Genomic DNA, 72089 nt, shown 5'->3' with positions numbered 1-72089 from the left:
ATTATATTTGCTTTCAAACACTAATGTTGTACTTGTTCTCTCACTTCGGGCACATTTAAAAAAAAAAATGGATACCACTCGGCGGAAACTTTGCTAAAAGAAGTCCTAAGCGTCGTCTGCTTCCGTTGTTACGACTGCCGCGCCTCCTCGCCACCAGTACACAGTTTAAAGAGAATTCGCAAGTCTTCGTGACAAAAGTCCTTACATAAAGTATAAAGAGTCATGATGGAGGAATAAGGAAACTAATCAACCAATAGCGCAACAAATGTGGAATAAGGAAACTAGTCATGCAATAATAGAAAAATAAGGGATAAAGTATGATGACTTATGCAACAACAGAAGAAATGAGGGGACGAATTATTCATTAGTCGTTTAATAGCTAAACACTATGAAAGAAAATGCTTATTTCATAGTGTTTAGATAATTTATTTCGACTACTTCTTTAATGAGTTGTCGAATAACATATGAATTAAATAATGAGTCATTCGATGACAGAACAAATGAAGATAAAGCAACTGATCATGCAATGAAGAAATAATGTGTGCTCAACTAAACCCTCACACCACACGCTTTCATAAATAAAGAATGGCTGTTTATAATCGGGAGTGAATTGCTCTTAGAATTTAAGGAAATAATCACTTAAGTCGAACTACTTATTTAACAGTTTCATGGAAATATTTTTAATATTTTGGCAAAACTTTCTTCTTCTTTATAAAAATCCATAGTTATGGATTATGAAGACAATTAAGACGTTGATGAGGAGAGTTAATTATTGGTTTTCTCAAATAATTGTCGCTGTATAAGGATTATTACAGCCGCATGACACTTGACGCATCCCACAGCAGTGGAAATTAGAATTGCTAAGAGGCAATGTTTCGCATCTTGAAAAATTCACTCATGTTTAGTTTAATCCAATAAGACGTACAGCAGCTTGCTGGATGAATGCTTTCACCCCACTGTGACTCGAGTTATCTGATTTCTTTTGTCTAAACACGTGCATTTAATTGACATATTTTCTCCATCACACTCTGTCAGATGTTCATGCTTCAAATTTTTTTTTTTCTCGGTGATTTGATACAAAAATGTTTAACAACACAACTGTGATTATTATTATTTTTTTATATATATTATTTTATATTATGTATATATATATGAAAATGTATAACAGAGAACGGGGATCGTGGACAACATGTTCAAATTAATGAGTTCTGTAACTTTTCTTTTTCTTTGAAGTTAAGGATCACTTGGTCTTTTAATCGATTCGAGTAGATTTGAGGCTTGACGGCTTTATTCTTAACTGTCAAAGATGTTACACCTTCTCTGATCATCAGACAACTGATGCACTACAGTTTAAGGTTAAGTTACTATTAATCTATATTCAATATTGTCATACTACAAGTAATTCTTAAATACTGACAAGCTTTTGATATTGTTGCTGAACGAACATTATTACGTCACAACGAGGAATTGTTTTGCAGATATTAAGCAATAATACTTTTACTATTCAAGACAAAATTGGCGCTAATTGGATAGCCAAATCGTTTATGTTAGTTTGTAAATCTTCCCATGGGAAGATTTACAAACTGTAACATGATTCCTGTTATTATTGTTATTATGTGAATCCCATCCATGGAAGTTTGGATTAGCTTTCCTTGATATTACGGCCGAATCAACTAAGAATATGAATCACTGTATTTGCGTATGTACATACGTAAATGCAGTGTAAATATAAAAAAATATATGTACATTACATATATTTTTCTGGTCTTATTTATTTTTGTTTTTTCAGTTTTGCGAGATGAAAAAACATCGGAGCAGGGCTGAAGGGGTTTTACGTGAATACGTCACGCCAGCGGATTATATATGTGTTGGGAAGTGTAAATAAATGAAAACAAGTTTAATAATCGATTATAAGTTTATTTATCATATGTCCATGGTAAGAGAAGTCAGATACAAACAGTAGACATGATCCAAGTTTTGGCGAAAGTCAAAACCTGGATCTTGTCTACCAAGTCAAAGCGTTACCTAGCGTGGTCGCCGTGATCTGAACGTAAGTGAGATTAAACTCGCGCTCCATAAAGTCCTTCAGTGATCAGTTTTGTGACACATCGAAATGAAATTGAAGTCACCGGTGATGATGATGGACGTATGCAGGTCTGACTCGATACCGGGGATTATTTTCTTTATGCTTTTCGATTATTGCAGCAGGGATCGATAGATACAACATTCTATCGCTAACGATGAAGCTTTCTGATGAATGTACACAGTTTCGAGGACAAATTTAGATACATCGTTGATCGTTACGTCATCCAGGCATATATCTCCCACTAATGGTTCTTCAATTCTAAGCTTACGACTGACATCAATGGTAACGATACGTTGACAACTGGTGAAGCTGTTGAGGTTCCTGTATATGGCGATTCCACCAGGGGTGCGTTTGGACGTGACGGTTGATTGCGTTGCCTTTCTATGGCTGTATTCTTACATGCTTTTAGTTCGAAACCAGATACGTTCACAGGTATGGCATCATCCATCCAGGTTTCACCACTGATGACCCAGTAGTCAGATCTGTTCATAATGGACTCAGTTTCGATATCTTCGGCGTGCTCCACCAAACTCTGTGCTTTGATCGCCGAGACAAGTAAGACTACCCGCCGTGAGTTTTCGCCGTTGTCATGATCGTCATCAACGTTTAATATTTGGACCTCCTCTGTGATCGCAGCAGTCGACGATCGTCGACCACAGAAACTGTCAACTCACTTAACCAGCGTCGGCAAATGGTGTTTCTTCATTCGTCACGTATCTCCCTGACAGTGGGTGCTGAATTTCCGTAACCATCATAAAATTTATAATCCTCTCTTGTTAGTGAAATACAGCCCATCGATAGAAGTAATTCTGCTCGGTGCAACGTACACCAATCGATTTTGTTGAGACTTGTCGTACTGAAAGACGACTTGATCGAAAGTGCCCCCTTGCGATTTGTGAATCGTTATGGCACAAGCGGGCTCGCTGACTTCCAGTGCTCTTCCATTGTCAACGATCTTCCGAAATCCGCATCCATTTCGTTCAATCCATCTTCCGAAGCGGTGGAATAGTCGCTTACGTCATTTACATTCATGGGTTCGTGCGCCGCCGGTGCCAAAGTGCTGGCGCTGTCAGATGCGCGCTGCGCCGCTTCCAATTTCTTTCACTTCCGATACTTCCTTATTCGTTCCGACCCAGATATTGTGATATTAACGAGCTACTCTTTCTCGTCATATGCGTTTGGCATATTTCTGGCTGGCTTTCCGGCGAGTATAGGCGGACATTGTGAAATTTCTGAAATATTTCAACTTAAATCCACATTTTCTTCACCAACACTGTATTGAAATTTAAGAATTATGCGTCAAATCGATAGATCTCCACGAGAGCTGTTGATTGACACTAAAACGAGCATCAAACCACGACAGAGTGAGAGTATACAGATGAGTGGAAGAAGTTTCCGAGGCTCTGCGGATCGTACACAAAATGGCGGGACCCCACTGTCACCCGCGGGACGAGGCGCGCTATCTGAAGGTCACTCACCAATCTTTATTCCCTCAGCTATCGAATGATATAAGTTTGGTTTGGCTACCTTTAATACTTTAGAAATTATTAAGTCAAACCTTATCTAATGATTTCGTTACACTCAACTTTTTTCGTCCCGATCCCCTACTACTGTTTTGAACTTAAAAACGTATTCACGTCAAAATAAAAAAACCTTGACTCCCCCTCCCTTAAAAGAATGGCTTATTCATCTTGGGACGCGAAAGGGTGGAAACCTATCGGTCAAAAGTAATGCGAGTGTACTAAGAGCTAGGTAACCCTAGCTCTAGAGCCATATTTCCCCCCCATGCCACTTCATATCTCACAAATACTGTGACTTATCATTATTAGCCTACTTATTGATCAAATTCACAAGTTAATAATAATATGAATTGTCTTTATTCTGTACTTCTGACAAGTTTTTTAAATTTCGTTACTGATGAAATAAGAAATGAATTGGCAACAATGAAACACACAATGAAGGAACGAAGAAGGCAATAATCACTCATACAACAAAGAAACAAATTATAATTATGAATAACCCATTTCTTTTCTCTTCATAATTGGGAAGGATGGGGATGGTTTTTCTTCACGTTTTGATGAACCTCTTAATTCATTAGACATAATATGCTCTCTTTAAATTTGTTCGTTTATTGAGCAGGACGTGACCTATAGATGGCGCTCGTTTTTAATCTACATCGGTTCGGTTCGATTATTATTATTATTTTTTAAATAAGTAGAGTTTGACGAATTAAGTTTTAAGTTTGACGGTTCGCTTCTTGAGTAAAAGATTCTCTTCAATTCTATTCGGAATTGAATAGAATCTAGTGAACATTTCTGATTTCCATGTCATCTGTAGATCGTCGTAAGTCCTTTTGTGATTTTTGTCGTTCTTCACGCAGTACATTAGCGAAGTGACAATAAGGCATTGTAGATTTCACAATGCAGTGACGCAATTTTGCTTTGAACTGGTGGTGTGTTAAATACTCTGCGTTTCATTTTGCTTCCGTGTAAAAATGCCCGAAGGCAAGAATATCGGCGCCTTTTCACGCTCTCTCTCTCTCTCTCTCTCTCTCTCTCTCTTCACTATCAATAGGAGCCAATTGAAAAGGGAAAAAAAGTAATTGTTGGCTTCCGACAAGGAGGAAATGCAACGTCTAGAATTCAGTTGTGAGCAAAATTTTTCCAGATGTATTTTTGCACGAAATGTTTTTTTTTCTTTCATAAGTCCTCTAATTAATCGGCGTTTATTATAAAATTATTTATAAAAAATCTAAGGGTAAGTTTGCGTTCTTTTTAAACAGAGGTTTAAAAAGATTGGTCTGTTTAATTTCGTTTTAAAATTTGACATAATCAGAAATTTTATTATTTCTTATGTTGTTGCTTATATTGTATTTTCTTCATTCAGTGTCTAATTATGAATGAATAAAATGAAATATAAGCAACAACAAAAGAAATAATAAAATTCATGATTATTTTCAACCCCACTGCCTGTTTATTCTGCATAACAGGCCTTTCCATTCTATGACTAATGATTTTAGAGTGGAATAGAGAATACCTGAATCATTCAAAAAACTAGAAGAATTCAAATTTTAAATACTTTATTATAAATGAACATTTAATATTTTTAAAGGAAAAATAATTCTTAGTGAGTTACGGTTGTCATCGACTAATGAAAATTTAGGCGTCGGCTTCATTCCATAACTGGTCGTAAATTAGCACATAAAAGCAATAAAAATTAAAGTTAATACACGCATAGTTTTAATTAACTTCTTAATTGCATTTTGTAATGTTTTGCACGAATGCGATGAATACAATTCTTGGAACAGACTCCAGTGGCATCAATTAGAAAAGGCTGACGAGCTGAGATCTCATTGTTGGTCTCGCGTAATTAGCGTTCAGTTAAACTCGTGACAAGGACTCCAACATCACCATCTCAAAAATTGAAAACGACAAACTATTAACCACCTGGCTGTAAATCATTTTCTTAAACTACATGATGATTTTAAACTTCGTTTGCATGGTTTGGTGGTTTAAAACTTGATAACATTTGATATATGCAAATTAACTTGTGTAGCCACGTGTTCGGGATTGAAAAACGAAATAGGTTCTGTTGAAAATAATTTTCTCTAGATGAGACTAACTTAGTTTCAAGAAAAAACACACTCGCTTTGCGTTCAAATAAAACCCTGCTAATAATGTGACTAAGAAAAAAAATCTTGAGCAGCAAAATTTTGGGACAGTTTTGCGAACTTGTATTAATCTTGAGTGTAAAGAAATTATGGCATGTATTAAGGGCGATGGGGAAAGAAATGGCTCAGAATTCCATAGCAAGGCAGCCCGTGAAATCCACTCAAAATGAGAATTATGTTTACTAAAATAGAGAGCCAAAAGGCTTCACTTCGGCGAATGCAAAAGTATATAAATTAAGTGGATATTAAATCCAACATTATTTCGAAGCCGAATAAGAAAAGAACTATAAACGTTTCGTGCGAAAATTGACCAGAGAGTTTGCGGGAATACACTCGCCGCCATACTACGAGTTGCCCTAACCGAACCTTATAGGAAGCACGAACACACAAATTGCCTGTATATTAGCCTCCTATTGGTCCATTTTGATAATGTTTCATTGGTCTGACAGTTGTTTCAAACTCATTGATTTTCATCAGAGACCAGAAACCTAAGAGAGCAAAAACGCTTCAGTATACGGCACTTTGAGTGTTCGTGCTTCCTATGAGGTTCGGCTAAGGCAACTCGTAGTATGGCGGGTTTTCGCACAAAACGTTTATAGTTTCTGTATTCGGCTTTGAAGTAATGTTGGATTTAATATCCACTTAATTTATATAATTAGAGAATTATATTCTTATATTTTCATATTAGGCAGTTCGATACAAATACTTTCAGCACCTCAATCCCTCCCATATCCCCAATAGAGAACATCCTGGCTGTTGCTGTCGAGGATGTGAGAAAATATCAATTGCGTCTATAAATGGTTATTATAGAATTTTTTCCCTTCTAGGAGCGGAACTGTAACTATGACAACATTAATTGTACTGCCATTATTATATGTTCATTGTTTTCATTTTTTTTCTTCAACGAAGACAATTTTTATGATAAAGTAACAGGTGCCGAATATTTAGTAAAGTGATGGTATGCAGCTATTCGAATAATAATAATAATAATAATAATAATAATAATAATAATAGAAATTGCCTGTGAAACGTATCTGTATAAAATAAAATAATCAAACCTTCCCTCTAATTTGAACAAATTTTTGAATGAAGCATTGCATCCAAGCATGCACATGCACACACACACACACACATATATATATATATATATATCCGTCTTCTATCTGGACGATTGTAAAAATTTCATTATTCGAATTTATTGCGCAAAGTTTTATAATTCAGAATGATTATGGTATTCACAATTAAAATGCTGCCATGAAAAGAAAAACGAATACTTCAATTTATACAAAAGCAACAACTGAAAATTTTGAAAAAAAAGAAAAAGGTAATTTCTCAAATTAAAAATTTGAACAAATTTAATAACACCATACAGCGAATAATTCTTCAAATCAAAAGGAAACATTTGATCAGTGAATCATCCTCTTTTTCTTCGTAAGATGAACTACGCATGCAATTTACTAACAATTAGAATCATAATAATCATAAACTTCACTTCTCAATTGTTATCTATTGTAACATGCATCGAGCATACGTCACAATCATCCTGCAGTCTTTTGCTTGTCAGAATTATCAACCATTAACAATACAACAATGAATTCCATTTTTTTTCTTCATTACTTCCTCAAATATTATCACATTTTTGCGTGATTCTGGAAATTTTGATCTCCTTCCATTAGTATTGTCATACTGGTTCTTAATAATTTCCTTAAGGTTGCTAGAAGTAATTCGTGAAGGACCTAAGTAAGTTTGACTTGCTTGCTTGTTACGTCACCTCCGTCAGAAGTGAACGAAATAACATGCCGAAGCACACGACCTTTGTCTCGCCGACCAGAACACCTCCGGAAACACTTGATTAAAAGAGAGAAGACTCCGAAGGAAGAGACATTGCGTAGGTCAGTAACGACATCACCTTCACGGACGATCACTGCATGTGTCATTTGTCACGGCTATTGTGGCGCACTTTATTGACATCTTGAATGGAGCCATCAATAACGGAAGACTGAATCAAGAAATTTCGTTAACGGCCTTCGTCCCCAGATATTCTTACCTCATCCTATTTGCTTTCATTTAACCGAAGGAAATGCATACAACAATGCGCTTCATCCACAAGTATTATTCAACAATCATTGCATTGTTGTCATCTGTTTAATTGACAACGGCATTCTTAGGAAATGGTTTGATAGCCACCACCAAACGTCTGGTAGGCGGAACATTTTTTTTCGATTCATGGAATATCTAGTGGATCGTACATTAACTCGTTAAGATAACTAATATTATTTTTTATATATAAATGACCCACCAAAAAAAATCAGAAAAAACAAGCTCTTTATAGCAGTTCATTGTGATGATCCGAATAATGTATCTTAACGTATGTGAAATGGAGAATTTAGAAACTTACTAAACAATCACATAAATTCTTTACTCAAAGTTTTCTTTTCTTTTCTTTCTTTATTTTTGTTTAGCATACTCACTAGAGATTAGCTGAAAAAGGCATTATAGGCATTATACTAGCCAAGTGCAAAAATGTATCGCAATTCCATTATGAAAACCAAATACTGTTTTGTACTAATAGCTTTCAGGCAAATTAGTGGAGTCACCTCGGCGGTGAAATAACTTCCACCACTTAACTTATCAACGTAGTGACGCAATAAACATTTATTCAATGGTAATTTATCGAAGGAAACAAGGGAAAAATTCAGAAATTAAAGAATGAAAAAGATAAAAGGACTCGGGTTTGTAACCACGAGGTGCCCATTCAACACAAAATGCATACTCGTACATCACTTGAAGTTCATGGCCACGCGGAACACCTCGTTTATTCCGAACAGAACTAACTACCCGAAAATGTCTTTCCTTTATACTTCGTTTAACATACAGTCGGATGGTTTCCTTGCAACATATTGGAAGAAATGAAGATCTCGAAGAAACATGAGCAGGAAACACAACTCACTTTTTTTATTTCATTTTCTTTTTCTTCATTGAGAATAAAACCGACATTTAGAACCTAAATTTTCCTAATGTTCTGCTTCAAGAGAAGCCCGTGTTACTGTTGGGTTGATGTTGTACATGAAACTATCACTACCTAGTGGGAATTTTAATGTTGATTTGCCATCAACGAGATTCAGATTCAGTGGGGTTTTTCCGGAAGGAAAACAGCAAGCCCACGAGAGAATTCATTGATATACCAGACATGCTGGAAACTCTCGCCATTTGAGATCCAAAGGGATCGAGTTGGTAAGAATTACATAAATTCCTCACTGAAATTCCACAGTGAAATCTCTCAGACCAGTATTATTGTCTGTTAATCGCGTGTTCAACAAACTTACCACGCGTGTGGTAAGTTTGTTGTTTTGCTGCACGATAAAACCCAACACATCGTATGACTAATTTAACCTCATCGGAAAAGCCCTGATTAAGGTTTATTGTATCCGCACGGAACCCAGGTTTTTCAACCTGAATGGTCAGTGTTTCTTTATTCACCTTCATGTTGCATGAATTCATAGATGAAACTGCTATTTGCAAGTATACTGAATTTGTAGATGACGATGTTCTTTATGATTTATTCTTAGCAAAGCAATACGATTCTATTTCTTTTCTTTTTCTTTTAAAGCGACGCCAACTGCAATCTTGAAGTTCTTCATTGTGTCATCAATGAGAAGTGCTATTCCCATCTTGTTTTGTGCGCGCAAACACATTTGCTACAATTTTTCTGTCATACAATTTATTTGCTAAGAGATAGGCAAATTGCTCTTTGAGTTAGGAAAACAATATGAATTTTTTTTTTAATTTTTTTTTTTTTATGAATTTTAGGAAATCCGACGTTTTCCTCGAACATGTGCAGTTTGGGAACAAATACGATTAAATAAAGTCATTTCACAAAATTCTTCCAGATGGGGAATTTTCTCTGACTGTGCATTAAGGACGTGAATAAACATATGATGCCGTCTACCGGCAAATAGACGAAACTGAATTCAAAAACTTGGTTTAATTTTGATTCAGATTTCCAACACTTTTTTTTTTATTTTCAAGCAGCGTGTATGTAAGCTATAATGAAAGCGATTGCTAGTTAAACGTCTTTATTTTCGTTCGGAAGATTTTAACTCAAACGACCTTCCATCCGGAACATTACCGTCTTCTGTATCAGATATTATCGTCTTCGAGAATCTTATTACAGACGCCTGACTATCAAACATCCCATCGCCCAAAGGAAATGAACGAATATATATTTTCGCAAAAGCTCGGGTAGCGACACACACACACACACCAAGTGAATCAAGCCAGCAAGTTAAAAATGGCTTCGCCGATCTTCCAGAAAATGAAGAAGGTGGCAGACAGACAGACGCGATTAACTAACGCCATTATATATCGATACTTCAGCACTTCCTCTTCAATCGGTGATGATAAGAGACTCTATAGATTATAATTACAGTCTTCTTCAAGGGGACAGCATTCATCTCTGAGAATAGTAGATTATCTTAACTGACTTCTTAAACTTTATTTCTAAATCACACGGAAGCAGTCTGCTCTCCAGAATAAAAACAATCAAACGAACGGAGAGTGCATTTGGAGCTACTTATACTCAAAACAGTCTCTTTTGGTTTGGTGATTCTGACTTATGGAGGGCGAACTCAGTTTAGTGGAAATGGATGAACAGCGATTCAGGGATAAATTTCTTCTTCTATATCAAGGCATTAAACTATAATCTAATTCAATTATTCGAGCTTGGTTATAAAAATAAGCTTTATTATTTTCGATTCTTAAAACAAACGGGGACATGTAAACGACTAAAAAGCTATTAAATTTTAAGCCAGTAAAATAAGAAATAACTTGCAAGGCTTACTGAATCAGATCTGTGGTATCCTTGCAATATGAAATTGCTGAATAAGTGTTGCTCATAAGCAGAATCTACGTAACAATACTGGGACGCGCATTTCTGATTAATTGTTGTTTCGTAGTTTATGTTTTTCTACATTGTTATTATATTCTCTTACAACCCACCGAATTTTGGAAAAGAATAACAACAGCTTGTAATAATACTATTGATACTATCACATGTTATTTATTCACGGTTTATTCTTGGGTACGAAAGCTCTCGTTATAAGAAATAATGCCAGATATCCAATTCACTAGAGTGATAAAAAGCCAGGATATTTTGCAAAGTGTACAGAAAAGTTCGCATTTTAAGTCACTGAAACGGAAAATGCCAAAAGATCACTAAATTGGTATCAAATCACAAATAGATTTTGTGATTTTGATGAATCCTTTCTCTTTAGCACAGCAGTGATTATAGATATTGACAGAACTTCTCTTGCAAACGAGACTTCAGGCTTTAATTAGCGAATGAATGATTCTAAATATTGTGAGTTTGAAACATTTATTCCTGATAAATTAGCGGCTATTTCTATTTCAGAAGTATTTACGTTATGCAAAAGAACAAACGGCTAAACCCATAAGATTGATTGGTAGCCAAGTAAGCTTCTTTACGATTCCATAAATTAGATACAATGAACCAGAATAAAATACGAATTAGTTGTTTAATTACATATTGTATTATCTCTTAGGTTTTTTTAAACATTCGACTGCAAAAACTGAGTTACGTATGACGATGTAGTTAGATCTCGCGTTACTGCTTTCACCGCTAATTATCAACAGCAAATATTTACATTGCGTAGCGGATAAACCACGACTGCCAATAGTATCGCCTGAGAGATTTGTACTCCCGTGCACCTTTAACTTTTCTCTTCGTATAAATTAGTTAAGAAGCTAATCTCAAAGAAAGGTTTGCGAGAACTTGCGTAGAGCGTTTGCATCTACTCCAAAGACAGTCTCTTGCACTTCCTGTGGGATAAAAACACTAAATAATAAATGCAGTGAATGATGGAATAAGCAACTCGCAGTGAATCAGAAAAAGTAGTTGAATAGCTGAGATAATGTTAGTCGCACAGGTCGTCATGGAAATTAATTAATTAGTGTTCTATTAATCCAACCTTTGGAAGAATGCCAGTTTCACTTATCGGAAATCTGTTCGAAAATGCAATATATGAAGATTCTTCGAAGAAAAAAAAAGAAAAGAAAAAAGGAATGCATCCCCACTGAGATAATAGATGGGGAAGCAGCAATGATACTCTAATACTGGAATGATGGAAGATGTTCTCAACACTGACAGCAGTCGCCCAGAATGTATCTTTTCCTAGTTATACTTATAAAATGTATTTACTTAAATTTAAATAATGTTTTAAATCAAACTGCCAACAAATCTTTTTACATTGTTGAGAATGACGTAAAATCTTTAACAATAAGGGAAAAAAAATCACCAAATAAAATTAAAATTGTTTTAAATAATCACCAACAAAGAACAAACCTTTAGTATTGTTGGGCGACGTAATATCTCATAACAGTCCGAAAAAACTACACTGAATAACATTTAAACTACATATTAAATGAAGAGTTTAAATCAATGAACGGTATTATCATTCTTAATACTCATTTATTTCAATATTCAGGAGTGTATTTTGCTTTCGTTAAAACTAAACAGATGACTTTTTATGACATAGGAAATACAGTTCTTTCTTTACACTGAAAGAAACTCGTCTATAAAAAGTTTCAGTAGACAACCAAGACTTCATCAACCAGCAGAATTAATTCATGTGACTACTCAGAGCGCTTTTTCTTTCTTTCTGTTTCTCTATTTTGTAACGCGATGTCCTCAGTGATGTTTAGTTTCGTCCAAGTGAGTTCCTGAAAGTCTCTTGGGAAGTAGGTGTGTGTGTGTGCGACAAAGAAATAGTTTCCGATGTTTCAAACGAAAAAAAAAATCAGTTGAATTCTTACGAATACAGTCAGAGAAAGGGATGGGAAATGAAAAACACGAAGATTGAATTTGCCAATTTCTTTTGTAAACTACCTTATACTTGCTCTGCTAGTATCTGCAGCATCTGTTAAAGCTACCGACAAAAATCTCGCTGGTGCAGTGCTGAGCTAAGAAGACTCTACGGAGTGTTCTCAGTAGGAAATAGGAAAAATGATATTGCTTCGCATTGCGGTGAATTCTTAGCCTGTTCGTCCTGCAAAAAGATGAAAAATAAATTGACTACAAGAAAAGACCTCTTAATTTTGTACTGCTACACATGCGCACTCGCGGATAGAAGTCACCCGAAGTTTATGCGTAGTTAATTACACAGATTACTTGAGGAGATAACCTCAGTTGCATAACCCACGCAGATGGTTTCCAGGGACCGTTAACCTCCCATTTTATTCCCTTAAGCGCCTACGACTCGAGTGATGACTTCGGTTCGAATTAATTGACCAAATCATAGTAATGCACTTTTGGAGGCAACGCAATACCAATTTCTATTGCATTAAACGTCAAACTAATACAAAACACACAGCTAGACGTTCTCTGCTTTCACGTGGCGTTGCAAGACTCAGTTACGAATGTCGCACTCAGTTAATTAACTACATTGTCAATTACGGCGTGTTGCGACAAATTCATGTTGTACTGTATATTTGTTAATATTACAACATGTAACTTAATGTGCGATGCATTTCGCAAGATATCTGATTCAATCAGATATTCCAACCCCCCCGCCCCACAGCAGGAGAATTCCTCCTCTTTTCAGAAGGTTCATGTGCTGAGAATTTAACACTGTTTATTTGCCTATGTCTGAACCCTTTTCAGTAATTTCTGACTTTTCAACCAAGATTTAATCAATCTGTTTCAGATGAAAGTAGGAGAATGTTCTCCATCTTTCTCTCTCTCTCTTTCCTGGATAACAATGCGAATGGGAAATTTTCGATTTTTTTAAAACACCAAACGGGCATACGAGTACAGTTTCAGGCGGATATCACACACTGAAAAAAAAATGCTGGAAATAATACGAAAACCAAGACATGATCGCACCACACCGCTGTCCAAAAATGTTGACTGAAGATACTCACCTGACTTTCATACAAGATTTAGAAGTGTTTTACAATGACAACAGTACGCAGGATTTTTCCCAGGGGAGAAGCAATTAATGGTATCAGGCCAGTGTAATTATGATTGCTAACTGCGCGTGTTCTTATGTCCGATATGTGTTTTATGAGATGAAAAGCAGTTTCCGGAAAGTTCTCTATGAGACCAGCCTACTCGGAATTTTTGAGTCTTATATGAGATTGAAACAGATTTTTTACAATAAAGGACATCCTCTATATCAACTGAAGTACAGAAGCCTCCCCAGAGTATGCACGTGTTTCATTTTCCAAATTGGTATTCTTAATGAATGTACAATTAAGCAGTTAGTCACTTAATGAAATAGAATTTTTATTTCTAGGAACCCTGAATTAGGGAACCATATTTGGAGAAAGAAGCCGATGGATTCCAGAACGATGAATTGCAGATTTCCAGCAAAACCTTATGTGGAAGATGTCTGCTGTCTTCCTCTGCACAGAGCTAAGTAAAAGTTTCTCTTCGTATTAATGCTCGCCTTGCAAATGATGTCTCTAAATAGATCCACATCCGGGTGTTTGCGTGCACCGAGAAAGAAAGAAATGACGGCTTTACACGTCCATTCCGCTTTTCTCGGCCTTGTTCTCCTCCCAACCTTCCGCCAGTCGTGTAGGCCAAGCGGTAAATGGTTCGTAATAACTGAAACCTGTCAGCCATGACAGCTGCTCGAAAACGAACACTCTTCGTTGCCAATGCAAGGGCGTCACCGCAGCGGATGACGAAGAGGCGGTACGACAGCGTCAACTGCTGTTCTCCCGCTTCGTCTCGTCAGGAGGTGTAGCACTTAATGCAGGAGCACCTGTGCTTCTTACACGGTGCAGGGAAGTGTTTCATGAAACTTGCATCTCTCTCTCTATTTGCTCCTCAGACCTCTGATGGAAAAAAAAAGTTTAATGTCAGAATTGGAGCTTGAGGAAAATAAGCTGCTTGAATGTTTCTGGAGAATGTAAAAAGAGTAGTTAATTATTTCGTTTAGCAAGAACAATTCGGATATCACCAATCAAAACTTTATTATTTATTAGGTCATGAAAAAAGAAAAAGGTATATATTAATATTTCGGAATTTTAGTAACTGTTTAAAGATATTTAATTTTTTTTTTCTTATTTTTAAAATAAAATATAAGTTGCATTATTATTTAAAATAAAAATATCTTATACTATACAAAAATAGTATGAAACGGTGTGTAAAAGAGTTTACCATCTCACTCAACATTTACGAATGCTTTGTGTGCTTTTTTTACTGTTATGTAGCCCAAAACAATTGCTGTAAACAAGTTGCTAATCTCTAAAAATAATCCAATAAAACTTTATTCCAAGCAGGTTATAGTAAATAATTGTGAAGTTGTAATACATAAACATATCTTCCTTAATTTTGCTACTGCAAATTCATAATGGGTAGGAACATATTTTCTTTGAAAAGATCCATTCTATTTTTAGCTACTGTGAAGTTGCTTGCTACGAGTTGTCGTGATGTAATTATTTATCCTCAGATGCCGGAAAAGCTTTTCCAGATGGAGAGGAAGTTTTAGAGAGGTTTCTGAATATTTGCAAACTTTACTTCTATTTCACTAGACCATCGTTTAAAAATTTTTTTTTAACATCAATAGTTTACTTACCCCCCCCCCTTCCTTGACGTAAAATAAATCATTTGGAATGTGGGGAGGAAAGGCGATGAGTTCCCTTTTTTGAATGCGAAATCCTTTTTTTTTTCACTGAAAAAATAAGTATCGTCTTTATTTTTATGATGCGAATATAAGAGAACGCATAACTTAGAAGGATCGAAGAGAGACCGTTTGTAACTGATCGATTTTAAGATGTCATTGGAGGACCAGCATGCTCCCGTCATGCGTGCAATCATGTCCGGCTTAAATCCAAACCGAGCAATTTGGAATGCGTGACTTGACTTCATGTAGAATGCTGGAATGGCTCGCGATAGTAGGTGTCATGTGGTACTGAGTAGGCTTGCTTTAGTCATGAAAGTCAGGTGTCTTTCTTTCCCCTTACCTTAATAAGTCGCACGCGCGTGCACACACACACACACATTAATCTCTCTTTTCTGCTACTTTTTTTCAAAATTTCTTTATATCAGCGTGCGCTCTCTGAACTACTTTGACTCATGTCGAAACTTGTGGAATCCGGTGACTTCGAATTTAGAAACTTGTGCAGAAGGGGGGGGGTAGAATGAAATGTATAAGCATACCTTAGTGATGAGAACCTCATTGTTGTTACGTAACATCAACTGCTGCAGAGGTACTGATGTATGCTCTAGCTTTTAAAAAAAAAGTACTATACCCATTGCTGACGAATTAGGTGTTGCTTGTATTAACTGATTACACATAATACGAATCAGGTGCCTGCGACAGTTTCAAAATCGATTTTATAAAATTGCCAATAAAATCAAGTTTCCAGAAAGTATTCAAGATATAGCAGGGAATCAAACATTTCAAATACATTAAACTGTAAATTTCTATAAAGCAATTAAATAATAATTTATGAAATGTAATATTGAAGATCGATATTAGTTTTATATTTTATCACTATTATATTTATTTAATAATATTTTTTTTTTCTATTTCAAGGGCGATTTACTTCCTTTAATAATAATCAGTTTGTGACGTCACTAAGAAAATAACCATCACTTACTTATTGGTTGAATTTTTGTTTTTTAAATTCTGCTTGAGTTGTTTTAATTGTTGGTGAAGTGTTATAACCACTAATAATTTAGTGATAAAATGCAAATATAATGATTGTGCTATAAATACAAAAGTATCAACGAACCAAGAATAATGATCACGAATGATTCTTGTTTTCAAATAACCTGTTAAAAGTTTTAAAGAAACTCAAAAAAGATGGGAATTTTTCGAGGTCAATTCAGGTGTTACTTCGGCAACTAAGTCATGCACAACCGAAAGTTAAATCTGAAAACAGACATGCTCACCACCTATTGAATGAATTCTCAGAGCCGTTTGAAAATTATGTACCAAAGCTGGTTCACTAACTGTTATTTGTAAGAAGCTTCTTTTGTGTTTTGCTTCAATATATATGAAACCTGAGATAATATCATAAATCGTAATAGAGATTTTTAATAGAAAATTCATATAATTTTTTATAGCAAAAAGAGGTATATTTGCTTATCATTCTTTCAAAATTTTTCTGTCTAATTTTGTCAATCCAAATATTCCGATTTAAACAAACATGAAATATAAGGACACATTTTTGTAAGGATCCCAGCTACAATTACATTGGCAACTTGGTGTTGCAATAAGACGCTAATAAAAAAGAAATGGATTCTCGTCTTAGAGAGGAAATTGATTCACTAATTATTGAATCAATTTTTAGTTTTCCAATATTTATCGAATGATTTTTCCAGAATAGCGAATAGCATTTTTGGATAGGGATGCGCTGTCTCCACTACTACCTTAGTGTTGGCGGAATGTCCCGAGGGCGATACGATGTTTGCCCACTGCACTTGTTCTTTGATTGGTTTACTGATTTATTTAAGTAGCAATGATGGAATCAACCCGAGGCTATGTCAACCATTGTCTTTCACTTGTAGCTTTGGTTGCCAATGCATTTCTTTCGTTTCTCGTAGGAAATGAAATTATTATAGACGAAGTAGTTATATACATAAAATTCTGAAATATGTCTAAAACAGTTTCATGTTTGTGTATTTCAGTCACAAGTGATTTTTATTCTCTGGCCACATTCACAAGTGGAATGTGGCCAGAGAATATTTGAGCCTTTCGTTTATGCAAGAAACAATTGTTAGGTATAATAATGAATGAACTCACGGTTTATATTCCCATTTAGACATTAAATGAAAAACAAAATGACAGTTTCCTCTTTGTATATCAACGAGAAGTACTTTAATATAAATGCAACCTTGTTCTTTCAACAATGTTTCCAACAATAAATTGCAACAATGAACCATCGCTACAGCGTATGAAAATAGTCGAACGGTAGGTAGCGCTACTATGAAATACTGATAATGATATTAAAAAAGTTTATATACTATAAACTTAAAATAATGAACACAACCATGCAAATAACTATCCTTCAAATGCTGTTTCGGATAATATTTATTTCTCTGAAGCGTCTGCGTAATTTCAGTTTTGTAACAATGTCGTACAATTTTGTCATCAATTACTTCTCACAACTGAATTAGTGAAATTCAGATACGAAGTCCATCTGGCCTATGTTAAGGGAAATTTCCGATGTAATTAACTTTCTCTTAATTATTCATTTGTAGAGGTAATTTGCATTACCTTCCTGGTGTACACGTTTAATTAGCCAATTTATAATTTGTCCGTGATTGGCTTTATTTCAGTAACAGTAGCAGAAGATAATTTTAAATTTGAGGAAGTTACATGGATGTCGTATGAGATTATATTCAATTCAGTTTACTTAGAAACGAATTGTTTCAGTTAGAAACAATTCAGTTTAACAGAGCGATTATTGAACGGGGTCCCAAACACGTTAATATTGTCTTGTGCAATTCAACCAATTACGAGATTATCTTAATCGAAAAGGGTATTAAACATATGCATTTTAAATCAATTTGAATAAATTAAAAGTTGAAAAAAATTTAAATTTTCTTCAACTTGCTAAGCAGTTGAAGAAAAACCTGAACCGACCCCTTAGCACACTGTAGGACTAAATTCTTAGACAATCTTTTTTTATATTTTATTTTTAACCTACTTAACTCTTTGTTAGTTTGATCTTATGATAAAATGTTTAAAATATTAGATTAGAAACATGAAATAGTTCATGCAAATATAAAACCGTTTAAAAATAAAAACCGTTTTTCATATTTGATGAGATACTTCAGTGTCCCGTCTTAAATATCTCTTATGTATAATACGTTTTCCCTCTTTCACCAACCAGCTCTTCCTGCATGCAGGAAGAGCTGGTTGGTGAAATTTCTACCCTACAATTACCTTGCAAGAAATTCAAGTTTAAAATGGAGTCAAAAACCGGCTTCAAGCTTCTTATCCTTATCCAACGGCCGCTGAGAAAGACTCGTTGAATCTTAAAGGGTGGCTACTGTTGAATTATACATTGAGATAAGATGATACCTTAACATCCCCAAATTCAGGTCCCTTTACACGAAAATGCGTGTTGTAGCAACTGATAAGGAGGAACTTCATATTCGCTCTGTAAATAAGCTTACAGCAATTGAAACGTGAACGTTATGGGTTATTATACTCCCTCGCGTCGATAAGTGATTTCCCAGTACCTCTGTCATATGCAGTATAAACATAGTTGCTCTCTGCACGTATAATCTGAATGCAAATTAATAGGTTGCAGCGAGCAAATATTTCTACATTCGCTCTGCAGTAAGAACAGTGCACATTCTGTCTTAAAACGAATAAAGTAAAGAAAAATGCAAATACAAATATTTATTGTGAGGTTTGAATAAGGATTAATTTGCCGTATTTAACTGCCTGTCCACCCTTGACTAGAGTAGACCAGTCCAAATTTCCATTGTTGACTTCCACAATATCAAATACGTTATTATTGCATACTTTCTGAGAGATAAACTAATAACTCGATGATTTTTCCCCTACGGGTAAAAGTGTCAAATATTCAAATAACGCTTTCCTTTCGGAAAATAACTGGAAAACACTTCTGATTAAACCGCAAAAGCGAAAACATATTTTCTCTGAACAACACAAACCTCTTCCACTTAGACGTCTAGCAACATGAAAAACTCGTGATATCCTTAATTTGTCAAACAACACGTGATGGGTTGCTTGCCAAGCGAAAAATCTACTCCTCACAAACCTACTAACCGCGCTTTTACTTGACTTCCAGTTATGATCTCTCTTGCTCTATACTCTCCAACTGCAGAAGCAGATCTCAGGGAGGAATCCACGAAAACATACACCAGATTATCACTTCATGTCTTGCATTTTAGTACCAAAGCAAGACGAGTCCAGGTTCCATGGATTCGTGTTGTTGTTGTCTCCCTATTTCAGTCTTTCATTATATATGAAATCAGAGGGACTGCAGTTCATCATTACAAGATTATCCAAGAATGTTGGTTCATCAATCTCGCCTTGTTTGCATTGGACGGGCAGAATATCATCAGTAGTAGTAGTAGTCTTCTGTTAGACCCCCCCCCCAGTGTCCAACCCTCGGTGCTTTCAGATACATTCCGTTTCCGTTTCTTTTTTTATTGAGAAGCTATTTGATCAACTACAGCACATCCTCCTTCTTGTATCCATTAACTATTTGTAGAAATATGACCAAAAATGAAGCCATTTTCTCTTCATCTTTCCAGTCTTGTTGTGAACAAGATACTGATGTACGTTATCCCCTCACAGCTTCCGTTGTCAACGTATGCTGCCTGTCTCCTCTGTCACCTTCTGTTCAAAGTCATTTAGGCCACCACTTTTGTCCTTAGTCACACTTTTTTTGTAGCATTCCATAATAGCATCGGCGGTTCTTACGATTTTAGGATCTTCCCCTGTCGACCTCTGATCGAAAGCCAGGTATGGTCGAGGCGCGATAAACACGGAGGGCAAAGAATGTGTGTGTGTGTGTGTGTGTGTGTGTGTGTGTGTGTGTGTGTGTGTGTGTGTGTGTGTGTGTGTGTGTGTGTGTGTGTGTGTGTGTGTGTGTGTGTAACTATCTAGTAATATCATACCATATGATGCTGGCCATTTCGAAGCAAAAAAAAAAAGACTCGATCAACGAAGTAATAATGAAATAGTGATCACTAAACTAAATATTGTGATAACTTATCCCAGTATTCATTTGGAATAAGTGACGTTATAATGAAACAAATCTAATAGGGATGACCTTAAGGAGAGATATGCTATATTCTTAAGTATTTTACGGAAACTGACTGACTTCCTAAAGAATAATCAGATATATAACAAGCATAATTACATAGAAATATTATAGTTGTACGGTGACTCGAAAACAACTAGTGGATGAAGTTTATCATGGATCTTTTAAAAATTCTAACCTAATTTGAATGAGAAAACAAAACTAAGGCTAAAGTATCTTATCAGGTATAAAGTACAAAAAATCCTAACTTTAATGAAGAGACTGTTGACATCAACAGAAACTTAAATCTAGAATGTGTTTCTTTCATAATATGATGGCAAAAAGAAACATCGCCGACAGCTTAGAAGAACAGCGTTAGACTTCTAATTCGCAACTTTTTTTTTATAATTTTTCATCAAAAATGACCACTGTTCGGATTTTTTTTTCCATCTTCCTTATTATTTCATTTCATATTTTTGTTTATAGTTTTACAGCTGTCTCTGTCTTATTCTGGACTTCAAGGACAGCTTAAATGTCTCGGTTTTTGACTGTATTATGTATCTGTTGCTTCTTTCATGCATCACTTGATTAATTTCCTTCCTTTGGTCATTCGATATAAACGATTAGTCTCTATACCATCATATCCACACGTCTGTTCCAAATGCCAAACTGCCTAATCTCCTTTATCTTTCTGATTGTTATGTATCGATTTCCATATCTTCCTTATTTAATTTTTTTTTCGTCTCTGCTCTTTTTCATCCCACAAGCCTTTCGGTTTTATGCTAGCAGCTTGCTTTATACAATCATCATTTACACATGTTCTGAGATGTTGTTGTCTCTGTCCATTTTCTTATTATGATGTAATATACTTAATTGTAATTATTTAACTTATCGCATTTGTCGATAATAAATAATAAAATAATAAATAAATAAAAATAAATTTTAAATTTAACACGTATCGTAACTATGAGGAAGAAATTTACAGATAACATCTCCTCCAGATTCAAAGATTCTCAAGCATCCTGCAGATGTTGAGGCGGAGTGGGAGCTGTTCAAAACAGTTGTCACTGCCTCTGCACTCTCATGCTGTGGCAAAAAGCGGCTCGGCGTAGCGACGGGTAGTGAAAAAAGGACACCTTGGTGGAACCAAGAGGTCCAAAAAGCTGTCCTGACAACAAAGGAGGCCTACCTAACATGACTTAGGGTCAGGTCACCTGCGATGCGTTTCCGGTACAATGAGACGCGAACAGCTGCTGCTGAGTAATCACCAAAGCAGAGGCCTTGGGATTCCTTTGGAGAAAGATTAGACTCATCCTATGCAAATACAAACAAGGTATTTTGGCAGAACATCCGCCGCCTTCAAGGGGAAATCGTGCACAGCAAGGGCAATTAAGGTCTCTGATGATGCAATTTTAACAACCGAGAAGGATATCCTCCACAGATGGAGGGAATACTTTGAGAACTTTCTTAACCCGGGGTGCCCAGCATCTGTGAACATCCGAGAGGTGCAGATCGGGGCGATGGCTAGTCTCACAGCAGAAGAGGTCCATTTAGCAATAAAATCGCTAAATTCGGGCACAGCTACTAGTGATGATGATGAAATTCTGCCCGAAATGCTAAAAGCCTTAAATCGAGGCGGTGTTCTCTGGCTGACTCCAGTGTGTCAAGATGCTTGTATATCTGGGCGAGCACCAAAGCAGTAGCAGTCAGGCATAATAATACCAGTCTTCAAGAAGGGAGACCAGAGATATTGCAGCAACTGTCGTGGCGTCTCTCTGCTCAGCCTGCCGGGAAATGTATATGGTAGGTGCTTGGAAAGAAGGTGCAGGAGCATAGTTGAGTCAACGTTCCAAGAAGAACAATGTGGCTTCCGTCCTGGTAGAAACGCAACTGACCAAATCTTCACTTTAAGGCAAGTCTTTGAGAAATCTTGGGAATATGCTAAGAATGTCTACACATGTTTTGTGGACTTGGAGAAAGCATATGACCGGATTCCTCGGGATAAGCTTTGGCAAGTAGTACAGCAGTATGGAGTAGATGGCCAACTATTAGCTGCCATCAAGTCCTTATATGAATGCCAGGAGTTTTGTGTCAGGGTAAACATCACAAAGTCTGTTGAGAACAACGGAGACTGTGAACCTTTCACAGTCTCCGTTGGTCTCCTCCAAGGGTGGGATCTCTCGCCCTTCCTTTTCATAATATTTATGGACTGGAATAATAGATACAGCCGAAGCAGTGAGTGTGTCGGAATTGGAAGACGTCTGTTTTTTGCAGATGATCTAGTTCTGCTTAGCTCTTCCACAGATGACCTCTAGTGGACCCTGGATAGGTCTGTAGCAGTTTGTGCAGAAGCTGGGATGAAGATCAGTGTGGTCAAAATGGAAACATTTGTGGTCTCAAGGAAACCATCCCAGTGCACTTTACATGTGAGTGGAGTCCCACTGAGGCAGGTGGAGAATTTTAAATACCTTGGGTCCATATTCACGAGTGATGAAAAGTGTGACGTAGAGCTAGATACTCGAATTGGCTCAGCAAGCGCAATATTGCGGGAGCTTGGCCGTTCAGTAGTATTGAAGCGAGAGTTAAGCCAGAAGGCGAAGCTGGCTGTATTCAATATAGTCTGTCCCATCCTCACCTATGGTCATGAGAGCTGGGTAATGACCTCAAGAATGCGGACACGAATCCAATCGGCTGAAATGAGGTTCCTTCGAGGGGTTGCGGAGCTGACAAGACTCGATAGCGTCCGAAGCTCTGCAATTCGGGAAACCCTCAATACTCAACCGTTGCTTCTCTGTGTTGAGAGATCGCAGTTACGATGATACGAGTACATGGTCAGAATGCCGCAAGAGAGCTCCCCAGCAGGCCCTCTTTGCCAATCCAGAGGGTGGGGGGCCATGCAGAAGGCCAATGACTCGCTGTATAGACTGTAACCAAAACCTTGGGTGGACACGTCTAGGAGTCCCACCAGCACACCTGAGCTTGGTGGCGGAGGATCGTGACCATTGGATGTTCCCCTTTAGCTGCTTACCCCACAATCCAATTAGGAAAGGTGGGCCTTGAAGATGGATATATCGTAAATTTATAAATATAGTAATATTACAATAAGGTTAAATAAAGTAGAACTATTATATAGATTACAATAAAAAGGAGTATCGAGATACCATAGTGTTTTTAGATACCAAACAATTTATTAGGGCTCCTGATTATGCATGCGAACTGCGTTTTCAGGTGTTGAAACGATACAAATAAAGGATGCGTCGATGTTGTTTAAAAAGCAAAAATGAATTTGCAAAAAATAAATAACCCAACAACGGGTTCATTAATCACAAGTATGTATTCTATATACAATAGGGAGAAAAATTATATAACAAACAAAACATTTAAAAATAATTACTGATTTTAAGACTATAAATAGAATAATGAGTTTTGAAAGTACTCCTTATCAATAATCGTATACCTTTTATACTAAAACAGTGGGAAGATCACTGTGTGTCTGTTCATTACTATTTATTTAGGAAGATTTATTTGTTTGTTTATTTTTGCTTACTCATTCATAATACACCTAAATGGTATGTCTTGCTGTCTTTTAAACAAATTATTGCTGTATAGAATACAGGAAAGGAACTACTTTGCACCGATTTCAGCAAAAAAGAAAGACTGCAGCTGCTATTAAAACTACTTCCAAATCCCTCTCTCGACAACCTGTCAACATCTCTCTTCACAAACGAGATAAAGCGAAGAGTGCAGTAATGTACATCTCAGGAGAGGTCAAGACACTCAGCAACCTGCCAGTTTTATTCAGTCAACCTTCAGAAAGTTTATCGTCGCACAATGTTTACAGAAAATTGTCACTTGCTATTTCGTTATTATATCACGCCTTGTATCTTCCACCTGGAAAGCATTGACCTTCAGTTTCCAATAAATAAATCACCGAACTCAAATCCTCTATTCCGTTTCTCTTCCATTCAATTTCTCTTAACTAGCAACTATTATTAACAACAAAAAGTAGAAACGATCGCCAATCTTCCACAATAGTAACAAAGGCTAATGATCCAAAGGTTTATAACGATTTTATTGTAAGTAATATCTCAAAAAGATTCCATCGCTCCTCCAGCGTATCAGGTCGTGGATGATTTATGAAGCACTTGGTTGGTCTCCTGTAACTGGTGCCGATGACGAAGCGAAAATGGCTTACCTCACTATAAGGTGTCAATCAACGAGACGGTGGAGGATTAAGGGGTGGAGGACTGTGTTGTGTTTTGGGAAACTTCGTTTCTGTCTTGCTGACAAAGCTTCTAAAATCTCCTTCCAGAGTACGCCAAGTGCCGTTTAGTAACTAAAAGAAAACAGGAAGTACTTTTAGAGGGATCTGAGAAAAGAAGGGCGATTATAACAGCGTATAATGAGCGTTTGTAAATCTAGTCTAAGCATTATCAGGGCTTCGACCCTTGCTAGCCCCCCCCCCCCCCCAGAAAAAAAAACTTCCGGCTAGATCCCTAGGTATATGGGGTTCTGTTGCTGTTCCATTAGGCAGATAGTTTTGAGAGACTTAATATCCCTTTTCCCCACTCTTTCAGAGAGAGGGAGGAAGGAAAGATGGTAGATAACATATCACCAGTATATTAGTTGTGGTTTCTTTACATGATATAACCGAAATCGTGTTTCTTCCAGAAGAATCCCGCCTGTTATGAGTTTCCTTCTTCCCCATGCTAGATCCGATGTTTCTCATTTTGTGCTGGCTTGAAACTTTTTATTTAATATATAAAAGATTATACAGCAAAATTATTTCTGTCATCATCACTGATATGAAAGGGACTCTGGTATTTCTTTAGCTATGCACTCTTCAAATATTAAAGATCCATACGCTATGAACTGTAATAATTTTTCAGCAGATCACTTCCTGAGTTTCAATGCTGCACTCAGAATCTTTTACGCATGCGTATATATCAACCCATCTTACTGTAGTTCATATCTGCGTGCTTCTAAAAACGATGGGTTTGTGACAATTAACGAGTTCTTATAAATAATTAAGAACTCATTAATTACGAACAAGTTCTCGTAAATAAGAACTTGTTCGTAATGATGCTTCCTTCTGTCTCCAATAGGACAGCTCCGATCAATTCATTGAAGAGACAGAGCACCGAGTTTATGTAGCCCGTAATACGCCATCGGAGAGCTTGATGTTTTTGCTGCTTGACTGTCCAAGTTCATTAACCAACCTTCAAGCCAGTCTGCTAAAAACAACTCTGATAATTACATTATGAACGAGAAGTACCAAGTTAAACGACGAATTATCCAAACTTGCCTAATTACCTTTGTAATTAAACGAACACCTCGCTCAAATTAAATAGATTACAACGCTAAATTGATATGGTGTGCTGTGTTTGTTGAAATTTCCATTATCACCCTCGGTCAAAGAATTTGTTTATTCTCTCTCTCTCTCTCTGCACTTGTAAAACACGAATATTTTTAGCCTTAATTCGCTTGGAAGAAGATGTTTTAGGCAGTGTAAAATGCACTTGGCTCTTAAGGAGAAGATGGAACGTAAGCTTCAGCAAATTGCTTTTTGGCAGACATATTTTCGCTTTTTATTTTTTTCGAAGATGCATTTTGCGAAACTGTGAGTCAGTTATGAAATGTTGATCTAAGTTTTGCGAGATGCTTGCATGCACACACGTATACGGAGTGTTCTCATGGGAACAAAACTGGCCCGATCGCTCAAATCAGAAAATACTTTGATGGAAATTCTTCCCTCTGTCTGTCTATAGTGAAATCACCCTTATTTCATACAGAGAACAACTGAGATACATTTCGACATTCACAATAGTGTTTCTTTCCCTTTCTAGTTCTTAACGAATTTAAGGATTTAGAAACACATTTCTTACGAATCTCATTCGGTAAAAAAACTTAAGAAGAAAATGGTTCTTAAAGACTAGGTTGAAATAAATCCGTGAGAGACTGAAAGTTCTTAAGGATCTGTTTTTAGAAATTACAGTATTAACAATCTAGGTTTGTAAGGTTTGTTTGTAATAACAGGAAACTTCCGAAGAATAGTAAGGAATCTTGGGGGACTGCAGATCCACTTCTGGACTCGCTTCAACAATAAAAGAAAATTACATTTCTTGAAGAGTTTAAGGAACTTATTCGAAATCAGAATTATTAAACTCTTCGAACCAGAATTTTTTTTTTATTAATGATGTGAGTGCAGAAGCGGTTCCACAGTTTCTATAACACAGTTCTTAATAACATCGTTGGTAAGAAATCTTAAGAAGCTGGAAACTCTTAATTGGTTTAAGAGTTTCTAGCTTCTTAATGGTTAAGAATAAATGGTTGAGACCAAGAACAAACGTTTTCAAGAATCTATTTTGATGCAAATTCTTGTAAATCAGAAGGTTCTTAAAAATCATCAATTTTATTGAAAATCTTCTTAAGAATTTTTAACATATGTAAGCATATAATGAAGATCGTATGCAATACAGTTTAGAACTATTTCGTACTTGGAATGACATTTCTTTTTTCATCACCTCAGTACAGTCCACTTCCCCTGATCTCCTTACTTAATATGCAGTAGCTTAGCAGGTGGTGCTTTTCAGATTGTTTTCATTTTAAATTGGTCAAGAACGAATTTTTAGTGCAACTTTGCCCCATTAGATAAGCTCTTTCCATGCAAGGGGGGGGGGGTTACTGGAGATGGGTAGGTATATAACCACTGTCTGTTTTTCCAATTAAATCTTCCGCTTCAAAAGTAATGCGTGTCATTTGATGTTGCCAACAAATCTTTGGGTATTAAGTATTACGGAATAGTGATTCACAAGGGGCTTTCAAACAACTCCCCTATCTTCGTTGACTGCTGAATCACGGCTAAGATTAATGCACACTCCGCTGAGTCCTTTGCTGACACAACGGGTGCATTTATTCCTCTGCTTAAGGTGGTCTCTGCCATAGGAGGAGCTTCGTGTACAATTTTGGTTTATTTAATTTGCCAAGTCGCTCATAGCGCTGAAGTTTTCTATCCTGTTGAATCATTTGATCGTGCAAATTATTGATCCTAGCACACTATCTATCCCCCCCACACACAGAGACACACCCACAAGAGAGTATTTTCTCGTAAATTTCATTACTGAAATAAACCTATTAGACGGAGTAGTAAATACAATCAACCCTCAAACCAATGGGAGGGAATCTCGTTTGCTAGGATAGAGCAGCGATATGGAAATCCTCAGCGGCATTTTAGCGAATACCAAAATACAAATACTCTATTGTGAGTTGGCTATGATCCAGAAATTTTGGTCTACATATGCAGACCAAAGTTTCTGGAAATGAAACTGTGTGAAAATGTTAGTGAAAATGATGATAGTTATTAATAATTACTAATTATATGAAGAGCCAGAGGCTTCAATTCGGCGACGTGAAATTACTTAAGTTTAAGTTAATGGATATTACATCCCATATTGTTTCATAGCCGAATAAGAAACTCAAAGACTCGCCGAACTTTATATATTCGGCATGAACCACTTTGAAATTAGTAATTTATTAGGACACCTTCTTGGCAATTCTTATAGTAGGGTATGTAGGTTCTGTTCGCTACAAACTTGGTATTATCTAGGTCTACCTACTCACTGGTGAGACCTCAATAAAGGTTGAAACCGGTCTGGGTAGTGACCTTCTCTCACTCATAATGTAGAACAGTAATACGGCTCCTAGGAGCTAGGTTTCACATTATGGGTAAATACAAGAACAGTGATCGGAGCTTGCTCCACCCTTACTATGAGTTGCCTCAGTGTAGCACTACCAAATGGGTTAGGTGTTGCACTATCCAGGTATTTGCTTACGTTTGGACTCACCGAAGGACTTGGACTTTATATAGTTTCAACTATATTCGGCATGAAACTCTTTGAGTTTCTTATTCGGCTATGAAACAATATGGGATGTAATATCCCTTAACTTAGATGATAGTTATGCTTCTATAAAATAAAGCCAAAGAAGAGAGAACAAGTACAAACCGAGAAGTACTTTAATGCGGGGGAAGCAGTCGTCAAACGAAATTATTCCGTCTATTCATTTTCATATCCTGAACACTGTTTGGCCCATTATAATACCTATGGAATTGCAATTGGTTTGTTTACTGTAGCACTGGTTTTTGTGATTGAACTTTTAATCATTAAACCGTGGAAAAGTGGATACATCTAAAGGAATGAATAACGAAAATTAAATGAGTTAAACGTTTTTCGAGGTCACAACCAGTTCAATGACAATTCTTCGCATTAGAAATAGCATTTTATTGGCTAAACGTTTACCAGATTGGTGAGTGGAACTGTACACGTCATAGTTCATTGTTCATGTACAGAGCGTATTTCTAACACGCAGGCAAGCTTGTCTTTTTGTCTCATTAACGTAATATAAGTGAGCACCGCCCTCCGTTATATAACATTAACGGACCTAATAATTAGATTCCGTAGTGCCCCTCATTACACATTTCATTAACAATGATTTTCCGGCAAAATTCACGTGCGCACGAATAAACATCTGCTTGGGTCAGGTATGGTTATCGAGAGTGAATCAAAATCGTCATTCCCGTACTTAAACTATTCACTTCAATAAAATTCGTTCACTTTTGAATAATATCCGAGAGTGTGTCGTCAGAACGACCTTTCCGAATTTTGTTTTCTTCTCAATTCGCACTCTGTTTCAAGCAGTGAAACGCAACAACAGGAGAAATTAAGACCACATAAGTGTGTGTAGGACTCACGTGCGGGCTTCTGTATATCGATTCAAGAGCAGACCGACTTTTGCCTTTTGCATCTCCTTCGAATCGAGAGTAAAGCAGGAGGGGGGGGGGCAAAGACGGCACTTGGCATCGCAAGCGGACTGCCGATAAAGAGAGAACGAGAAGCGGGGAAACGACAGAAAGCGAATGCTCGCGTCCGTTTCACGCCGGATGGCTGGTGAGCGAGTGCACGTGCATGAATGTACACTGCATCCATTTTTTTTTTTTTTTATGCCTCCTTGTTTCTGTGTGGCATATTTCCCTCCTCGTGCTTCCTAACCTAACTCGGATGCCTTCTTGGGAAAGCGAGCACAGTTGCCTTTGTAAAAGGGGTGACGCATGACTGACGATTTACTTCCACGCATGCTAAGGAGGAAGAATGATCAAACATGGAATTGTTCCGCCCCTTTACTGATAAGACTCGGACACTCTCCTTGGAAACTGAACGAAGACTTGCATGTTTAAAGATTGGCCTGCTCGATTTTTCCAGATTTATCGATCCTTTTGTGGTCGACGTGTGTAAACAATACTCCGATGCCATTTTCGAAATTGTGGTTCGCTCGTGACTCGTGCATACAGTTGAAGAAGCAGATGAAGCAAGATTTAATCTTCTCGCATTCCTTTCCTTCCCCGTCAACGACCATGCAGCAGGAAATAAATCGTATTCCCTTGTGGGTTTTCAGCACAATGGACGGACTGCCTCACAACTTCAACCGTGGGGCTTTCGTTAAGGCTTCGATGGATCAAGATGTAAATCGGAGTCAAGATGGGTGCAGGAGACGACGAATTAAGAATTCTTCAACTAGAAGCACTGAACAAGTAAGAACTTTGAATTTTACTTTCATTTTATGCACGTCCTTCTCGAGAGTTTCCAATTCACCATTCGATGCATAGATTGTTGCTATATTATTATCATTACGTGACACCTCCTAGGAGTCGGACAGCAATTCTTGCTCGATAATTAGTTGGGCGTACACAATTATTAACAACAGTAGCTCTATTCGCTTCTATTCAAAGGTAATCATGACATAAAATAAATAAATAAATACTTTAATATCTTTCATTTTTTTCATTTTGAATAGGAATAGACAGCAGTTTTGTAAACCGAACGTTCTTTTTTTTTTCTTTTCTTTTTTTTTGAAGAGGGGTGGGGTAGGAATCGCTGCATTTCTGTGCATGCTAGGCGGGACGATATTCCCAATCCTAATTTATTGAGTGCAACTGTTGTAGGTTCTGCATTTTGCTGAGTTGAGAGATTAAACCCCGTCTAGCTTTCTCCAAGAGAAAAAAAATTCTCCAAAGTTATCAAAATCAGGAATTGAAAAATTTATGGAAAAATGCCTAGATATATCCCTCTAGACGGAACTTAGAGTCGAACCAGTCTCTCCTCCCCCCCCCCTTTTTTTTTTCTAAAAAAGTCTGGACGTTATAATTTTTAATCTTTTTTAAACGTTCTCATCATTATTATTAGGCTATGCAAGCAAATTTAATTTCACATAACAGAGGTTTAATCATTGTTTTCAAGTGACCTTCGAACTGAATCAGTAAATGTAGTTCCGTCAATAATATACATATTACCGAACTGAGGGGATCGATTATGCAGGTTTTATTTTTTAAAATGATATTCTAATCGATAAACCGATATTACCTTAATTTTTTTTTATCAATCTCAAATTAAGTTAAAGTAGAACACGGCTTAAATATTTTATTTTATTTAATAAATATTGTTTTAATTAATGAATACTTTATTTCATATTCTTAAATCAGGAAATAAAAACAAACTGTCAGAGGAGAAAAGAAGTCCATATAAAAAAGAAATAACTACTGACCACAACTTTGTTTTGTAAAAATATTCGCTAGAATATAAATAACTTAGTTACTCAGTTACAGGAAATAACTAACTCAGTGCTATGCGAAAAGTACCGTAACATACATTTCTCTCTTACATTATTGTGTAAAAGAGAAATTCAAGTAGAAAAATGTAGACAAAAATCACGCCCAGATTATCAAAATCATCTTCAGCTCTGATCAGACTGCAAAGAACTGTCCCACAACACGGTCACGGGTTTCATTGTAATGCGGTAATATGCACGGCAACGATAATGATCTAGTGGAAAGCATAACATGCACGGGCTTGTTTTGCCATCTCTAACCTTGCTGCTTTATAAAGAATGAGTCGATTATTTTCTTATAAACTTAAACTAAGCAGTAGTAAAGAGAGAAATGGATAAAACGTAAATATTTTTCTAAAGATGCAACATTTTTACAGAAACAAAAATGCACATTTCAAATCAAACAACTGACTTTTCCTACACCTAAACTGATGATATAATCGCCACAATCTGCTATGTTTGTCAGTAAGTGCATCCTCCTGCTAATGTTTCTTTTAATATAGAAAACCTTCGCATGAGACTGACTAACTCACTTTTAAAATACAAATACTTACTTTTCTTGTTATCTACTTAGTGAAAGTGTATAATGTATTATTACAAACACCAATGTTGCTAAGCTTCAGCACATCATTGTTGGGGACTATTGTTAAAAAATACATATACATTAGAAATATTATTGTAAGCGAATTTCTAGCACTCCGTGCTATTTTTTTCTTCAAGTTTTATTTACTTTCTTCCTGTTCTTTATTTTAAATACAATAATATTTTTTGAATAGTAAAAACGAATTGACTTTCCCCTCACGTTAAATAAACTTGGCTGCTTCTAACTGGAATTACGATCGTCCTATGATTTCATACAGGGTTAATCCCTTCTACTTGGCAACTTACCATGTTATGTCGTACAAGTTAACCGAAGAATTAAATGAGGACCGTTTTACTACGTCATTCACTGAGGCGACAAATAGAGTAGAGGGAAATTTACGTGACTATATGTTGCGTTCAGTATACAAAACTGCAATCACTGATCACTGTGAGTATACTCATTACAATCGAAATGGAGTACTTTATGTAATATTTTCTTTAAGAATGCAAAGAAATGCAGTTAGACAGTATTATTTTTGTCATACCTTACCTTCATTTTTGGATGAAATTAATTACGTTCACTCAACTTAAGAGGATGCCTTATAGCAATATTCCTACAGGGATATTAAGAACACATTAACAGATATTTCGCTGTTAAGATATCCAATTCTTAATTGATATCCAAGTCTTTCTATTCGGAAACACGTGACTAAGATATAATCACAAAAAAAAAAAATCCCGATTTTGAGATATATCAGAATTCCTTACTTTTTATCGGATATAGATTACTTTGTAGGAAAACCGATAATTAATTTATTGCTTTTGAGAGGCAAACTGGAATACTCGGAAAAAACCGACGCTAAGACCACATCCGGAGATCGATTACTCGATGGCTATTGCTAGGGAACCTTCGAATGTTTGAAATTAGTCCTAATGAAGCTAATCTCCGGATTTGTTATGGTGTCTAGGACTGGTTTATCTAATTTCTGAAGGAAAAACATCCCAAATTCCATGAAGAAAACCTTGCTATATGAGGTTTGTCGATTGGGAAGCCCCAACTTGTATTCGTTACAGGATTCGAATTCATATTTTCCCAACCAAGAGAAAATTTGGATCTTTTTATGTATGGATAAGGAGATGATTTCTCTTACCTTTTTCCTGGTAGCAAGTCGCCCGATTTCCTTTGACGGCAACTTGTACTTTTAAGGAACTTTGCTCACGAGGAGAGTGTTTTCCGTGTACTTCCGCTGACGAACACAAATTGTATGACAAGGACGTGGATTAGTTAGGACTTTGATCTACTATACAAAGTCACATTTCCATATTTCTGGGATGGATTGGACATTACTAATTGCGATTTTGTGCCTGATTTAAAAATCAAGTACCAGCAATTGTAAATTTTAAATTCATTAATTTTTATCAGCCATAACAATTATTGTGAATTATAATTATATATATGTTTGAGAGGCTCTTCTTTGGCCTATTGTACATTTAAATATTTAAATAGCTGTGAATTTCAACATGGACCGGAGTGTATTTTCCGAATGCTTAGGAAGCGCATAACTTCATTGCTAGGTATGAGATCAACCGCTCCGCCTGAAGTGGTTTGAAAAAGTTCCATGTCTTGTATCTGGAGCAGGGTTTCTGAACAACTTAATCCTCACCCTCCCCAACCACCCAATAGTAATAACATGACTGTACGATGTATTTGCAACAGTTTTGTGGAAAGGATTCACACATTTCTGATATAAACGTATACGTCTGACTGTTGATATAAATGAATTGTAAGTAAATGACCAAATTAAAGGTCTAAATGAAAATAAAAGTGAATTTTGATCTAAATGTATATGCGTCACCCAATATGTTAAAGTAAACCCATCCGCATAGAACTGCTTGTTTCCTTATTTAGAAATGGCCTCGTTTCTTAGATATAAAAAAATTAAATGGAATTTAAAATGAGTATCTGTTGAATACTTTCAAGTGATAATATTTTTATGATACATATTAATAATACTTCTATAATTGAAAATTGCAAACAAATAGGACATTAAACTCGTATGTCAACAAATTTGAAATATAAATTATAAAATATTAATTATCAATTAAATCCTAACACCAAGAGAACATTTTCTCATGTAATAAATATAACAAACTAAATGTACACGTAATGGACAAATGTAAATGTAAATTTTTTGTCACACGAACGCCATCAGAAAAAATGAAACATTTCATATTCATATTGATGATCTTCATCTTTCCCGCTTGCGGAAAGACCTACCATGAGAGTAATATATCTGACAGAATAGGATTGTTAGCCGTTATTTAAGGGGGGGGGGGGAGAAGAAATATACTGTCCGACCAATTCCGGTATCTCCTATGTCGTCACCTGCGTGTATTTTCTGGCCCATGAGAAAACTCCGAGTTTTCGGGATTTAAAACCATGCCACGTGAGCATGAGACTGCGGAGCGTAACAGTATGGAATAATGGGAAACAGAATAAAGTAAAGTATTGGTTCTTCGGGTAAAGACTATTCGTGTCCTAGACAAGATGCTGATCGAGGGGTTTCCAACCAGAAACGGCATAATCGAAACCAAATAAGCTACAGACATAAACGGAATTCGGTTCTTGAAAATGTGAGATTTCAGATTCCACAGGCAGAGCGGCAATTGTGCTTGTAAGAATTTAAATCACTGTATTTTGAAAAATGCAGCACAGCAGAAAGCGAAGAGCATTTGTGTTAACATAAGTGCGGAAATAATTCTACACAATTACAAAATGGAGCATTTCATTACAGCGTTTTTGTATAGTGATATTATTCACTGTCATCATCATCATCACATCAGCCATTTTCTGTCCACTGCTGGACGGAGGCCTCCCCGAAAGTCCTCCATTTACTCCAATATTAAAGGTTTTCTATGCCAGTAGGAGCAACTATTATACCCGGAATCGTGTTTTCTTTACGTCCTGGAGAAAGTTCATTTGTTGTCATGTGTAACATGTAATTTATTTAATTTTTCAGTAGAAACAATCCAATTTAAACCAAAATTGAGAATCCTGAAAACCAAATTTTTATAATGCTCTTAAATATTACATTTTTTAAAGCCAGAAGACGGCTATGATTTTATCGAATCCGCTTTCCTAAGACTAATAAGCTTCTCTGTATGTTTGTGTGTCGTCAGAGACCTCATTCTGTCCGATGAGATCAGACAAGAATGATGCGCTGCTATTCCCTAATAGTGCAATGTTTTTCGTTGTTGTTGTTCTGCCACATATTTCAGCAATTAGTTCTTTTCTTGTGTTTATTTTATGAATCTACGGAAAATGAACAACAAATAGAAAACCAATAAAAGTGTTCGATTATGATGAAGTAATTTATAAAATACTGAAATCAAAGATCGAAATTCTAAACATAGGGTCACACGAAAATATAATATTTTTTTAAATCTCAAATGCCGATATTTGACATTCGTCATTATTCCAAATGAACACAGGGTCTCTTCCTTCTTAGGTCATAAATGCATATTTCTAGGATGGAACAGGATATTATTAATTGAGATTATTTTGAGATTATTTTATACTTGTTACTTATATTTTGTAATTGTGTTATTCGGGTGCTTCCTCCCCGCTAGCAGAAAACAAATCACCAAGATACATCCGTTAGCTGTTTCTGAGCAACATGCATGTCTCAATCATATTAACTCTGCTCCTGTTATCCACCAAACTGGTCAACTGCATAGCGTAAACACCACAAGGTGTTGATGCACTTGTGCATTCCAAACTGAAGCACCTTGCACTTAGAAAAGCGCTTCATTTTGGAATCGTTATATTCGTTGATCTTATATTCCGACAATTCACGTGTGTTAAAATTCACTTCTAAAAACAGATCGTTATTGCATCTCTAACTTTGTTTCGTCCGGAAAAAACTAATGTTATTTTTTCCACCACTCACAATATTATTAATAACTTCATAATTATAACCAAAATGACAAAAAGTAACCATAGCACACTGCTCTCTAATTGATACATTTTTTTTAAATCTTTGGACTTGCTTCCACTATCATTACATAAAGCATGCGCAAAATAAATCAAGACAAAGTCAATGAATGAACATTGAACTAATGGAATCCTCCTCACCCATTGTCGAGCTGATGTTAGACGAACAATCTTCTACTCAAACCACTTAGCCATTCGATAGCGCTGCCACGACATTTACTTTTTTGTTGAAAAAAACTTGAGTTTAACTTCCGTCTATAAAACTAGAAATATTTAGTAATGTTCCTGGTTTTCGGGTCGGGAAACATTATAAAATTCTGAGTTTTCTACGTGGAATTTGAACAAAAAACAACAATTCGCTGAACTCATGAGGAAACAAAGTAAATGCGAGTACTGTTGTGTTTGTCTTCTTTGTGGTGGTTTAGTTGGAATTACTGTCGAAGCACGCACACACGTCTTTCCCCTTGCATCGTGCATGGAGGGTAGGGAAACTTACGTTTTCATCCTAAAGGAAGTCACATCACGATATGCTCTACCACGTTTATGTAAATTTCCTCTTGAGATCATTATGAACCTACTTTATGCGGTACTTACTTGTATCGATCCCGTCGGCGCGCTCCCTGTGTGGAATTTCAATAGTTTCACATTCAACTAATGCAAGCTTAATATCTAAGGTACGAATAGGTCAGTAGTTTGAAAGATCTTTCATAAACCATCTTGCATTCTATTATAGACTTTTATACTTCTTTTAGTCAGATTACTGGGATGTTTAGACTAATAAACATTTTTAATTGCGGTTAGGAGAATGTAATTTTAAAAATGAAATGTTGAACACTCCCCATCCGCTTTCATTATTTCATTTCAGTCAATGCAAAATGCATTTTTCATAGTTTTTCATGCAAATTATGATGATTTCAGGAAAAAAAACTGTTTATTTATCCTGCAATACTGGAACGTAATCTTCGTTCGGGTTTCCGAGCTCACAGTTTCGATAACTAAAAAATTAAGAGTTCTATTTAGAGCTTTCAACTCAACCTCAGATTTTAATTGGACTGAATTTTCGCTTTTACTTTCGCACGACGAAGCAAGTCACACACTCTCACACAGCGGCATGTGCTATGAGAAGGTGAAAAACGATAAATCACATGACTAGAAGAATGTCGAGAAATCTGATTCCCAGGCATTAAGTTTTAAGTGTGTTCGTTCTTTCCAACAGAAAGTTTCTATTTTTATTTTTTTTTATTTGTTGTTGGAAGTTAAAAAACAACAGTTTATTCCTGCTGCTTGATTATATAACATGTTTCGGAAAGTGTTGTACCCCAGAAAGTGTGTGTGTTTCTTATTTACATAAACATAGAACAAAAATCCCACAGTTATACCTCTATTTTCTGAGATTTCAGCTGACACCGCTAAAATTTTTAACATTGTTATGATTGCGGGATATTTCCGCAGGAATGGGAAATTATGTGAACAAGCCGAAGGAACTGCCATGGGGGGGGGGGGGCTCTGCATTGTCTATGATATTCAACATCTTTTATGTAGAATATTTTAGAAGAGAAAATATCCTCAAATTCTAAATCATCTCTTCCAGAGATGTCCTCTAGAACAGCGCTTCCCAAACTGTGGGCCGTAGGTTTTGTTGAAAGGGGGGGGGCGTGAAAAAATGAAAACAAATTTAAAATCTTTTAAGACTAAGTAGATTTTTTATATTAAAAGAAACATATTTAATTTTTATTATTTATTATTTCTTTTTTGTTATTTTTTATATTTTAATGGAAAAAATCACACATTGATGCGGGTTCACAAATTTTGCTTCTTTCGTATTTCGGCGCTTAATGAATATTAGTAAATATATGCATATTCATATAAGTTTCATTTCAAGAAAGAAATCTAAGAATTGCAGTTTAAAATATTTCACCTGATATGCTGTAGCAGTATTGAAATACATCAATCACATTAAATTGTTATTAAACTTCATTTATGTTTTTAATTCTTTCTTTATTACTAATCGTTTTACGTTTCATGTGCTTGTACTGCAAATGCACAATAACAAATATATCTATCTATATAAAATAAAAATATGAGATAATGTGCCATGTCAAATGTGTATGTAAGATGCTAAAAATGTAATATTTGCATTTGATTTCTGCAATATTCGCTGTGTATGTTTCGTATCGAATATAAATATTATAAAAATGTGTCTACATTACGATTTTTTTGAAAGAGGGGGCGTGAATATTTTAATTTTACCAAAGGGGGCCCTAACATCCAGAAGTTTGGGAAGCACTGCTCTAGAACAGCGCTTCCCAAACTGGAGGCCGTTAGTTTTGTTGAGGGGGCCGTGAAATAATTAAAACAAATTTAAAATGCTTAAGACTAAGTAGATTTTTTTTTCTTAAAAGAAAAAACATATTTATTATTTCTTTTTTGTTATTTTCTATATTTTAATGGAAAAAAATCACACATTGGTGTTGGTTTACAAATTTCGCTTCTTGCGTATTTCGGCACTTAATGAATTTAGTAAATATATGCTTATTCATTGTAAGTTTAATTTCAAAGGTATTGATAAGAAGCACAAAAGAAGCTTACAAACGCAAAATCTTGCGCTCATTTAGAACGGCCAGGTTTTTCGCGCTTTAAATTAATGTTTCGTTGCTAGTGTACGCTAACACTGCACTAGATTCTAGAATACAAGTTCAGCGAATTTGGTAGTCATGGTAACACCTGGAAGTCGCCGCGGTGTTCAGCGCACCATTCTTGAACGATACCCACAACGGGACACTGCACTCACCTCAAATATCATGCATACTAACATTACGACATTAGTGACATCTGGTGGAATATAAGAGCTGATTATGAAAGAACTGGGAGGTCATAATATTTTCATTGGACAGGGTTTATCACAGAAGTAGATAGAGAGGAAGGGTAAGACGGATGCACGTTTCTCAAGCAAAGAGTATACAGAAACCGACATCCCAGAGGTTCGGATGTATTGATATTTAGTATGTATGACAATGACTAATTGTGATTACATTTAGAAAATATAATCATATCCTTCATTCACATCAATAAAAATTTAAATTTCATTTTTTTATAAATATTTAATTTTATATAAGCCGATGGTGAGTCGCCCAGAAGACTAAACTCTCCCTTGCGCATATAAAATGTTACTGTCAACACCGCGGATTAAACAATAAAACAATTGTTTCATTATTTATAATAAAACAATAACCAAAAAATAAAATAAAATAAAAAGCAACAATAAAAAAATCAGTAAATATTTACCAGCAGCAGATCGTTTGTTAAATTATTTGACAGATTGGGAGCATTTTTGCACGATTATTGGAACTAACATAACTCCATCTTTACAAAGAAAACCAACATCAGCAAAAGCGTCTGTCAAGTTTTCCATCCAGTTAGTCTATTTTTCAAGGAAAAATTCTGTCACCTTCCAGTAACATACGAAATTGGGAGCAGGGGTAGGAAACAAGTATTTTGCTGGAAGTCTCCTTTAAGTGCAGAGTTGGTGTGTGCGTAACGAGAGAGAGAGAGGTTTTCAATGAAACGGAGCACCTGCTCCCTTCTGCGCTCAATAAGCTGGTTTCAGACATATCTCTCATTCGTAGTTAATTAAAAAAATGTCGCACAAAAATCCTGACACAAGCAAGATATGTCTAATTTTCTTTCTGCTGACACATCAGAGAAAAATTAGATTGCATTTTAAATGATTTGCTGAAGAGGAACAATGTTAAAAAAATTTTCCAGTAATTACTGTTGAATGATTTGATGGAAAAATTATTACCGAAAGGAGAATGGGAAGCTTATCACAGACGATAAAAAAACCAATGAGAAGTTGTTGTTTTTTTTTCAACTCCTGAAATAACCGTTTCGTGCATCATGGTAGTGGAATAAAGAGAACATGCACATTAACTCAGGCTGATATATTTTTATAAATTTTAATTAAATTGTTTCACTCAAATCTTACAACCAACATTGAAATGAAACATTTCCATTGTAAGTATCAAATATGCTGTCATCAGTATATGAAGGTCTAAAATCTAGTGAGATAATGAGGTTTGAAAATGGTTATCGAGTTACCTCAGAAATAATCTTATTTATATATTCAGAAGAACAGAGAGAAGAAGTCAGAGGAAGCAGTTGGAAATATATAAAAAATGGATGTGAAATCGCAAGCGGATAAATAATTAAATAATCGAGGAAGTCTTCGAAATGTAGAAAGGAATCAGAAAACATCGCTATCGTAAAAATATTTACAAATACTTTTACGATTAGTCCAAGAACCGTCCAACATAAGGAAAAAATTTTGAGATCATTCCCCGTCCAAGATATGTTTTTTTTTTTTTTTTTTTTTTTTTTTTTTTTTTTTTTTTTTTTTTATGTTGAGCCAACATAAGAAAAAAAGAAAACAAAATCGTTTCCATTTGGACGCTTGCTTTAAAGGGATGAGGCAGAACCTTATATCATTTATTTCAAACAACAAAGAATAGTTTTCTATTTCTGAAAATCCTATCATAAGATTATACAGCTTGACTGTTCTACCAAATCCGTTCGTTGTATTTATAGCCAATGAAGATACCTTTCAAGTATTGTCCATTGCTGCATGAAATGGCTACTAAGAAATCGGGATCGAACAAGTTCTACAGAGTCCATTTTAAAGATTTTCTTCAGCGTGTGTCATTATCGGAATGAACGATTTCTTCTATTCTATGACACTCTTTCGAACATCTGTCCTTAAACGACCCTTTAACTGCGCTGCATTGACTTAGCCGTTTTCCCTATTTCTCTTTCAGAAAACGGACGACTCAGAATGAAAAAAAAATGATCGACAGAAAAAAAAATTGAACTGCAGTCATCTACAAGTAGATCCTTTAGAAACTGCAGACATTTGCTTTAATTTTCCTTGCTCATATTTCAGTTAGGAAAATGGGGAAATTATTTCTTCCCACTCGAAAACACGCCTGAATAATTTTATCGATTCTCAACAGTCCAGTAGGGAGTTCTTTTATTATTATTATTATTATTAATGGCATTAAATAACACGTATTATTAATGAAACGCTGTAAAGTAACCAGGGAACCAAAAGCGAATTTGGGAATAAATATAAAGGAGAAGTAAGAACTTGAACTGTATTTGACTGATTGTTAACGCAACATTAACTGACCTCCAGGGCATACAGAATCTGGTACGCAGCAAACTAATGTAAGATTAAAAAAAAAAAAAAACTCCTTGTCGGAAATAATTATGCTTTCTTCCTATATGCTTAGTTTCAAAGCTTTCATCTGTCAGTCAAGTTCGGCTGCCAAATTACCTTTTTTGACTCTTAGTGCCTTCTCTGTACTCTGAGAGAACCGCTCAAGTCGAACAAAATGCTTTCTTTTTAAAACAACGGGAAAGATGTCGAGTTCTCTCGAGCCCTCTCCCCCTCTTTCGAAACAACCACTTGAAAGGAAAGAATGTGGGTTGCTTTCCAACAGATTATTTGCTTGATCATTCATCCACACGCCAATAGGGGTCTCTGAAGCATAAAATAGCGAATCTACTTATAGAATTGTAATGCATTGCGCTGTAATTGTTTTCCTTTTTGCGAAGCCTTTTGGCGATTTCTGAGTGGTTTGGTGATGTGAGAGTTCACCAGCCATGAATGATTTAAAATTCAAAATCATAGAGACGAGAGACAGAGAAAAAAATATTATAAAATATTAATATCATCTGTAGCAGACCCGACTGGGAACGAGAGCATAACTCTACAGTTATTGCAAAGCTACAAAAGGTAAACGCAAAAATAAAAGCCTGACAGTCACCTGACTGCTTCAGGTTAACCGAAATGACGTTGGTCTATATTAACCCATTACCAGAATAGTGGATTAATAACACGGCAGTTTAATCGTCATTTTATATAGTCAGATTGTCGAAGTGGAATTAAAGAGAACAAAAAAAAAAAAAAAAAAAAGTAGAGATAAAGAGTTCGCCCATGACCGATAATGGATGATGATGGTATAATGACGGGTCGCTGCCCATACTTAGAGCCTCCGTTGCTCGGTCGGTATAGACCTGGGCGGTAGCTCCCCCCCCCCACACACACTTTGGGGGAAGGGAGCTACCGCTTCCGAGGGAGCGCTGCGGGGGACGGTAAGTTATAATACTACTAATATAATAAAAGCAAAACAATTCCGTATTTAATCTAGCATCCCTATTTATATTGTATGCTTGGCAACACTGTTCAAATTTATTCGCTACTTATTTTTTAGAATTTTTACATTGAAAGTTAAGTAATTGGGCTACTTTTCGGTCTGAATTTTCTACATTGAAATTAATTAATATGGGCTATTTTTAGCAGAATCCACTATTTTTATAGTGGATTCTGCTTATCTGCTATTTTAAAGTAGCAGATAAGCGTTATCTGCTACTTTTCTTACCACCTATCTGACATCCCTGCTTTGCACTTTACATCTAGCCTGTGGCGAACTTCGTTGATATTGTGTAGCACTGTAGCACATTAAAATGAGTGAAAAAAGAAAGTGTCATTAATTCAAGTAAATATTTAAAATATGGAATTATTCCGCATATAATTAATGAGCAGTTACCAATGTGCTTAATATGTGAAAAAAAACTTCCTCAAACGAAGGAATGAAGCCTTCAAGAATGGCTGAACATTTAAGAGCAAAGCATCCAAATAAAGCAAAAAAAGAATGTGGAGTACTTTCGCGAATTAAAGACTAAATTTAAAAATCGTCCTGGACTTAAAGGGTTGGTTGCAATACAAAGTAACCAACAAACTTTTAAAATTAATTGCCAGATGTGGAAAGCCGCATACTATTGACGAAACTCATCTTACCGGCTATCAATGAAGTTTTAGATACGATGATTAGCCTAGCCCAGGTAAAAGTAATATGACGTCTTCAATTCCCCTCAGTAATAGTTCAGCATCAACAAGAATTATCGAAATGGCAAAAGACATTGCAAAAAAAAAAAAACTTTGATGATTTATAAACCATAGAATTTTCTCTGGAACTCAATAAAACAACTTTACGTGACAACGAAGTTTAATGGCGTAATCTAAATACTAATGAAGAAATTATTGAAGAGTTTCTATTTGCTGAACAACTGAAAATTGCCACAAACGGTTCTACAATTTTTAAGGTTGTTAAAGACTTTTTTTAATGCTAAAAACATTTCTCTCACAAATATTGTTCGTGCAACTGATGGAGCACCAGCTATGATTGGTCGTCACCGTGGATTTACAGTACATTAAAAAGAAACAGTTCCAAATATCTTTACAATAAACTGTATTCTTCATAGACACTACTTTTTTGCAAAGCATCTTAGCGGTAGACTACATAAGACTTTGGATGATGTTATTAAAGCAGGTGAATAAATTAGAAGCCCAAGTCATTCAATACAAGAATTTGTCGGAAACTTTGCCATGAAAATGAGAATTTGAGCGTCTTTTGCTTCCCATTGAAATTTGATGGCTCTCAAATGGAAACTGGCTGCGATGCTTTAATGATTTCTACGATACTGTTTTGGAATTTCTTAATTCATGATGAGAACATGTGTAAAGTTGTAAAAAAAGGAAAAGGTTGACATCGCATATCTTTTTCACCAAATGAAATGTGGTTAACATCAAATTACAGGGGAGCAGCATCAGTCTTATTAAAGCAAAGAGAATTATAAATGCTGTTATCAGCAAATTAACATTCTACAAGCAGAATATTGCATGACGAGACTTTCTGCAGTTTCAAGTCTACAAATAATAGATGATGATTTAATATTACATACAGCTTTGGATTGTTATTGTTCTCATCTTCTGACACTGAAAGAAGACTTGATTATCCGATTCAAAGACTGATGAACTTAAAATACCCGATTGGATCATAAATCCATTTCTTTCTGATGTCACTTCTGTTCATCCAAATTTGTGTGAAGAATTTATTGACTTAAAAAACGATTTTGATATTCAAGTACAATTTCAACACTTGGGTATTAAAGATTCTGCCCAAATGTGCAATGCAAGTATCCTCAGCATTGGCAAGAAATAAAATTACTCCTCATTGCTTTTCCCTTGATACTTGGTCGAGAAAGGATTCAGCGTCGTGGTGCAAAATTAATTTGTATCAAAGTCATTAATTTTTAATTAACTATCAGTTCAAATATGTTGATAGTAATTTAAGTTTGGCTAATAATATGTTATAATTATATTATTGAGTCATTAACGTAGTTTAAAATTGAGCAGTGGACGCTAGACTCTCGTAAAAATAGTTGAAAGGGGGCACAAAGCAAAAAAAGGTTAAGAACCACTGGTATAGACGACGCCCTTTAGTCGGAAAGACCCAGATTCGATTCCCGTCTATGACGTGAGGAACCGTTATGTGGTCTCTTTCGACTAAAGATGAGTTAGTCGGTCTCATATAGAGGGTTTTTTTCACCCGGAAACTCGGGTTTTTCGTCCCTCAAAAACAGAAACCGGTCCGTGAACACACAGGGATCTACAGTCATAAAATACATAATTCCTTATTAGGAGGGCTCATCCAGTGCTAAGGAATGGCTGAGGAAAAAGGGGAAACCCGATGAATACATACAGCCCATATTGAATAGTGTTCGTTTACATATGCGTATATCAGTTTTTAACAGCCTGAAATGTTACAATACGAAACAATGAAAAAAAGCAGTTTCCGTGGAAACAATGGATTCCAGAAGAGATGCTTCGAATGTTTAATAATTAGTTGAAAGATATTGTTTATATGCTGTCAGCAATATTCGTTTAACAAACAGAATTAATTCAACCTCCAATGTGTTAGAAAAAGAAAACTGGCAATGGCACATCGTTTTTTTTTTTTTTTTTTTTTTTTTTTTTTTTTTTTCATTTGACAACTACTCAAATAATGAATGAGTTATTTTTTACACAATTAAAATAAGAAGTCCCTTGTTGCAAATCCGTATGGCAATTTAACTAAGTTTGTTCAGGAAGTAAAAGAAGACGATTGATCGCTGATAAGGCAAGGATTTTTTTGATGCTCCAAGAATAAAATTTACAGTTCTCTAGGAAAAGAGAACTTGAGCATGCAAGACACTTGGCAGCGAGTGAACAGGGGATGAATGCGAACAATGAGATTTTAAATTAAGAATTCTTTCATCCAAAAGATGTAATTAGACCGTTTCAGCTGCATGTCAAAGAAATGTAATTCAATTCAACTATCGATAAATTCCTTAATTTTTTTTAAACTTTTATTGCAGAATTAATTGCAAACCAAGCATCTTTTCTGCTTTAATAAATGAAATTTATTAAAACAAAAATATACTTCATTGCTAACCGGAAATGACGTATATACCGAAGATATAAAAAACGTCGCTGGACTACATAAACCTACGAGAATTTTTGCAGCTTCCAGAAACATTTAATTATAGAAACCTTACTGGTTTTCATTTTCCGTTGAATAAAATGGGTGGAGTCGTGTTACTTGGGAAAGGGGAAATGAATCCTTCTAGCCTTTATCCCTTTCAGATTCCGGCGCAGTCATTTGTTGGCCCTCGAGTACACCGCGGTTTTGTCTCATGCTCTGTGTTGTCACTTGTAAAGAATTTCCTAATGACTGGTCCCCAATAAGAGTAAAGAAATACATCGCAGAACATGACAATATTTCTTATCCATTTACTTTTAACTGTAAACTCGCATTTAAATATGTCCTTTCCCGACTTTTGAACTGCAGACTTCTCAAATGAATTGTAACAGGAAATCTTCTCCCATCTTAAATCTTCCCCCGTAATCGAAAGCCGTCTTTTTAAATCTGTTATTCTTCTTTGTGCGAATAGAATTTTTTGTTTTGTATTTCTTCCATCTCAGTTTCCTAAATTTACTTATAAACCATCAGAACTACAGAAATAAACTACAGTTAATACCCCACTTGGAAAACATAAATGTTCTTAAATTTCATTTTCAGTTGAAAATTGGATAAAATAGGCCACAGAAAGAACTATTCAATTTGGGTTAGCAAAGTGGAATATCGTTCCACTTTGTACTTCCAGTAATCTGTTTGGTAACCTCATACACGCCGTTTTACAAAACGTTACTCTCCACTTATATTACTACAAAGTAGAATATTAAAATACAGATTTTTTGGTGCAGCAGGTATGTACCTACTGCTGAAAAGTAATTTTTTCTTCATTTATTTAGTATTTTCACGTTGAAAAACTAGAAATGAAATTTTCACGAAGAATTAGACACTCGCAGGGATAATAAATATCCATTAGGCCATGGATTCTTTATTGAAAAACAACATTGCACTAGGAACAACGCTGCACATCCTCCAAATATAGCCGGGAACTATCTTACCGCAACCTGCGAAACAAATTAAATGTGCATCGGGAGTAACAGCAGACTCTAAACAAAATAAGGGGATTTAGGCCTTATGGGCCTAACTTCTGTGACTTCGATTCTAATTAGAATATTATCCATCACAAAGGAGGAAGAAGATAGGAAAAAGTCGGACACCGCTAAACATTGAATTGTTCAACCGATTTTGTTTCTAATCTGCTTCATCTTTTTCTAGTATTTGACTCAACTTTTTTTGTTTTATAACAAGAGACTCGCTACAAAAGACGGCAATTGAGTTAATTAAAGAACCATGATCTCTCACAGTTTCGCACCACTTGCTTTCATACAGATGTTCAATTTCTGCTTTTTGTAATTTAATTCACGTAATTCATCCGAACTGACTTCGGCATTTCTACGCCGTTCTTCTCTAAATCTTCTCAAACACGCACCGTTGCTATTCAACACCTCTTCAGAGTTCACCTCCACAAACTCAGAAATATATTTCTCTTCCTCTTTTTATTCATTCATTCCGTCTAATGTTATTTATTGAAAGAGAATTCCTTCATAATTATTTACCAAAGAGTACAATCTACGATGTTTTCAAGTTTCTCCTTTCTTCTCATCTTTACGGCAATCCAAGGAGCTAAGGTTGAAAATCCTCTCGTGGAAGATTCATCCCAAAAATCGTGATTGAAATGCCACCATGGAAACCGTAATATAATTGAGGGGATTATTTCCAATTTTGTGAAACGTTTCTGAATATGAATTTCTGTGGTGAAATTCATATTCAGGTCAAAGGTCTTCCTGACTAAGGAAGATGCGCTGTTAACAAACATGGTTATGTAAGAGTCTAATTATCTTAAGCAATAAAGGGGGGGGGGGGATAATGGAAACGTAACCATATGATTATGATATGACAAATGATAATAGATCTTCATTAAGAAAAACAGGAAGATGCTATCTGTGTATGACCTTAAATTGTAATCGTTTTGTTGTGGAGTAATAATAATATTAATAGCTAAATATTCACGCACCGTGTTTCTACTTTTGGATGGAAATATGGCTTCTGCCATTGAATTAACTGTCATTATCTCCATTAGCATAGCTTCAAACACTATAAGAATGGATGGTATATGTACGTGTGAGAAGGGAACGCACTGTTCGTTAGGGGATACTCAGACATTTTGTTGCGGAGTCGGCTGTTCAAAATATTAGCTGTAACTGACATCCTTTTGTTGTGCTTTGTTTGCTTTTTGTTGTGACATTTTGCTAAGTTTTGTCCTTTATATGCAGGCAAAAGAATGATCAAAAGAAGGATATAATTTTAAGAATTCAAGAGTATTTAACGTAGTTCAACTTTAAGTTAGATTTAAGTTTACGATGCCGTATATCCAGTAATACATTGCCACGTGACTTGGTGAAATTATATCCAGAGAGAGAGAGAGAGGAGGGGGGGGGGTAAAATGACTTTCAGAAAAGCTATGAAATCTTTTCCAACAAGCACAGAATATGGGGTAATATCGAAAGGGCAGAAGCTCTGGGAGCTCTTTGACTCAAGAATGCAAAGGGTAGACAGAGTTTTCAATAAATTTGCCAAAAACTTTTTCTGTATTGAACAACAAAAGCGAGTCATGTGAACCAAGCCATTCGAACGACATTCTTTTGAAATCGCTAAAAATATCTCAACAAAGACGTTCACCTCTGTAACGGCTTTGCATCCAAGCGACAGAAGGTGCAGAAATAGACTAATGCTCCGCCAGAAAGAGCTGCATACGTTTTCTGCTTGTTCCGTGATAAGGAGTTTCGCGCCATTCGTCTATTATTCTTTATTCTTGCTTACTTAGCGCGTGCATTCATGGTCGACGGCTCGCTGACACAACTAACTTATCACTAACGTATCGTTTTCCAGTCGTCAATTTGCTTCCGTAGAAGAGAGGACAACACACTTCTCCCTCTCGGATAAAACACCATTCTGGAAAACGCACGCCAGGAATTACAATTAACTTTACAGTCCTGGAAAAAACGTGTTCAACTAACACACATGTTCAATGTGGCAAAATGTTTTCCTTTTACTCTTGTGCTGCTTAACATATGCCGTGATTACACTCTCTCTCTCTGGGGAAAAAGGAAACTGTGCCTAAATCGCCAGTGACCAATTGTCAAATATAATTCTGTAGCATCATTACGATATTACACATTTGTATTTAAACCCCTGAAAGGTGTATCTATATTCTTCGTAATCAATAAAAATATTTTATTGCTGTGTAAGATTTACGTTGATATAACTTCTTTGCAATAAATATCTAACTTATTTCTTTAATCAATGAAAGTGTAAACGCAAATATACAATTATAAACTCGATTTAGGCAATATCGAACCGAGTTGAAGTGAACAGCTGCTACATTTTGCTAAATGCAAAATGTACTATCTGTTCCTCTTAGAATCCCCTGGATAGAATAAGTGCACTGCACCACGCAAAACAAGTGACATGGTTTCGGAGATATTTCTTTTTCAGATATGTATCAAGAAAGCCCCATTCAAGGGCTCACTTTGGTGAGTACTGGAGTGGCGAATCCGAGCTACCTGATGCTGGACTGGGCCTTACTTCATGTAATATACATCTGTTATATTATCTATAGACTGGTCCCTACTCTTCTTTCTTTCTTTCCTTCTTGCTCCTACCTCCCCAATCTTTCCTATTTTACTTTTCATCATCTCTTGCAGTTTGTTTAGCCTTACCTAGTAGGCTAAAGAAATACTGAAGAAGGCAATGGCAAACCACTTCTGTATATATTTTGCCATGAAAACCAAGTGAAGAGAGGCTTAAGTTATTGTGATACTGTACTGTAAAATGGAAGAATGATGCAGCTGAATCAAAGAAGCCTACTGGAAATTCAACCTCTGATAGAGTTAATCTCAGAAGAAAAAACCTCCATTTTACTGATTTGCATAAAACAGGAACATAGAATGTAAGAAGTATGTATCAAGGAAAACTGGAATTGGTGAAGAAAGAAATGAGAAGAACTCGAGTTGAGATGTTAGGAATCAATGAATTGAGATGGACAGAAATGAGTCACTTTGATACCGATGATTTCATGATGTATTACTCTGGACATGGAAACCTTCGAAGAAATGGAGTAACATTCATAGTTAGAAGAGAATACAGAATATACATTTTGGGTTCCAACACAGTGTCCGACAGAATAGTTCTAATCAGAATAAAGGCATATCCGGCGAATGTTACACTCATGCAGGTGTACGCACCCACTAAAGATTTACGTGAAGATGAGATATTAGAATTTTATAGCACGTTGCAACAAGTAGTGTACAGTATTGAAAAAATAGACTTTCTTTTGATATTAGGTGATTGGAATGCAAAAGTGGGTGAAAAAGAAGAACGAGGCATCACTGGAAAATTTAGTTTAGGACTGAGGAATGAAGTTTCCAACAACACAAAAGAAAATTTTACACGTGGATTTCACCTAATGGAGAATACAGAAATCAGTAGATTATATTGTTGAAAGACGGTGGCGGAGTGCTGTTGAAGCAGCAAAAACACTACCAGGTGCATACTGTGGAACAGATCATGAATTATTGATAACTGAAGTTAAATTGAAATTAAGCGTGAAGAAGAAACCAAAAGACAGTATCAGATTTGATTTAGGTCTTATAAATGAAGCATTTAAAGTAGAAGTCGGAACGAAAAATAAAAAGTTTAGAGAAGACAGGAAAAGAATTGGAAGAATTATGGTGGAAATGCAGAGAGCCACAGAAGTAGCAAAGAGATCTCTAAATAAAACAACAAGAAAGAAAGATTGTAAATGGTTGTCTGAAGAAGCTAATCAAATAGCACAGTAAAAAAGAAAAATGAAACGAAGAGAAACGAAGGGTTAGAAAAGAGATCTGTTTAGGAAAATAAATGATGTTACAGGGAAGTTTATCCCTAGATTAGGAGTTGTAATAAGTAATTCAGGTAAATGTCTGATGGAAGAAGCAGTGAAGAAAAGATGAAAGGAGTATGTAGAGGATTTGTACAAGAAAGATAATAATATTGAAGGAGAATCTGAAAGAAGAGAATTTGTTGAGGAACCCACGATAATGAAAAGTGAAGTGATAGCACAAGTGAAATGCCACAAGAACAGGTGGGCTTCGGGAGAGGTAGAACTAGAGACCAGATATCAAACATGGGATGGATTATGGGAAAAAAAACGAGAATTTCAGATGGAAGTATTCATTTGTTTTATTGATTATAAGAATGCTTTTGACTGTGCGGATCACAACAGACTGTGGATTGTAATGAGATCAATGGGAATACCTGAGTATTCCCATTGATCTCATTACAATCCACATTCCCAGGTATTCCCATGCTGCATGACAACCAAGAATCTTCAGTAAAAACAGTCGTTGGAAAAACAGAAAGTGTTCGAGTGGAAAAAGGGATGCGGTAAGGTTGTGTACTGTCGCCCTACATTTTTAATATTTATAGTTAATGTGTTATGAGAATAGCTGATTTAGACAAAGATCCAGATGGAATTAAGATTGCTGGCAGAAAATTGATAATTTAAGATATACAACTCTCATAGTAGAAACTACTGAAGATCTGTAGTGGTTGATTCTATTGGTTAAGACGGAAAGTAACAAAGCCAGTCTTAATTTAAACGTCACGAAAACAAAAGTGATGGCTTCTGGCAATTTAAATGAATTTATAATAGATTTATAATAGTGGTGTATGGATGTGAAGGCTGAGATATTAAGAAGAAAGACAGAAAGCGAATTGATTCATTTGAATTATGGGGGAGGAGACTCCTAAGAGTCCCATGGACTTGAAATAATGACAAATAATAAAGTTTTAGAGAAGAATATAAAGACAGAATGCTGTTTGTAAGCGATGATCGCTAAACAGAAGGTGATGCAATTTGGACATATACGAGCTAACGAATCATTGGAAAAGGCAGTTATGTTGGGGGAGATTGAGGGAATGAGAAGAAGAGGAAGATCACAAAAGAGTTGGATGGATAACATAAACGAACTTACCAACTTGAACGTATAATTACTGAAAGAAAAGACAAGAGGCCGACTGGGATGGAGAGCCTTTATTCACAGAATCACGAAGAGTCGAAAGCGACTGGATGGCAGATAACAACAAGAAATAAAGCAGGCATTATCCTTGCTTAAACATTTGACCAAAATAGCTCTGTTACTTGCTATATTAATGCATCAAGTTTTATATTGTCTGAAAATTGGGAAAAAAAAAAAACCATGTACTTAAACTTTCTTAAACAACTAACTGAAAAGGAATTAATGTGTGTGTTAATTCGAGTGAATGAATTTTTAAAATTCTTTCTCTTGGATTAAGGAAGTAAAAGAGGGAAGAATAGGGTCAGGACAGTTTTAATTTTATGTGAATGTTTTCATGTGACGGATTTGTACTCGTATTAAATTAGTAGGAATCATCAGGAACCATATGATTGGTTTAAAACGTTATTAATCCATCTTCAAGTGGAAGAAAATAAAAGCTGAGCACGCTATACGACGGTAATCTGGAAGCTAATGTGTCATCTGACTCAGCTATGCCTGCATAGAAAAACACCAAAACAAAATAACGCTACTGAATTCCAGCAACAAATGTAGATGCTTAAAATCGAATTTTAGAACAGCATTACGCATTACCCAAGTCTGCCAAAATCGCAAATTCCTGCGCTCAACTCGCAATAAAGCTCATGTTTAAAAGAAAGTCACGCAATAAACTTAAAAACAATTAATTATCATTAACAGTTCAGTTTTAAACACGCGAATCTATCTATTAATAATATGCTTCGTGATTTTAGGGATAAGGGTATTCTAACACCACTTGGTGAAACACAAGAAAAACACTGGAACTTTCGCCTGTGTTGAAAATATTGTGAACATTTTATTTTTTGAGAACCTGATGAGTCTGATCCATGCTTTAATGCCATCGGAAATAATTAAAGATCTCATTTCCTCCAAAATCTGCTTTAATCTTCATCCTCCTTTCGGTTAACTAATTCAGTTTCAGACGTTGACATATTACCAATTTTATACATGCTGGTATCGCGTTTGTATACAAACAAGGAACTAAAAGGGTTAATTATACGGCTATCTGATCAATATCCTCATTCATCCAACCTTCTGTGGAGTCATAAATGATTTTCACGTACTGTTAAGTGGAATCACGAGAATTAATTTACTCCTTTTCAACCCACGTGTGATCTCTTGCCCCATGAATTGCACAAAAGATTCCACTTGAAGATTTAATCCACGATAATATTCGGATTGTTATGTTTCACAAAAGCAGTACGTTTCATCTCTTTAACGGTCATTAATAAGTAGAGTAAAAGTTACAATCCGATACCTTTTCTACGATGCAGTCTTAATAAAAGTCAATTCATAATATACATTGAAAAAGCACCGTAATATACCGTAAGGTGGGAGAATAGTTTTCAGTTTTGATCATGTTTTGAATATAAAAACATATCCCTCGTATCTTAAATTTTAGAGCGCTTTTGCCAAATGCGTATCACTTATTCGATCATTCGTTTTATCCCTCCATTTTCATATTACGAGGGTGGTCTAAATCTTCTCAGCCTAACAATGATAAAACGAATCTATAATTTCAAAATTATGTTTATTTTTCAACATAATCTCCCTTAAGACTAATACATTTATTCCAGCGATGCTCCGGCGCCTTATCCTGTCCCTGTAGTGGTTCTCAAACAAAATGCCTTTGGCATCCCAAAACACCGATGGCAAGACCCTTCCTGCTGATGGAACTGACTTTGTTTTCTTTGGCGCTGAACAACCCACTTCTGTCCACTGCATTTTGGATTCTGGTGTGTAGTTGTGAATCCACGTCTCATCCATAGTAATAAATCGACGCACAAAATCAGTTTTATTCTTGTTAAAATGTTCCAAGTACTGTTTAGAGATTTTCATATGAGTGCGTTTTTGATCTGCTGTGAGCAAGCGCGGCAACTATCTTGCGCAAAGCTTTTTCATTTGCAATTCTTCATGCAAAATATATCCTACACGTTCTTTTGAAATGCCTGTAGTCTCAGCAGTTTCACGCACTTTGACCCGCCGGTCATCCAATGCAATACCGTTCACTTAATCAATGATTTCTGGTGTTGTTACACTTTTTGGACGTCCTTCACGTGGATCATCTTCAAGGCTGGTACGGCCACGTTTAAACTCGGTAGCCCATTTATTAATTGTCGAAAACGAAGGAAAAGAGTCTCCATAAACCTTTATGAACTTCGAATGAATTTCTTTTGGCATTAAACATTCTTTTACAAAGAATTTTTTAACCTCACGATACTCAGTTTTATCAATTTCAAGGGATACAGACAACACTGGCTTCCGACAGCTGTATGAAGAAAAAAACTACTTGATAGAATGACTTGCAATTTCACACGTTTGCTTATGAAAGATGTACTAACTTAGAAAAAGAAAATCTTGCCGATAGTGTTGCCATCCATTTTAGAGCCCGAGAACCTTTCAGACCACCTTCGTATATACTGCAGTAGCTAGATGGGTGTGTAATAAATTCCTTCACATAATAATTTGGTAATTTAATAATAAAGTAATAAAAGATTTTTTTATTTGCATGCAAAAATATAAGAATGTTTCATTAACTAACATTAATATCTTCGTGGAGGTTGCACCCGCTGCTGACGTTTATAGGTTTTTGCCTGCCGTTGAAGGAAAAGGGTCAGGGGAGATGAGTTGCGCAGGCAATTCTTCTTTTGATTGCATTCATCCTTTTTACTATCGATTATTACTAATTGGTGTGTAAATCCTCTAGAATCAAGTGATTTATTCCAGCTATAATTGTTTAAAACTGATGGGGAGTACGCAATACGAAATCAGAAAAAGACGAGAAGTATATCGGGAATATTTTTTTAAAGAAAATGACATGTCTGGTTCACATAATTTTAAACTGAGTTAAGATAAGACTAACACTGCTCATATGAAAGTCATGAATAATAATTGTTGTAAATAAACATGAATGTTTATCAATGACGTTGCCAGTTATTTTTAACTATTCCAACAATTCCAACCTTTCTAATGATAAATGCAATATGTCGCTGCAAGAGAATAAGTACAAGAATGTGCTGTTCGAAATCGTTCAAAAGATCATTCACAGTTCATTCTTTATTTTACAACTGCCTAATTTCGCTCATATGAATGGTAATATGGAGAGTTGTTGTTATTAGATAAATGTGTTAATTTAAAGTTAAGGATTTCACTAAATTTTCTGCTTTCTCAATCGAACTGCTTGTTCACGATGCGTGTACTACGAAGCTTCAATCGTGGAATGTAACAAAGCGAGAATTACCAATGATCATTTGGCTGGCATAAATCCCTTTTTCTTGTGTCAAGGTCCTAGCTTTTCTTGGCACTCAGACAAGAAGGTGGACAACAATCCACTGTCATTTGCGCGTAATCATATGCGGATTACTAATATATAAACTAATCATAATTATCAGTGTTTCTTTGTTTGAAAGAAAAATAAACTCAAAAAGAAAGAAAGAAAGAAAGAAAGAAAGTGACATGAGGGGGAGGGAGACGCAGAGGAAAGGAAAGAGAAAAATCCTAACTTAATGAAAGACGCTAGAAAAGCCTTAGCTGGCAAGCTGAATGAGAAACTGATGCTTGCTGTCTGCGTATAGATTTCCGCACGTGGTTCTCTAGAAAGGTAGAAGGAAGTGCACGAGAAACTAACAGATGTTCTTCATCTAACACGTATGAACCTCCACAGACCACCAAGTTCGAAAACAGCGAAGAAGGACGCTGTTTACGACTCCAAGGCGAAAAGCAATATGACCGCTAGAATCCTACTGAGCAGGTATAATGACGTACGACACAAGACTGACCTCCGTAAGCCAATGATCGACTGCCAAAAATAGATTAAAAATAATATGATGCGACAATACTTAGTGTTCTTTCGACAAATAAATTAAGATACCGCTAACTTAAATGGTTTATTGAAGTTCATTTGTAAGTCTATCTTTAACAGTGCACCGACGTCAACGGTGTCATAAGATAGATAATGAAAGTAACGAAATCAGAGTTATTCCAAATTAATGATGACCGAAAGCTGACTTTCAAAATTTATTATCTATTCAATCGATTACATAGCATAAGAGACCGCTCACATAAACAATAAACGCATAATAAACTCTACGCTGTTCTATGGTAATTCAGAGAAAATAATCAATGGCTTTCTTATCAGAGGTGCAAATTTATTTCCTGGTGATGATTTCTATATTTTCTATTCGGTATAAAGTTTTACATTTCAAGGTGATAAAATCTTATCTGAGATCGTTCACAAATGAGGAATCTCTATAAGAGCAGGCAGCGCAAGAGGCAGGCCTTTACGATGTATTGTATTCTAAAATATTTTTCTCAAGTGAACAAAATACGAAAAGATAACAGTCTGCGTTTGATAGCTATTCTGCAGGAAGGATCATCGCATCTCTACATTTTATTGACCAATGAGATGAATGCAGTAATGCACAAAATTATGACGTAATAACGGAGTAATATAAAGAAATCCGGAGAGATAAAAACGAGAGTTCAATTTGGAAGCAATTCATTTCTTTAGAGATGAACAGCTTTATATACGCGCGCTTCCATAAAGATTTCGTATTCTTCAATAAAAAATTGATGACTGCCGAGATTACCACGGACGTGGAGCTGAAATCTCGATACGTGTTCTGATTTAAGAAGAAAAAAATACATTTAGAGATGATAATGAGTTGGTGATTACTGAAGAAAGTATCAATTTCTGTGAATACATTAACATTCATTACCTACTGCTCGGCATTTCATTCTTTGCGCATCGTACATATACCCATACAGAGGTACAGGGGATGAAAGTGATACATTTGGTAAGATTATAATTAGACTGAGAATAGATGTTAATCAGTAGCCTCTCGTCAAAATTCAAAGAGAGGGAGAGAGAGAATCTGATCTTGTCTGAGAATCTATGTATTATCGAAGATAAGAGGAGAAAGGAAAAAATATATATATATGGCATAGATCCGAGGAAGAGAAGAAAGAGGGTTCTGTCTTTTGATGATTTCTTTTGGTGGCGCCATCTGGATGAGAAAAGTGCAAGTATAAATGAACCAAAGATGTGTCCATGTGGCCTTTGCAGTTTACCAAATCAAATATTACTGAATTGATCTGAAAGAACAGATCAAATGTTAAGGATGAGGCAAGGAAACCTTATGCAATAGAAGGTTAAAAAACAGAAGTTTATACTATTGACATTCTTGGCAAGGAATATTACTTGGCATTGTAATTGTGAGAGTCGAGTTAGCTCACTGACCACTTTCCCTGATTAGCTGTGGGTGATCATGAAAAACGTTTCTGACTGCAAAACTATTCCATATCCATGCGAAAAAAAAAAGGTGACTAATAGGATTTTATAAAAATTAATTATAACATACATATGCAAATATATGTTATAATTAATTATAAAACACATCTTCATAGACGAACATCATACCAGTAACGAATTAATTAAAATAAGAAAACTCTGGCTGTTTTCTACGATATTATTGTTTTCTTTTTACAAGTTTTTTATCCTCTGGGGTATTTTGTATTTTAACTGAGTTGTCATGAATCCAAGGCCCGCTATTCGCTATGCTGTGTACCTCTTACTATTGGTTGTATATGATCTATCATCTATTCAGTTCCTGTTTGCAGAGATAGCAGCCATTGTGATGCTGACGGTTCACTAAAGGTAAAATCTAGTTAAAGAGAAGCCCTTAAAAGAAGAAGTCAAACAGGCAATGTTTATTTGATTGAAGAATCTTTGCATATTTTAGTAATTTGGGTTTGTCAGCACATATGTGGAGATTCATCAGACAACATCAAAAATCGCTTAAATTTTCAGTTAACTGTATTATTTTCCAGGCTTAATTAAGAAAAACGCATTGTTGATTTATCTCAACAGCAGTTCTAAATGCAGTATTAGTGTATCAGACAACAATAAACATTATTCAGATATTCACATTATACAACAATGGATGACTCATGGCGAATTGCTCGCTGGACAACAATCAGTGTATGTGAAGCAACGTTTAGTGCTAACAATCATTCATCATTATTTTTGAATGCGTCGGTACCTAATTCATGCTATTTGTCCTCTACCAAAATGGAAAAGAGATTTATCTTCATCTTTACATCAATTTTCTTGTGTCAGTCACAGCATTCTTTTGTGTTGATGTACAGTATGAGTTATTCCTTAAAGTTGGGCGAAATACACTTCAAAGATAACGAAGGCACAGCGGAAATTCTATAAAAAGAAACACACAAAGAAAACAAGGAGGGGAAGCACTCTGTTCACTGCTGCTTGTTTCTTTGTGAACGGCCACGTGGTTTGCGAGCATATTGGAGAGAAAATGTGTTGACTTTCTGGTCACGTTTCCTAAATTAACACGAAAGTATCTGAAAAGTGTGCAGAATTTATCTGAAAAACTGTGGCTTAATGTCTGTTACTAAATATACTTTTAAAACAAACTAAGTTAAATGCACGAACTTTTGGTTTCTCTAAGCAGTCGACGCAAGCCAAACGTTTGTAAATTCAAATTTTATTTTATAGTTTCACTCTTAAAAGAAAAAAATTTAAAATCTGCGAAGGGTGAATATTTTAAAACTACTCATTTGTTCGCCGAGAAGTAGTTTCTAGAGAAAAAGAGACCCACTTTTCTAATTAACTCTTAAAACTGCAAATCCATTATATGTTCCAAATGGAGTTGGCAGTGAACGAACTGTTTGGAACGAAACTCTTCTTCGAGTTAATTGTAATGATAAATGCGTGAAGGAATTTTAGCGGAAAGCTCACTTGATCGACTGAAAGGCTTTTTAAAATATTACCATGAAAAGATAATTAGAAGGTAATGAATTCAAGTAATATGTCAGATAATTACGTAGCTCTGTAAAAATGAATTGGATTACATTAATATGCGGATTAATAAGTTGATTTATAATCTATTAAAATTTATGCAATTGATTAATATGGTTTTCCATTTATTCTACAACAATATCGCTGCGCTGTTGCGAAATAAATAAAGCAACTCCACTCCAGTGCAACATCACCTGCGTACAGAAACCACAACACAATTTCAGTTATAGTATCTGACTGATCTTGCGAAAAGAGTTTTCAATGAATATCAAAGCAAAAAACGTTGACAACAAAGACACCTCCTTTTTGTATTAAGTATTCAGAAAACGCCAGAGAGTCAAGCTGAACGGAAATTCAATTTACAGTATTAAATTCATTTATTCCTATCGCGCAGGAAACATGGCTCCTTACAAAATCTCAAGAGTTTCCGAGATTAAAAACATCCATTCAACCGATACAATTTTTATTCGCTTTTCAATGCACCTGCCATGTTCGCCGTGATAAATTGCTCTTCGGTGGATAGTACACCGACAAAACGGCAATATTCCATGCATTTTAGAGATAAAGTACTGCTTCTACTTCAACTTCTCTTCAATTTAATCTACTCTTCATCTAATCTCCAAACCTATCGAGTCATCCACAGAGAGCTCGTTCTCATTCTTATATGAAATACTCTGCCGTATTTCACTTTCGTTTTTTTTTTCACTTCGGCATACATCCAGTTGTTTATATTTATGTTTAGAGTATTAAGAATACTCTAAAATACTCTAAAATAATAAATTACGAAACGGTATTGGAGACAATACAGAGGCAAAGAATCGGAAGTATGGTACGGTACAGAAGAACCTTTCTATTTATTAATTTATTTTATTTGGAATCGGGGTGGCAGATATGAAGACATCTGCGAGGTTCAGTTTTGATTACAACGGGTACATCTTTATTAATAAAATTTGTCAAAACGTCTTGCACTGTTGACAAATTTATTACCTTACTGTTCGGAATTTAATCATAACTAAAAGAAACACACGTATCAACCACAGTGAAAATTATTTAATTGTAAATATTTCATCCTAAGTATCTTAGGAATCATCAGTACAGTAGTTTAAACAATAATAGGAATAATATACAGTTAAGGCGCATGATTGCAATAGAATCTCATTAAACGTGCGTAACGTGTTACAGAAGCAAAAAATAAATAAAATAAATAAATAAAAAAATAAAATAATTATTTTACACAATTTTGTATGACAATTTCCCACACTTTAGAAATAGTAAGAACATCGTTGCGGTTTAAATTTGGTCTGTGTAATAGGGCTTCAGAACTTTCTTTATATAAACGTTCATGTTTATATAAAGATCTATGTAAAAGTTTAGACTTTTCCCAATGGATCCTATGGCTTGGATTTTCAATTCCATGTTGAGAGAGGCCAGATTTCTGCGGTTTAAAAAGACGAATGTGGTCTTGATGTTCCGAGATGCGTTTCTGAACAGACCTACCTGTCTGTCCAAAGTAAGACAATTTGCATGAGCATGGAATCTCATAAACGCCAGGCAACATCATTTACAATTAAATAATTTTCACTGTGGTTAATACGTGTGTTTCTTTTAGTTATGAACTCACCACAGGTTTCGTTATTTAAAAAAAGGAATTTAATCAATTATATTATTTAAGATATCTATTAAGAATTCTTCGGCCGCTTCAATTATTGTTTCAATCGCATCATTGGTTGTCGGAAAAATTTTACCAAACAAAATTACGTCTACAATTCATAAGCAATAAGTGATGAAATGGAAGTGACGATGGATCGATATGTATTAAGGAATTAAAACTTATTTTATTTATTCTATCCTTAAGCCTTGTGGATTCTTTCCACAAGTCATTACAAAATTTCAAAAACTTTCAAAAAACTAATTCTTCTAAGCTTTATTTTATTAAATTTTTTTAAAAAAATGACGAGCTCCTTAAAAAAAAGTGCCACAGGAAAGGTGCGGAAAAAGCTTAAGAACATGAGAGTGAATCGGAGGGGAGGGGAGGGGGGGGATAAATGCGATACAAATGAGCTCCCTGTAATGTGAAATTATATGAGAAAATTTTAATTGCTCTAATACGGGAATATAAACAGAAAAATGTACTGATTGAGAAAGTTTAATGTTATTCATTTTCAGAGATTATTAGGGAGCGTCCAAAAGGACAGAATTGATAGATTTAAAGGGATGTGCAAGAGACGATGGCGCCGTCGGTGTTGTCTGCACAATCTACTGGTATTTATAACGTTATGATTTAAACATGAACAATCCGACCCTGTTGCAGTTTCACAGATATGCGTATCTTTGAAATATTACCATCTGTCAATCGAAAATGAAATATATTAAATATATCCAGCATTCCCTTACTATTTACTGCAATTATTACCGTCACTTTGGCACACCAAATGTAATATATGGCGATGCATTAGTTGAGATACGCCAAACAGCACATCGATCATAACTGCCATACAGATTTACTCAAGTTCTCTCTCTCTCTCTCTCTCTGACACACACACACACACACACACACACACACACACACACACACACACACACACACACACACACACACAATCTCAAGTTCACGAACGCTTTCTAAAACCCATCGACCAGGGTGTTATCCATTCCATAAGAGAATTTTTGATTTATTTCTGTATCCCATCACCTTACCGAAACCAGTGTGTCATTAGTTATGAACTACTTATTGCCCACTTCGAGTGTCTTGATTGAATAATGGTTTATATTTCAGAAATACCCTCTCTACATGTTATAACAGGTAGCTGTCGCATTATGATTCGCTTCAATGACATGGACACCGCTGATATATAAGGATGTACACTATTATTAGTTTAGTATTGAGTCTGCTGTTGCAGCTACGCCAAAACAACTTTGTTAGCGAAGTTATGCTTCGCAATTATTTCTGTGATTCACAAGGAAATCCATGAACACAACTCGCGCGGCACGTGTATATGTGAGAGTGTGCACGTGTTCTGATATCGAGTGCAACAATGAACTTTCATTTGAACCAAGGCAATATAAACAAACACATCGGAAAACAAAAAAAACAAACTACAACCATTTCTCGTGATGACCAAACAATTGTTTAGTGCTTTCGACTAATTCGATACAAAGAAGGAATCCCCCTCTCCTCAGCAACGTCACTAAAAACACTCCAATGCTGTTATCTACGTTTCTCTGTATCGTTACTTTAATATAGGGGTCACAAACTGACGGCCCGCGGGTCGGATACGGGCCGCGAAGACGTAGTATCCGGCCCGCGACCTTAATGATTTCTTTTCTAAAAACCAATGTTTCTAACATCCTGCAGGGATTAAAACAGAAAAATTCAAACTTCTAAATGCTTTATGATAGCTTTAAACAAAACAAAACTTATTACTACAATGCTCTGTACCATGTTTCTATCATCAAATGTTGGCAACACTGAATGGAAGTTATTTGTCACGTAGCCATTTTAAGCCACTTGATACAATGTCAATAAGTTACAGGTTAGCATTGTAATATGATAGTGTGTTAATAAAAAGTTACAGAGGAAAAGATGTCAGCTTTCAGGATCAAAATCAAATTAAAAAGGACTCGTAGATAAAGATCTTTATTTTTGTGAGTCAAAATTATGTATTTAAATAATTTTCGTACGTTAAAGTATGAATAAAATGTAATTTATCTTATATTTTCTAAACTTGTTATATTTTTAAAATTTTTAAATAAAAATGGTTATGAATTTAAAATTTAAATGGTGGTGTTACTGTTTACGTAAGTCGTAAAGGCCCGGCAACAAAAGGGCCTTTGTTAGAGACTTTTTTTTTTAGTTTATGTTTTGGTTCACAGAAAAATATTGAATACGGCCAGCGTCTGATATATATATCTAATTGAACTGGCCATTGGCTGCGTTTGAGTTTGAGACCCCTGCTTTAATACAACAAGGTAAATACGAGCAAGATAACAATGCGTCACTCGCTGATATTCGGATTGTTTGGAAGCTTTTCCAGCCAATCATGTTTCTAAAAGAAAGCTAAAGTTTCTCTATTACGCGAGGTTAAACGAGGTGTTCGTTGTTTCGATGCACTTCAACAAGTATTCTGTTCCATCACTGGACAGACACGATTTATTGTACGAACTACAAACCTTTAGCTATCGAACCCCTAAAGGAATACAAACTGCGTGATGTTGTAGGTGGCGATGGTGTTGCAATACCCACAACATCGTTTCCGTACGTAACTCTGGTAAAGGAAAAATAGGAACAAGTAATCTTTCTTCATCCGGAAAATGCTGAATGGGATAAGTTACCATGGTAACTGAAACACTGTTGTCCTTATTTTTCTTTAGTATTTTTTTCTGACATGTTGTGAAATACTAAGGCGCGTGTCGCACATAGTAATACACATAACGACTGCCTCTTCACGCACGCATCCATTTTAAAGATGGTAGGGAAAGAGGGAAAGTGAGAAGGCTCGTGAAAACTTCATTCGGATGTTACAACCCTCATCTCATAAAATATTACTGAGCTGTTTGTTATCCTGTTATGTGTACGCTCATAATCACCAACTCTGAGCTCATTTCCAACACAAAACGCTAAGCAGTGATTGTTTGCATTATGTCAAGACAATTCACTCATAGTGAATTGTCTTGACATAATTGTCAGACTAATATTTGTTCTGTAAATTGCCCGCATTTTCTGGTCGATGTGTTGTTATGCGGGACGAATTTCTTTTAATTCGCTTTTATTGATTCTTTTGAAAAATATAGAGAAAATGTAAGAAACGTAAAATGTAAAAGGACTTAAGAAAAAAAAAAGTCGCGGAAAAACTGTGGAAATAATAATAAAAAATAAAACAAAAATCAGAAAGACATTCTGAAGTTCATTGAAAAAGCTCAGAAATAGAAGAAAGAAGAACAAACGGAATCAGAAATGATGAAAAGTGGTTTAAAAACTAATTAAAGCGAAGGATGAAGATAAAAATAAGCAGAGACATAATAGTCGTAGAAAATACCCAATATATTCTCAAATACAGTAGCTGTATTTGTACTATTTGTACAAATTTATAATACAGTAGCTGGAATTGTTTTTTTCGACCAGAAATGCTTAATTACGGAGATTCAGACGTTTTATAGTGGCCACGCTGCATAATTCAAAAGGCCTGGTCAGACAGCCGAATTCCAGATTACAGACCAATTGTTCTATTGTTAAGTGTTTCGGGCAAGATTTACTCCTAAGCTAAAGAAGCTACAGTTTATTCTCACATCATTATGACGGCATTCACAAACTATTATACCTAAAATTTACTCAGTAGAGGGGGGGTCCTCAAGCTTTATAGCTTAGGAGACACAGCAACCTTAAATTCGATCTTGGTTCCAGGTTAGATTTATGGAAGCATAATTGATAAGAGGCTAAGAAAATTTGTGGAGGAGAATTTGGGAGAAGACAAGCTGGATGCAAACAAAATAGCTCTCACAACCAAATTTTATACTTTAAGTAAAATAGGCGCGCAACTGGAATATAAACAAGATCAAGTATTTAAACAACTTTTGTCAATGGCGTATAATAAGGTGCCAAGACAAACGATGTTCGAACTTGACAATTATATGGTGTAAATGGGAAACTGTGCAGAGAAGCAGGTACCCGAAATGTGTAAAATAGGTGTTAAACAAGAATGCTTACTATCTCGGCTATTTTTCATGATCTATATCGATTATCATAATTAAGGAAAGAGACATTAAACCTAATATCAAAATCGAATATTTTAAAATCTTCTCCTTTCATTATGCAGGTGTTGCTATATACGATGGTCTTACATCAATTTATATCTCTGCAGGATTTCTTAACTAAACTGCATTATTAACTCTTGTATCAATTTTCGTATGAAAATCAAACAATAAATCTAAATTTATGAAAATTAGCACAGAAGCAGAAAACGTGGAACACACTCTGCCTTGAAACTATAGAGATTATTTCGGCACAATTTCAGTGAGCATGTGGAATAAACAGAGAAATTAGTCCAAATACAAAGCTATTTAATTATGATTGATTATATCGCGCTATTACAGTCTCCTGGATATTCCTTGAGAACACATAACAGTAAACGACGATGGTGGTGATGAGTAGAGGATTATATCCACAAATATGTTCTGCAGTATATAATGCAAATATTGAAAAACTATACTTTTTTTTTTTTTCTAAAGTAGAGACTACATTATCATAGCATGTCGATTGTCATGTGTAGATAATAAGTAAGCCATATTTAGTGAATATTTATATCATATAATTTTGAATTTTTAACTTTTATCATATGATTTATTAATAACAAGAATAAATAAATAAAGGCAAATTAAAAATATATTTTTAATCAACGCAAAAATGTCGTAGCCGAAAATCGCTGAAAACATTCTAAGTAGTTTATTTCGTTAACTTTTTTTGCCTTGAGTTAAATACTAGCAGAAAAGTTTAACGATTATTTATAGGCTGACCTGCTTGACCGAGTGGATAGTTTCGGGTTTCGAACTCCACTGTAGCATAGGTATTTGGGAACGACTTTAGGAAGTGGATGAATTTCAACTCCAATGTGAAACTACCACCAGCTTGCTTATTGCAAGTTGACGCAGCTCAGAAAGTCACATGTTCGATTTCTTAAGCGCGATTTCCGGGTTACTTCTTATACTTACCCCAAAATAAGTATGAGTAAGAAGATAGATTTGAACTATTACATAAAAATAAACAAATATAGTGTACATGTTCTTTATAGTATTTAGTTGTATTGTAAGGAAGCAAATGACAAAGTTACGTAACACACGCAGAACTGTGCTCATTAGGCACTAAGTGGAACCAAACTGATAGTAACTCAAAATAACTTCTTTGCTCCGCAAAGTTCATTGTTTCTTTTTCTCTAAACCGGAAAACCCATCACACTGTTACTAGCTTAGATGGCAAGGATAGCGCGATAGGAATCCATTATGTTGTTTCGGCTTTTCTTAAGACCTAAGGAGAAATAAAGCCATCTTTACTAAATGAGATAACCCCCGATAATAAGGAATTACAGAGTACTTTTGTTGCACTGATTTCGTTCTTTTGCACAAAGTACTTTGTGTTGCGATGTCATTGTTCTCTAAGCACTAAGTGTCTCTGTTTATGTGGAACGTATTTATTTTAGTTTCAACCAAATGACGAAAGCTGCAGATTTAAAGTCATAAAAATGCTGAGTAAAGAAAGGTTTTGTGGTTAAATTTGCCACGCATATTACGTCACATATAGATGTAAGAGAAAAAAAAGCTACAGAGTAGCCGAAGAAAATCTTATATTCTCCTACCATGATCTTCTCTTTGATTCGATACGTTATTCACTTTATTATAAAGCATTGTAATAATTCATAACCATTTCGGATAACTTACAAAAACTGATCTAATCTGTTAACCTCAGGTTTACAACAGCGACACACGATCCCGCAATCTTAATTTTATTTGTTTGCCTCTATTAACTGTCAGTTACTCTTGCAATCACCAAGCTTCCATTAATGAGATCGCAAATGTCATTTTCTTTCACCAGCAATGACTAGCTAAGCTTTATCACGTGACCTGCATAAAGAGTAACATTAATTGTTCTCTTTATGACTTACCCTCCTCATATTTACGTTCATTTTTATGACTTGAGGAACAATAAAGAACATTACTTTACTTTACTGTTCAGTTTTATTTCTTGAGTGCAGGAATTCTAACATTATCAGTCATAATAATCTTTCGCCCTTTCTCTGTAATGGGTCATTAAGGGATTTACACACCACCTGATAATAATGATTCAGTCAAAGACGAGAAACGTGTTTAATCTTTTAGAGTAATTTGAGTAATTGTTCCTTAGACGTTTTACGCTTTTACAGTTCGTATCTCTACATTGAAGTCACTTCAAATCTTCATTCAGTACAGCTGACGTGTCCGTAACCATTCATAAAATTACGGTCATATTTTACGGGAGGTGGTGTCAAAGCATAACAGAATGCAATCACACTTGAGATATCTAGAATGTTCTAATAAATTTTGGTTTTCCTACCAAGTTAGGGTTAGCAAAATCTTCGGAGATTACTAATATAAAATATGGATTATATAGTGTGTGTGTGTGTGTGTGTGTGTGTGTGTGTGTGTGTGTGTGTGTGTGTGTGTGTGTGTGTGTGTGTGTGTGTGTGTGTGTGTGTGTTGAGAAGCTATCATTCATAAAAGTAACTTTGAAAAAACTTCTCCAACATCTAGAAAACGTCGAAGGATTTATGAACTTTATACGTTTTTAATATTATTTATACAATTATTAGGAGAGGGGGTAAAAAATCCAAATAAATCCATTTCCGATTCGTAGTTATGAACATCGCTTGAATACCCTTCTCTGTATTCCCCACCACTCCACTCTAAAACTCCACTTCACTCCAATTATTGAGCCCTCTCAAGTTGAGAGGTTTACGAAAGAATGCCATTTTATGTAAAGTATCCAGACATTTCCAGTCTTGAGTCCAAGGCTGGGGGTGGGGGGATGGAAAGCCTCAAGGAAATTTTTGTGTATAAATAGAAGTGGAATGCAAAAGGCTAGTGTGTAGATGTGAAAAAAATGTAACTGGTGATAGGCTCTTATTATTTTCAACAGAACTAAAGTGAAAACAATGGGATAATAGTCTACTTTCTTAGGTTTGATTTATTCATACTTTTTAATTGTGGAGACAGACAGCACATGGACTAGAAGTGCCTGAAATAGTTTGAATATCGACGATATCTTTTGGTAAAAAATGCGAGTAGGCATAAGGTGAGGAAATACTACTGTGGTAACTGCACAGAAGAAAACGATGCCATGTACCTGATGTGAGAGAAGTGGAAACATGGAACAGTAGAATTTACCTTCTTGTACCTTGCGAAGAGGAGAATAAGATTAGAATTTTGAAACGTAGATTTGTTGGCTTTTTTTGTTTACGTTTTTCGAAGCTGAGTGTGAAGCTGCATTTGACTTGAGCCACGTTTCATATGCTGATTTTTTTTAAACATAATTTTGTACTTGTACTGTTGTACAAGTACAAAATCTGTACTTATCTACAAGTATTTATTTGAAATATATTCAACAGCTTGGAAGCTAGCGATTTTCAAGTCCGTTTCCGAAAAAATAAGATAAACGTAAAAGACCAAACTATTATCCTACTTCTCCGACTTTATTACTGTTGAAAATAATGGATATGGTTATGAACAGCCAACTTACTTCTACACTACTTGGAGACTAGCCAGTTACTTAGTGATCGCCAACAAGGATTCTGCTATTCTGCTAGTTCTCACCGCTTTCTTTGAAATAGTCCCCTTAGGCGTGTGAACAGCGATTCCAATGATTTCAACAGAATTGTACGCATCCCTGGGAGTCCTAAAGTGTCACTGTTGATTCTACCTGATTCTTATCAACGGCGTCAAAACTATGTCATTTCAGGCGGAATTTCAAAAGGAAAAGTCACGGAGGAGAGATCAGATGTAAACGGAATATGTGGAAGGGCTGTTGTGTTTTTGAGAGTCAGGAATTGTAGAATAACGAGATATGTAGGGTCGTGTCATGGTGGAGAGCACAGTCACTTTATTCCACTTGTCTGGACGTTCGCGCCGAATGTTTCCCCTAACCTCGTCAAAATCTCACAGTAAAAACTGATAGTATGACTGGAGGAGGGAAAAATTCCTTTTGGACAATGTCATGGATATCACAATGACCTCGCCAGAGATGTTGCTCCACTGAATTGACTACTACCATTTCCCTTTACTTCAATCATGTCTGAAAATGACCAGCTGCTGATCAACACCCTTAGGAGGTACATTATCCTCAGCAACTAAAGATGATTACAGTTTTAACAAATAGTGAACAATCCTTTGCTTTATCAAGAGCAGTAAGCCCCATTTTAATATGACATTTCCTTTGCTAATAGGTTTTCTCTAAATTAGATTATATACAGTGAACATTTTATTTGAGTTGCCTTATTAAATATGTTTTGTCTAATTTAAGCTTTTCTTTTCTTTTAATTTCAGGTTTAAGTTCAGAAAATTGGCTATGAAAGTCACATCATCAAATGTGTAATTAATGGAGACAAAGCTGTAACTAATCATGTAATTTATTTTTACTGCTGTCCTGTATTGCTCATTAATAAATCTTGAATAACAAATAAGCTGATTGTGAGAGGTGTGGAATCACTTATATAAAAACTGGTTTCAGTTTAGTTAGTAAAAATCCATTCACTCTTTACCAGAAATTATTGTATAAAATTCAGGATATTCTAACTGAGAGAATCCAATGGAAAAAAAAAGAAAAAAAGTAATGTTTCACAAATATCTTCAAGTATGTTATCGTTTCTAAAGTCTGTAGAACAGTGTCTCGCATGTCTGCTGTAAAAATGACAGTTGACGTTTTGTTATCCGATCTTAAAACAGTAGGAGAATATCTTTGGTTACAGACTACTGAACAGGACATTATGATAGACTTAGCTTAAGTTCTGCAAAAAATAATAAGAAATAAAAAAAATATAAATAATTAACTAATCATGAAATCTGAAGTGAGCAGATACCAATTTCTGTCTCTGCTCTCATGGATTTCGCAATTAATAAAAAGTGTTATTTTTTCAGGTTTTGTACATAATTTCAAAACGACATTCTCGACTTGCTCATGCGAACAGAGTATAATTGCTATTATTAGCTTTCCTTTCATGTTCAGTTTTACGATTTTGATAGCAAAATTATTTTAATTTCACTGCACTCTACTTTGTCAAAATCTCTCTAGAATTCAGCAAGACTTTTATTTTTCTTTTTTTTTAGGGGGGGGGGTTGTATAAATGTTGATATTTACACTATTCTATGAGAACTTAAGGAAATATTTCGGAGTTATTAGTCAATATAGATAGTGAACATCTATGAGATGATACCATCTGAATTTCAAGTAGAAACAGTTTCTAAGTTTGTTGTAACTTAGAAGCCAAAATTGCTCATGCAATGTGAGCTAACCTTTATTTTAAATCATGTGTGCAACTAAAGTGAAAAACAGCCATAAAGTTCTTTCTCCTTACTATACAAAGCAGTTATTTAAAATTATATATATACTAGGGGGATCCCCCCCGACGCCTACGGCGCCAACCCCCCCCACCTCGAGTTCCGGATTGGTAGGCCAGTTCTCCTTGAATTCAGATGAATTTTGAAGACTCGAAAGGGGGGATCCTCCCTCCCCCGGCATCCAATCCCCCGAGTTCTGGACTAGTAGGCCGGTTCTTCTTGAATTCCGATGACTCGAAAGGGGGGTCATCCTCCCCCCCCTCCCCCCGAGTTGCGGACTGGTAGGCCAGTTCTCCTTGAATTCTGATGACTCGAATTTTGAAGAGTCGACACTCAGGGCAGCCCCTGAGTTTCAAAACGTTTCAAATAACTTGACAAAAAATGTGACACAAAAACGTTACAAAAAAGGCTTATCATTTTGTATTATAGAGAAGATATATTGGATCAGGGAAATTCCATGCTTTGCTTCGTCCCTCAGTGTTGTATACTGTACAAACGCCAGCAGAACCAAACAAATAAATTTAAGTTAAGAATTATTTGTGGATTTCAAATCCCAAATTGCAACTGTGGTAAGGAGGAGCTCTCAATTACATTCCATTCTTTTCTGTAATCCATTTGAATCGAAGAAAAAAAAAGTCCTATCAAGGGGCTGGTTAAAAAAAATAAATAGTTAAATCAACAACATGTTGATCTTAATACACTGCTCGAAACAATTAGGGGATATTTTGTTTTTCTTGTAAATTATAAAGTTATAAAAATAATTTACAAATGCAACACATTTATTATAAAATATTCTTAATATACAACAGTGAAGAACACGCAACTGCGTACAACATCACGTTAAGACTTGTCGAAACGTGTCTTGCTGCGTTCACTTCCACAGTGCATAGTTATCACGTAATGGTACTTCTACCACCCATTATTTTGTTAAAAATAGCAGAGCAACATGATATCCCGGAATCCATGGCTTGGAGAGCCATTCGTCGATAAGAAGCTGGACAAACGCAGCAAGTTTTCGCTCAAGCGTGTCGTGTATCTCAAAGCGTAATTTCGCGACTTTGGAATCGCTTTCTGGAGGAGATGGGAAATGTTTGCCGAAGACAAGGTCAAGGTCTCCCATCACCTCAACAACTCCAAGAGACGATCAGTATTTGTCATTACTTGCTAGAAGAAATCGAACACTTAATGCAACACAACTTCGAAGTGAACTTGCCGCAGCAACAGGGAGGCTGGTATCGACACAGACAGTCGGAAATCGTCTTCATGACATAGGCGTATATGCTCTAAGACCAATGGTTTACATTCCACTTACTGCAAATCACAAACGAACCCGAAGAATTGGAGCACAGGAACATCGCAAGTGTTAAAATGAGGATTGGGCTCGTGTACTTTTTAGTAACGAGTCCAGGTTCAGTCTGCAACCAGATAACCGACGTATCTTGATATGGCGTGAAAGTGGAACAAGATATAATCCACAGTTTGTTCGTGAAAGACCCCAACATCAAGGTGGGAATTTGAGGGCTGGAATAAGTATAGGTGTCGATACTGATCTCTGTTTTATCAGAACCGATTCCTTAACAGTCCAAAAGTATCGCAATGAGATTTTGGAACTTATAGTTCGTCCATATGCTGCTGCAATTGGCCAAGAATTCATTTATATCGATGCCAATGCTCGTTTACACCGTGCACATTTGGTACAAGAATGGTTCGAGGGAAAAAGGTATTGAACGAATGGACTGCTCTGCGGATTGCAATCCAATTGTAATCCAATCGAACATGCCTGGGTTGCTTTAGATAGGCGAGTTTCTGCTCGACTGGTGCCACCACGATCGCTTCAAGAGCTCGAAATTGCTCTCACAGAAGAGTTTGGAAATATCCGATAAGAACTGTTTGATCATCTTATCCGGTCCATGCAATCAAGATGTACTGCTGTTTTGGCTATTAATGGAGACCATTCGCCCTATTAACAAAACTTAACAAAAACGTTTTCGGCTATTCTTGTTGTTATTCTTGTTAAAATTATTTCACGCTAAAATGTGTAATTTGTTAAATTTGTAATAAACATCGGTTATTTAAACACCCTACCCATAAGTAAGAAATATTTATTCATGTATAAAGTACCCAATAGTTATAATTATTTGCAGAAATTTATAATTATCCGAAAGAAACTAAAATATCCACTAATTGTTTTGAGCATTGACCTCAGAGAAAAATCTCCCTAACTTCAATTAAAATAACTGATGATTTCATAGCTGATTCTAAAAATAGTCTCTGAGACCAACTTCCCTTGCAGCACAGTTGTCTTTTTCCATTTAATTCTGTGCAAAGTAAACTTTATGGAATGATCTCCAGTCCCGACTTGTCAAGTAAATTATTGTGGTAGCTTCAAAACCCAACCCTTACAAGAATTTTTGTTTTGTTTGTGACACTTTCTTTTCAGCCAGATGAGGACAACTATGAAACGGATAAAATACTGCACCCCCCTTTGCCCTTCAACACAATATCACAACTAACGTATTTCCAATCCTTATTTTTTATGACGCCAATCACGATTGGCGTCATAAAAATAGGATTTTTTCTTATCAAGAATCAAGATATTGACTTATCAAGATATTGAAAGTTATTCGTAAATATAACCTTGATGCTCATATCCAGCAGGCAGTCTATTTGCTATAAATATAATCGGATCTATAATATTATTAATATCTTATTTTTCTAATTAAAAATCTTAGCTCTATGTGATTTGAGTATGCACCTACTTCACATCACTTCTGGTGGATTCAACATTCATACATAGGTTTGTTATGGCATTAGTTCGGCTCAGTTACCGATATCCACAATGGCCGTTGTCAGCTAGTCAACTACCACCCTCAATATTTGTAAATACAAAAAACATCAGTATTTACTCCGCTTAGTACAAACTGAGCAGGGGGGGGGGACAAATGTCCTCTAACTTCTTACCACCAGCACAGATGAAGGACTAAAGATTCTAGG

General features: G+C 35.6%; 1 long non-coding RNA gene across 1 annotated transcript; it reads left to right on the top strand.

Moving 5' to 3' along the window:
• The first annotated feature begins 29740 nt into the window (after window positions 1-29740).
• Window positions 29741-68227, top strand: LOC150104599 (uncharacterized). Its single transcript, XR_016548523.1, has 2 exons — window positions 29741-30102; window positions 68085-68227. It is a non-coding gene; the product is annotated as an uncharacterized LOC150104599 (long non-coding RNA).
• Window positions 68228-72089: the final 3862 nt, after the last annotated feature.

The sequence above is a fragment of the Typopeltis vanoorti genome, chromosome 7 (genome assembly GCF_054136105.1).
Source record: "Typopeltis vanoorti isolate ZY-2024b chromosome 7, IOZ_Tvanoo_1.0, whole genome shotgun sequence".
NCBI lineage: Eukaryota > Metazoa > Arthropoda > Arachnida > Uropygi > Thelyphonidae > Typopeltis > Typopeltis vanoorti.
This window is presented reverse-complemented; position numbering and strand designations above follow the sequence as displayed.